General features: G+C 34.0%; 2 protein-coding genes across 3 annotated transcripts in view; one reads left to right on the top strand and one right to left on the bottom strand.

Annotated features, from left to right (window-relative positions):
• The window catches only part of IGFBP1 (insulin like growth factor binding protein 1), an 8,215-nt gene extending 7,045 nt beyond the window's left edge, over window positions 1-1,170 (bottom strand). Inside the window, exon 1 of the mRNA XM_074283572.1 lies at window positions 656-1,170. Within this exon, the coding sequence (XP_074139673.1) occupies window positions 656-1,046 (391 nt within the window). The 5' untranslated portion in view covers window positions 1,047-1,170. The remainder of the gene's footprint in view (window positions 1-655) is intronic.
• Window positions 1,171-37,970: 36,800 nt separating this feature from the next.
• CCDC201 (coiled-coil domain containing 201) lies at window positions 37,971-49,445 on the top strand. Of its 2 annotated transcripts, none has more exons than XM_074288817.1 (3): window positions 37,971-38,093; window positions 47,440-47,904; window positions 49,261-49,445. In XM_074288817.1, the coding sequence occupies exons 1-3, from the start codon at window positions 38,076-38,078 to the stop codon at window positions 49,348-49,350; spliced, it is 573 nt and encodes a 190-aa protein (XP_074144918.1). In that variant the 5' UTR covers window positions 37,971-38,075; the 3' UTR covers window positions 49,351-49,445. The 2 variants fall into 2 exon arrangements, with proteins under 2 accessions (XP_074144918.1, XP_074144914.1); XM_074288813.1 differs by lacking the exon at window positions 37,971-38,093 and adding an exon at window positions 43,389-43,490.
• Window positions 49,446-72,089: the final 22,644 nt, after the last annotated feature.

The raw sequence follows: 72,089 nt of genomic DNA, 5'->3' as shown, positions 1-72,089 counted from the left end.
GGAGGAGGCATTTCCTTCGCTCTCCACTACAAATAAATCACTGCTTAAGTAAGTAAAGAATCCAATTGTCAAGATCTCAGGAAAAAAGGTGCAACATAAACACCCCGGACCTCTTTTATATGGCACATGAATGGAAGTGCGATATAAGCCTAAACTCTCACATTATGTACTATAAACATCTGCTGAGCACATAGTGTAACCACTGCACACATATACAAAGCAAATTCCAGCCGCATTTGATGTGGGTTTTGCAGGATATATTCACATCCTAGGTATTTACAAAATCGAAGGCATCCTCCCATGCTCTTGATAAAGTTCCTGTTCACTTTCTCCATTTTCCAGCCCATAGACTGTTCCCACTGTTCTTGACCTTCCCAATCGTCAAAGTGTCAAGGCCTGTGGAGACACAGGGCCTGTGGAGATGCTGCAAATGTGGGGACGCGGGGATTATAGAAAAGCAGGTTTGTGGGGAATCAGGGAACATAGAGATGCGGAACATGGAGAGGTTCAGGGTGTTGGAAATGCCGGGAAAGTGAGGACGCTAGACATGGGATTACAGGAAATGAGATGCAGAAAAGTTGGGATTTAAGGTGCAAGATATGTGAGGAAGCCATTGGGAATTTCCTCCAAAGAGGAGGGAGGAAGAGGTGGTTACCTGCAGACTCGGAGCTGGGGGCTGGTTCCACATCAGCAGTCCGTATGCAGGCACCTTGCCCCCGGGTGAGCGCATGCAGAGGCCGGGGTTCCCCAGGGCGAGCCCGGCAGCTCAGCCCCTCTCCGCAACGTGCGGTGTACACGCCGCACGCATCGCCCAACTGCAAGGCGCACGTCTGGCAGCAGCCACAGCCGGGCTGGCGAGCGAGCTCAGGGCAGTTGGAAGGCACGGCCGGGCAGAGGGCCAGCCTCTCGGGAGTGCAGGGGGCACAGTGCAAGGGCTTCGGGGACACCACGGCCGCGGACAACACGTGCAGCTGGAAGGCGAGCAGGACCACGGGGAGCAGCGGGCGGCGGCGAGGGCAGCACCTCGGGGCCAAGGCTTCAGTCATTACCGAAGGAGATGCGGGAAAAGGCTCTATGAGAAGATTTCAGGGGATCTCAGAAGTTTATGCCCAGCTCCCTGGCCGCGGGCCTTATAAAGCGCTCGAGCCATCGATCTTGCAGTTCAGGTTAATCATTAGCGGCGTCGGAGGATGGGCAGATGCCCTGCCATTGGCGGTGCCCCGGGGCCCTCCCCGCGTCTGTTTTCTCTCTCTTTTCCTCTATCGTCATTCAAAAGACATTTGTTTTTCTCACTCCCCCGCCGGTACTCTGCACAAACGAAAAGGCAATTTTAAAAACAGGGGTAAAGTTTGGGTTTGATAATGAAAGGCAGGGAGGCAGAGTTGTGCAGTGGTGAGAACCTCACGACGTGTGTTTTGAATTAAGCCCTGCTACTTATCAGTGGTGAGGTGGTGAACTAATACCTTTAGCTTCCTGGGACTCAGTTTCCTTGATCGTAAATGAGGGGCAAGTATGTAGTTGGAAAAAACAAGCAGTTCAGCTTAGTAGAAAGAGAGCCCCCCGAAAAGCAACTAAATAGTATTGTGAATAGAGTATTAGACCTCGAGTCAGCAAAACAGGAATTTAAATTTTACCCAGGCAAGCACTAATGTCCCTGAGCAAGTCACTGGGTTCCCTGCCTCAATTTCCTTATTTTGCAAAATGAGGATAATAATTGCACTACCCCACACTACTGAGTAGTTGTGAAGATGAAGGGAGAGATAATATATGTAAAGAGTTTTTCAGTTCTTAAAGAGCTATGTATTATCTCAAGTTTCATCTTGGAGTTGGGAATCAGATTCCAGTTTTGCCCCTGACACACCTTGATCTTGTGAAGCTGTTGCTGTTGTCCAGTCGTGTCCAACCCCAGATGGGTTTTCTTCAGCTTATTTTACCGATGAAGACGCTAAGGCAAACAGGATTAAGGGGTTAGCCCAGAGTCACACAGCTAGTAAGTGTCTAAGGTCAAATTTGAAACTCAAGACTCATCTTCCTGACTCCAGACCTGGTGTTCTATCCACTGCACCACCTAGTTGCCACTTATGATGTTAGGCCAGTCACAATACTATAGGAATTCTAAGGATATAATTTGCAAGGAAGGTGCTTATCTACACTGGTGGAGGGAGTTTCCTCACCTGGGAGAAGCCTATGATAATACAGTTATGACTCCAGTCACAGTCCTCTAAAATGAGGACTAAATGACCTTCGAAGCTGCCTTCTGGTTCTCAAGTTTTGATCTTATCTTCCAGCCCTCAGTTTATGATCTTAAATCCATGGTCATGAGGCTAATGTTAGAGGACAATGGCCAACTAGGGAAAAATGGGCCTGAGATTAATGAGAAGGGTTGGATTTTGTTTAGAGTAAAAAAAAATTAGTTTGGCTGTTAGGGGTTGCTTGCTGCTAACATATTTCTATTAGAAAGCACATGTTTGAAGGTATTTGTTTTTATTTTTAAATCAAAATGGATTATTTCTTAGTAATTTGGGCCAGATGGTGTAATGAATGAACAGAGCAGCATCAAGAAGACTGGAATTCCAGTCCCACCCCTTTTTATACTGTCCGGGTGACTCTTAACAAGTTTCTTCTTCCCTGTCTTCTAACCAACTCTCTAAAATCCCAAATTGCTGATCTGCAAGGATAGTTTCTTCTTGCAATATTCTGATGAAATTAAGAGGAGAATGAAAGAATTTGCTAAGGGGTCACACAGTGTATAAGAGGTTAATTCTTGGGACAGCTAGATGGCGCACTGGATAGAATACCAACCATAGAATAAGGAAGACATTTTTCTGAATTTCTGAATCTGGCCTACCTAATAGCTGTGTGACCCTGGGCAAGTAAATTGCCTCAATTTCCTCATGTATAAAATGAGCTGGAGAAGAAAATGGCAAACCGCTCTGGCATCTTTGCCAATAAAAAACCAAATGGGATCATGAATAGGTGGACACAACTGAAAAATGACTGAATTGTCTAATTTCTAATATCTAAAAATATTGATAAATATACATGTAAATAAAAATTGGAAGATTAATTTTCTTTTATTCCATCCCACTCTCCTCTTAGTTATTAAGCACAATCATCTCCCTTGAGAACCAAGAAAGAGCTCACTGCTTAGCATGAATATCCCCAAATGGATTTAAAGTCATCAAACTCAGGTTGGAAGCCTGGCTGTGCTTGTTTCTAGATAAAATCACTTTACCTTTGGGGTGAACTCCTCCATCTATAAAATAGAGGAGTTGCATTAAGTAATCCCTAAACTCTCTGCCAGTTCTGAATCCCATGATCCTGAAAAGTGGACATTAGCTCACTTTCATACCAAGACCTATAATTTTCACAAAATGGCTCTATTGAGAGAGAGAGAGAGAGAGAGAGAGAGAGAGAGAGAGAGAGAGAGAGAGAGAGAGAGAGAGAGAGAGAGGAAGGAGTATTTTATACTTGAAAAAACTGAATCTTATAGGAAAGCAATAACTTGCCTGTAGTCAATCACCTAGCTAGTTAAAAGTCAGAAATGGGATTTGAATTTAGATTTTCTGCCTCTTATATTCTTTCTAGAAGCAAAATGAGATGTTGCCATTGAACGTTTGAATAATGAAAAAAATTAGGGCAACCTGCAGTTTTCCATCTAAAGTTGAGCTTCTTCTATCTCTGTAGCTAGAGTGTCACAAGCCTCCCAGTATCTCTGCCATTGACCATATTAGCCTGAGTTATGCTAGGCTATAGAGCCAAAAAGGGGTAGGAGAAGTCTTTGCTCCATTGTGCCATACACAGACATGGCAGGAGAAATAGAGTGCTCTTTTCTATGAAGTGAAACTACTCAGCCTTTATTGAGGCTGACCTGTGGTTTACAACTATTTACGTTTTAGATCTTTTTCAATTATTATTTTAGAGTCAGAGAGGATCTTTAAGGACCAGAGCTCTACATTTTTAAGGCAAGAAAACTGAGATCCAGAAAGGGACAGTGAGGGACCTGCTCAAGGTCATAGTCAATGACACAGTTATTCTCTGGATGAAATCTTCATCAAACTTTCTACTTTACTACCATACCAGTTCCTTTCCAATTTCAGTAAAAATCATCTAAGGAAAGTTTTCCTTTATTTTTTACTCCCCCCCCCCATTTTTTCTTTGTGTCTCTCTTTGTGAGATAGTGTTAGCTCCTTAGGTAAGGGTTATTTAGGTTTTTCATTTTTTTTCCTCTTTTAACCTAAAATTCTTTTGTCTGCTCAGTCAGTCACTAAAAAGAGATAAAGTTAGAGGATAAAATTTATAGAGGAAATACACAAACCTCAGGAGGTTTGCAATAATCATTTTATCTACCTTTCATCCCAAGCTGCCTTTAAATCAAAAAGAAAATCCCCACTCGTTTTTCAGCATTGGTGAACTCAATCTCATTTTCTCATTTTACAGTTTAATAGCCAAGGCCTGAACAACAAGAACAAAAGTGACTTTCCCATATTCACACACTTTGTAAACAGTAGCATTGAAATTCAGATGTCTTGAAAAAGAAATATAGGGAATAGGGACTGAACCTGTGACTTAATTGATGAGGGAAACTATAAATATAGAGTAACAACTAAGAGTTATGTGAAGGATTGGAAGCAGCCTTGTGAAGGAGGCAAACTGTTCAAGTTCCATTGTTGTTGTTAGTGTTTGTCCTTTGTTCTCAGAAAGGATTTTGACTTCAGGGAGGTGATGCCATGACATACAGGTGAGTAAGATTTCAGTGAAAAAGGGCTGTGCAAAATCTCCAGTTCTTCAAGTATCATCTCTTACACATAGGCTAGAGGAACGGTTTTCCTCCCTTCCGTCTTCTGCTTCCCTGTTTTGTTTTGTTTTTTCCTCCAAGATTCAAATCCCACTTACTTATTAAAGAATACCTTTCCTGATCCATGTCACACTAATACCTTCCCTTGGAGCTTATCTTCCACTTCCACTCTCTATATCTTGTATATTACTTTTTTTTTTTTTTTTTTGCATTTTTGTCTCTTTCATATAGTATGAGCTCTTGTTAAGAAGGGGCTGTTTGAGCCTTTAGCTCAGTACCTGGTATACAGTAGGTGCCTAGTAAATACTTGTTGATTGATTGACTGCCCAAATCAAAACCTCTCCATGCTCAAAGGCTGTAAGTTGCCAAAAAATGTTTTGTTTTGTTTTGTTTTTTAATCTGAGATTTTGTAATATTTTCAAACAATCTGTTCAAATAAAATGGCAAATATGAATATTTTACATCTGAAGTATCTATATTTTAATAAATGAAAAATACACATTTTAGCAAAATGACAATAAGATTGCATTTGCTGTATCCCTCCTTCTAATATCTTTTTTTTTCTTAGAACAAAAGCTTCATTGTTACCTTTCCTTCTCCCCCACCTTATATCACAGACATACCCTCCTTATTCATTAAAGAAACCTCCATCTTTTTTTATTAAAACAAAAACAAGCAAGAAAAACATCCATTATATTATATCCACTTGGTTACATTGCTACCTCACCTTTCTGGGAGGTGGAGATAGATTTCTCTTCTCTGAGATTTTCATTGATTTTTCCATTGCTGAGAGGTCAAGTTCCTTTTTAGTGATGTCTTCATTTGTGTTGTTATAGTCATTGTGACTGTTGTTTTCTTAGTTCTGCTTATTTCACTTCGGATTAGTTCATACTCATCTTCCCATATTTCCCTGAATTCCTCATCAATCTCTTTTTCACTTGTATACTTATAAAGTAAAGTTACTATTGATATTTTTCATAGGCAGAATTAATGTGTTGCTTTTTTTTTTTTTTTTACTATTCTTTCCTTACTCTGAAAAATTAAGAATAAAACTACATATCTACATCTATCTATTTATATGTATATTTACCTACCTACCTACATACATATAAAGATATATATATATATATAATACACATATATATCTTTCCATTTTGTATGTATATGTTTATAATGGGACTTTGTGAAAGAGGTAATATGTCACTTCTGTTTTTTTTTTTATTTTTATCATAATATTCCATTATAATAGACTCAGCCATTTCCTAAGTAATCGGACAAATGTGTTTTATCTAGTTTTCTACACTCACAAATAGGGCAAGTATAAATATTTAAGTATAGATAAAAATAACTTTTTCCCCTTTCAAAAAATTCTAGCAGTAAGTTAAAAGTTATTAGAAGTTTTGTAAATTCATGTACATTATTACTATGCTTTCCAAAAGTGTAATTCTTATTAATATAAAGATGACCATATTATATTATTAATCTCATAGGCACAAGGGGGTTCTTAATATTTAACTTAGCATTTTTCTTGTTAGAGACTTGTAACAATTCTTCAGGAACTATTAAAATTGTATTTATTCTTTCAAAAGTCATCTTTAAAAGATAATAAACCACTTGAAAATCAAAATTACTTTTGCCATTTTGAGATTTTTGGATGCCATGTTGTTCTCAGATATGTTTACTGCAAAAATATTTTCTTATTTTATTTCATTTATTGTTATGTGTGCATTTATGTACATACCAAAATAGTTCAAAATTGTAAAAAGGAAATGTCATCACTCATATATACATAAAGGCATACAATGATTATTCTTTGGGCATAGCCATTCAAGCACTTACAAATCTGTTAGCAGTAATATCCTCCCTCTATTCCACATCTCTACAACTTGTTCTCAAGGACAAAACAAGGGACTTTGTCAAATGCTTTGCTGAAATATGGATAGAACATAACTACAAATCTCTCCTGATCTATTTGCCTAATGACCATAAACAATGAAAGGAAATACAGTATTGTTTGTCTGTCATGACCCACTCTAGATGAAGCCATGCTGGCTTTTAGTTATCACCACTTTCATTTCTAGATGTTCCCAAAACATCCCTTTAATAACACAATCTAGAATTTTGGCAAGCAAGTAAAGTCAGGCTTTGTTAGTTTATAGATTCCATTCACTTTCCTTTCTCTTTGAAAATAAGGACAGCATTTACTCTTCTCCAGTCTTATAACAGCACCTCTTCTATCCTTCAGTATTTTTCAGGAATCCCTAAATTTTGCAATAACATCTTACCAATGTTTTCATTCTCTGGGATAATATCCATTTAGGCTAGACGACTTAAACTCATTGAGGCAACTAAGTACTTGTCTTCTATTTCTATTTTCCTAAGTTTTAGAATAATGAAATTGTCAAACTCCAATTTCCTGGATTCCATATTCTGTTCATTCATTTGTTTTTCTTTCCTAAAAATAAAGCCAGAAGCAATATTTCCACTAACCTTCTACTCCAATGTTACACCATGGTATGGGAATATCTTAAATATCTTGAAGGATTTGTCACAGAGGGTAAGGTTAAGCAGAATAACCTTTTAAAAAAGAAGGGAAGATAGAAAGATAAGTAGATAAATAAATAGATAGATAGACAGAACCATTTAGTAGTTCCCCATTGCTTGATTAATATAGAGCTTGTTCCTTTGAGTAACATTCAAAACATTCTATACCTGATATTATCTGATCTCAGCCTTATCTCATACTACTTTCCTCCATACACACTAGGGTCTAGTCAAATTGGTCCCTTTTTTTGTCCCTCATATATTCCTTATGTTCTCTGACTTCAATTCTTTTTTTCATGTCACTCCCTAATTTTAGAATTTCTTCTCTCTTCATTTCTCTATTATCCCATCTCAAATATTAACAACTTTATGAGAATTTCTCTTAAGATCCAAGTTGGTAACCATTTTCTTCCTGAAGGCTCTCATAGTACATTGGTTTATCTCTTTAATGCATTTACCATATAATGCTATGTATGACAGTTATTTAGGTATAATTTTATCCCTTTATTAAACTGTTTACATCATGAGGACTGGGATCATATTTTATCTAAATCATTTATCCTCTGCAGCACAGAAAATAGTATTCTGCAAACAGTAGGTACTTAATAAATGTTTACAAATATTGAGTAAGATGTTAATTGAATATATATATATATATATATGATTCTGATGTTTTATCTAGGAGACTAGGAGAATGGTGATGTCCTCAACAATGATAGCAACCATCAAAGGAGCAATCTACCTTTGGGGTAGGAGATACATTTTGTGTATTTTGACATTGAGATGTTGAAGGTATATGATAGAAATAGAAGGCTTATAGATGCTGGACTAGGTTCAGAAAAAGGATTGAGAGTGGTACAACTCATGTGGCTAGACATGAGAATTTATACTTTGGGAGTAGATGAAATTGGCAAAGGCAAAAGTGTAGAGAAGAGATTAGGATCAAGGAAAGATGTTTGCAGGAAACCCAAAGCTAAGTACAGGGAAATGATAAAAAAAAAAAAAAAGGAGAAATTTATAACATTTTGAGAAGCTGGGAGAGAATGATAAGAATATAGTGACATGGAAACTGAGAGAAAGATATATAAAGGAACAAAAGATAATGAACAAAGTCAAATATTATAGAGAGGTCAAGGAGAATGAAAACTAAAAGAAGGAACTGTAGTTAACAATGATAATACTTTACATATATATATATATAACTAGGTCATTAACAAATAGATTGCTATACTAAATAAATGTATTTATAAAAACAGATTTTAATATCACATTTTACTTACTTTTCTTTTTTATTATAACTTTGAATTCTCTTGTATTTTGGTCCAATGAATGAAACTACCAATTCAATTAAAAGTGTTATGTGGACACTTAATTCTCATCATCACCATTTTTAATTCATTTATTAAGTACCTGATGACCATTGTGAACTGAAAGTCAAAGATGATCTTAGTTAATGCCTTGTACAATATATTTGCCCTACTGTGTTCTCCTGGGACAGAATCCCACGAACTACACTTCTCTTTCTATCCTCTTACCACTCAATATAACTTAGGAGGCCAACCAGAGTTCTACAGAGAAGATAAAGTCACTAAGATTTAATGAAAAGGCAAATCTCTTCTCTCACTGGGCCTTCATTTTCTTGTCTTCAAAATAGGTGTGAGAGGCAACCTGGCACAAAGGATAGATGACTAATCTCAGAGATAGAAAGATCCAGATTCATTCCCTGCTTTGTCACAAAAAAGCTATATAATCATAGAGGTGATAATACTCATATCATACTCTCTTACTATCTTGTGGAATAAAATTGTATACGTAGCCCAAGTTGCTTTGCCTTGTAACAATGAACATCAGCAAAACCTTCCCAGAGAGAAGATCCAATACTCTCTGTCCATCGTTTGTATCTCCTACCTTTTCAACAAAAGGATGATGATGAATTTTTCAACTTGTGGTTAAGAAAATTGGATTTTGTTTGTCCCTCCTCAGTATCAAAGACTATCAAAATGTCTAGGCCACTATGGGCCACATTTTTCCTCTGTAAGATTGCAGTGGCCATTGTCCATGGTTGCCCAAGGGTTCATTTCTTTCCTGAGCTTCAATGCATAAAGCTTATGACCTTAGGTTTGGAACTGATCTATAAATACCAGAATGATTTGACCAACCCTCTCTCTGGTTTGGTTGCTATAGGCATTTAACCTTAGCTCCAGTTTGGAATTTCTAGAGATTTGCTCATTTCTACATCAAATCAATGCATTTTTAAGATCTGATGATCATAGGATCACAAACCTAGAGATGGAAGGAATCTCAGAAATCATGTTATCCAACTCTTTCATTTTATGCCCGAGGAACCTGAGGTTCACAAAGATAATTGATTAATCTCAAGTTTCACAAGTAGTAAATATTAGAGGCATAATTTGAACTCAGGTCCCTTGACTGCAGAATCAGTAAGCTTTTTCCTTTACCACTCTGCCTCCATGTGAGTGTGAGGTCACACTTTGCTGCCCTACAGGACATAATGCAAGATACTTTTGTTTTAACAATACTAGTGAATTGGGAAGAGATGTTCTGATTCTTATTATTTGTTTAACTTAATTATTTTAAACATCCAGGCAATGAAAATATTTTTAAAAAAATATTTGATATGTGCATTTATCTCTTTGTATCTACAAAATGTAAAGGGCGATGGATGGCGTCAAAGATGAGATTTTAGTAGAGTTTGTGTTTGGCAAATTTAAAGCCATGTGTGGACAGTTGTTTTATTTTGTTTTACTCTGCGTGTGTATGTCTGTGTGTGTGTGTGTTTTTAAAACTTCATTAAGAAAACAGGATCCAAGGTTACTATTGATTTTATTCTGACTGTGCCCATGTGGACAAAGAAAAATAAACTTGAGGCAATAATCCAAAAAATTCAGGTCAAAAATTCCTTATTCCAATCATTTGTCCAGATAAAAATCAGTGTCTAGTTAACCTTCCACTTGACTTGGCCCCTAGAGACCCATTTTTACTAAAATCAAAGCACTACTTTTTCTACAGAGTTCCACATAATTTCCCGCTTAGAGAATAACCCTTTCTGCTTTTGTGTTGCTCTTCTGCATTGTTAGAACAAAGGCATGCATCCATTGGACATTCTATTAGTCAATAATGTACAACCCATCCCCAGTGTATATTTGAGTTTAGTGTTTGATGTAATACTACAGCGGCCCCCTAACCTTCCCCAAAGAATAAAGGACACAAATTCACCACTAAGAGAACACAAATAAGTGCCAAGGATACAAAACTGATGACACTGAAGATCATCCATGGAATGACCCTCCACAAGTGGAAACTCCTGTGTTTGCTTGCTAGTTCCTTTATCTTAAAAGACCATCACATGGAAAACAGACATCATATATATTTGACTTAGGAATGTTGAAATATCCTTATAAGCTCTGACCTGAAAAGAAACCCATATATACATATATATACAAATACTATATACACGTATACACATGAGCACAGCACAATGCATATATATATATATATATATATATATATATATATATACATATATATATATATTATGTGTATACATATGCATATCTATTACATCAAAGCTTATCTAATATAATCAATTAAACTCATTTCAGTTTTTGAAAAAAGAGAAATATCTGTGGGAATATGTTGAGATTCTTTTAAAAAATGTATGCCAAGAAAATGGTATTTACACTCATATATTGTATCTAGGTTATATTGTAACACATGTAAAATGTATGGGATTACCTGTCATTGGGGGGAGGGAGTGGAGGGAGGGAGGGGATAATTTGGAAAAATGAATACAAGGGATAATATTATAAAAAAATAAATAAAAAAATGTATGCCAAAAATGAAAAATAAAGCATGAAACCAAAGATGAATATAAATGTTTTTGTTATTCTGTCATTTCAGGCTTAACTGACTCTTCATGATCCCATTTGGGATTTCATGTTTGCTGTTTCCTTTTCTAGCTCATTTTACAATGAGGAAATTGAGGCAAACAATGTTAAGTGACTTGCTCAAGGTCACATGATTAGTAAATTTCTTAGGTCAGATTTGAACTCAAGAAAATGAGTATTCCTTACTTCACACATCTGTGTACTATAGTGCCACCTAGCTGCCCCATAAGTAATGATGCCAGTGTTCAAACATGAGTCTTATTACATATCCAATGTACTTTCTTCCAGATCATACAGTGATCAGTTGGAGCCAAATAAATTTATCAAAAGTAAATTATATCAATATTAGGTCTTTAATTTTTAATTTATGTGTTTAAGTTGGAGGGAATGGCATAGACAAAGCCTATTTCTATTTCCATTTCTCATTGCCTATTTCAGGAATAGCTTAATGTATACAGTATTCTAACTCTATCACTAGTCCCCTGACCTGCTAAATAAATTAAACACATGGTAAGGCACAACATATAAAGTTCTAGATCTGGAATACCACCTCTGTTACTTACTACCTACATAATTTTGGGTAATTCATTTTCCTTCTCTGGCTCTATTTCCTAATCTGTAAAGTGAGGGAGTTAACGAAGTTAAAAGCTCTCAGATTATCTCCAACTCTAAATCAATGATCCTATAATCTTGATATTTTAAAAAAGGATTAAAGCTCTCAAAGATATACTTTTTTTCCTTTTTTTAAAAATAGCCTTTTTTTTTTCCAAAATACATGAAAAGACAGCTTTCTGCATTCATCCTTGCAAAACTTTTTTGTTAATATTTTTCTCCCTCCTTCCTCTCTTTCCCCTAGACAGCAAGTAATCCAATACAGGTTAAATGTGAAATTCTTTTAAACATAATTCCACATTTATCAAAATATACTTTTGTATATCACTGTTTTTTTTTCTATAAAAATCTTTCAAAAGATTCTCATGAATTTTTTTTTCCCATCTGATTTCTTTTTGTGGGTAATCTTTAGAAGCTACCTAAGTGGATCTAAATTGCTTAAAATTGTTTTGGAAGTAGGGCATTGTTTTCCAGGAAACTCACTTTTAACCTTTCTGCTTGTGTGCTCCCTCTTGCTATGTTTTCTCCATTCATCAGACTCGTGCTATTGGTAGGGAGTGTTTTGTCTATGAAGCAGGGTAGTATGTGTCATCCCAGTCTGCAAAGATTGCAACTTTGTAGGCCTGTAACCCACTGTTCTGTATTTTGTCTTCATTCAGCATCATGCTTACTCATTATCAGCAGGAGAATTGTGTAATACATGTCCTGAAAAACAATACTAAAGTCAAGGACAAAGTTTAATTTTCAAAGGAAAAATCCTGTCATCCAGGGGACTCTCAAAGGGAAGTTGTTTTGAAGCTAAAAAAAAAAAATGTCCTGCCTATGTTCAAGAGACAACATAGTGAAATGATGCAAACATTTGCAAAATGCTAGTTTTATTTTCCATTATTTCCTGATGGGGTGATGAAAGACCTTTACCTTACTTGGGCAATTTGGTTTCCACAATGCAAACTTGTGTAAAGGTTAGAGGAAAAGATAGTAGGGTCCAATTGTATCTTCTGATCAAATATATTGAATGATAAGAAAGGTATATCCCAAATATATTTGAACCACACTTTAAAAAAGCCTACTTGTATATATTCTCCCCTGATTGTATATTTGATGATTCTTTGACATGCTGTTAATTGACAATCAGGTCAATCAGAGAAGATCACCTGACATTATTTTTATCTCTTTAAGTCTCTTCATCTGTAATATAAGGACTCAATGATTCCTCCTGGATCTTGTTCAACTCTATGTTTCTGGTCATTTTACAAAATGTGGTTCTCAAGGCAATGAATAGTATCCTTATGATTGCATCTAAACCCAGACATAACTGATACAAAGATAAAGTCTAGTTTCTTTCATCCATTGCATTATATTTGGGTAAGGATTTCATGCAAGATGGTAAATTCTTTGAGAATAGGAGCTATGTTGTATTGATTTTAGAATCTACTCTGTACCCAATACAGTGTGTTGTATTTAAAAAAAACCTGCTTGTTCTGTGTAGTTAACCTGAGAATGTCATTTACTAAGAATGTATTGTTTACCTAACTTCTTTTCTTGATAACTCTGCAATATATAGCAATAGGAAGGATAGCACAAAAAGCAATGAGTGTTACTTAATAACAGCATTTCAGATGTGAATTAAGAAAAAACAGAAATTAGGATGTGGAAGATGAAATAAAAATGAAGGGAATGGATATGAGATGAATGAAATGAAAAAATGAACAGAAATTTGAAGCTGATAAAGTAAGAAAGTATTAAAGAGAGGAAAGAGACAAAACTGGCTAGCTATTGGTACTTTTAAGAGCGAGAGATTGAAGAAAATGACAAGATTTGAAGATATGGGAGTGGAATTGGAATGATTGGAATTAAACAGGACATTAGCTATCTTGTAGCATTTCAGTAGTGATGAGTATTAAAATTAAAATGTGGAGGACTTTAGAATAGATAGTAGTAATGAGGAAGTAAAGTCTATGGAATATATTTTCTAGAATTGGAGCAACATACAGGAGGATGACATCATAGAATTTGAAAAGCTGAAAGGGTCCTCAAAAGACATCTAGTCCTATCTGTTACTAAAGAAAAATCCTCACTACAGAACATCTGAAAGGGGGCATCCAGTCTTTAAAGTCTGTCCACAATGGGGAACTCAGCATTTCCCAAGAAAGTTCATTGTATATTTAGTCAGATCTAAATTTTAAGTGTTTTTTGACACATAATTTGAATCTGACAATTTGAAACCTACTGTTTTTAGTTTGGTGCTCTGAGATCAAACAGAACAAACCTAATAGTATCTCGTGGTAATAGCTCTTCAAGTATTTGAAATATTCTCGCTGAATCTTTCTCTTCTGTAACTGGGAATACTAGTTCTTTCAACCTGTCTTTATATCACATGGATTTGAGGACCTCCAACATATTGTTCCAATGTCCTTCCTAAAATATGGTGCCCCATACTAAATGCAATACTCTAGATGTGATCTGATCAAGGCAGAGGAGAGAGGTACTTTCACCTTAGCCCTGGTAGAAGTCCTAATTTATGGTAAAACTATATTTCTCTTTAATATATTCCATTTGATTTAACTCATGTAACTTTTCAGATCATAAAATTTTCCAGATTTTTTTTCCTAGACAAATTACTATCTAGCTGTGCCTCTTCCATTTTATATTTGTGAAACTGAATTTCTGAAGCTAAGTGTAAGACTTTACATTTATGCCAATTACATTACATTTTATTCTGCTCAGTACAATATTGTAATCTATTAAAATATTTTGGATCCTAAATCTGTTTTACAGCTTTGATATTTTATATTTGATATTCTCATTTAATGAGAAAATAACCTTAGCAAATGTTAGAGAATAGGGAAGAATTTTTGTTTTAGGATAAGAAAGACTTGAATGTGCTTGTAAACAGAGAGAAAACAGCCAGTAATGAGAAAAAGACTGAAGATGGGAAAGAGGATGATTCAGAGAAAAGTTCTTCATGCTGTGAGAGGGCAAGGGTATAAGTAAAAGCTTTATTCTTGGGGGCAACTAGGTGGCACAGTGGATAGAGTACCAGCCCTGAATTCAGGAGGACCGGAGTTCAAATCTGATCTTAGACACAACACCTCCTAGCTGTGTGACCATGGGCAAGTCACTTAACCTCAAAAAAAAACCCCCAAAAAACAACAACAACAAAAAAACTTTATTCTTGGTAAAGAAGACAACCATTCATTCCACAAATCTAAGGGGAAAGTAAAAAAGAGAGGTAAGGAAAAGAAAGTTTTCAAATCATGGAAGATGGGAAATGAAGGAGTTTTTGAGAATAGATTTCCAGATTCCCATCTTCCTTCCTTTTAAGGTATATCTTACATTACTTTTCCTCTTCCAGTCAAATGCCCCCTGACATTCCAAAGATTTCTTATCACTGTGTCTTTATTCATATCATTCTATATGTCTTTCTATAGACATTACCTGTAGTCTCTTCCAGAAATAGATGGATGATTCTTCACTTATAATTGATGGAATGATTTGTTCCTGAGACGAAGGCTTAGCATGGGTAATTCTGAGACTGAAGTTTGTTTAAGAGTCATTTTTGAATTCACACTCCTACATGATTCCCATCATTTTCCTTCCTTCATACTGATGTCACATTAATCTATGACTTTAGACACAGACTTGGTCATTCTATCTTTCTGCTCCAGTATTATCAGTGGCTTTGTACTTCCTACTGAGTAAGGTTACACTGATTTTGCCTGACATTCAATACCTGAGAGGATCTAGGACCAGCCTGGTTTTAAGACATATGTCCAATTAGTTACTCTCCTTATAGTCTGTGTTCAGCCAAATTGAATTCCCTCTATTTTCTGTGAATGCACTCTGTGCTTTCTGGTCCTGATGTCTTTGCACATACTATTCCCTAAGCATGGAATATAATTCCTCCCCCTCACTGGCCATTGAACTTTTATCTATTTATCAAGACCTAACTCAAACACTACCTCCTACATGGATTCAACTAAAAAAAACTCTCCCCCCCCCAAGTACAGTGTTAGGCACTGGGTATATGACAATATATATGAAAAACAAATATGAAATAATCCCTGCTCTTTAAGAATTTCATGAGTTAGTATTTTCTAGCCTCTGCTTGGGTCCAAACACCAGAAACAGTGAATAGAAGTTATAAGAAGCAAATTTGAACGATAGAAGGGAAAATTGGAGCTATCCAAAGGTGAATTGGGCTGCCTTAGAAGGTAATAAATTCTCCTTCATTAAAGGTCCTTAAAAATAATCTGTTGGGTAGGGTACAGAAAATATTCTTCTTCAAATATGAGTTAAGCTAGATGGTCTTTGAGATTTCTTTTAAACTTAGAGATGTAATGCTTCCATGAAATCCAATCTATCTTTCAACTATCCTCACTGCCACCTACTCCAAGATGTCCACTTGTTCTGTAGTATCAGAAATGGACTTTCTTTCTTCCCATTACATCTGGTGCCTGTATTTTATTATCATTCTATTATATTGTATATTTGTGTATATATTGCATTTTCTCATGAAGTTGTAAATTCCATAGTCAAGGAACCATGTATTAAGTATCTTTATATCCCTTCCAGTGCCAAATTGGTTCTTTGTTTTTATTTTGAGTTATTTTATTTATTTTGTCAAATATTTCCCTATTACATTTAAACAAGTTTAGAGATTATTTTAAATTATACATTCCAAATTCACTTCCTCCCTTCTGCCTCTCCCTACTCCTTAAGAAACTGATCACTTTGATTTCAGTTATTCTTGTGAGATCATGCTGAAAGCATTTCTTACCCATATTGCAAAAAACAAACAAACAAACAAACAAACAAAATAAAACAATAAAAAATTTTTTGAGAGTATGCTTCAATCTCCTTTCAGAATTTGTCAGTTCTCTCTCTGGAAGTGGATAGCATTTTCCATTATAGGTTCTTACAATTGTTTTGGATCACTGTGTTGTTCAGAGGAGCTAAGTCATTCAAAGTTAATCACCCTCACAATATTACTGCAAAATGTTCTCTTGGTTTATTTCACTTTACATTAATTCATGTAAATCTGTCCAGGTTTTTCTGAAACCATCCTGCTTCTCATTTTTTATAATACAATAGTATTCTATCACAATCATATGCCACAACTTTTAAAGTCTGTCTCCAACTGATAGGCATCCCCTCAATTTCTAATTCTTTGGTTCCACAAAAAGAACTACTATAAATAATTTTGTACAAATATGTTCTTTCCCCTTTTGCAGATCTAGTAATGGTATTGTTGAATCAAAGGGTATTAGAGTCCTTTGGGGATACTTTCAATTTGTTCTTAGGAATTGTTGTTTTATTTCACAATTCTTCCAACAGTGCACTAAGGTCTCAATTTTTCCACATCCATTTTAGCATTTCTTATTGTATTTGTGTTATGTTAGCCAATTAGACAGGTATAATGTGATATTTTAGAGTTATTTGCATTTGCATTTCTCTAGTTACTAGCTATTTAGAGTACTTTTTCATGTGAATATTGATAACTTTGCTTACTTTTACTGAAAACTGTATATTCATATTCTTTGACCATTTATCAACAAGAGATTATAATATAATCATAACAGTCATAAATTTTGCTCAGTTCTTTGTATATTTGAGAAATGAACACTATCAGAGACACATATTTTTTTCAAATTTTATTTTCCTTTTATTTTTAACTATTGGATTTTTGTGCAAAAACTGTTTAATTTCATGTAATCAAAATTGTTTGCTTTACTTTCTCTAATCTTTTTTATCATTTTATCTCTTGTTTAGTCATAAGCTCTTCCCCTATCCATAGATCTGAAAGGTCTATTTTTCATGCTTCCCTAATTTATTTATAATATCACCTTTTATGTATAACTCATTTATTAATTTTTATCTTATCTTATATAAAGTATGAGATGTTGGTTTATAACTAATTTCTACTGACTGCTTTTCAGTTTTCCTAGAAATTCTTGTCAAGTGGTGAATTATTACTTTAAAAGCTTGGATGTTTGGGTTTATCAAACAATAAAATATTGTTATCAATTACTGCTGTGTACTTTGTATTGAATCTCTTATACTGATTCACCAATCTATTTCTTAGCCAGCACCAGATGGTTTTGATGATTATTACTTTGTAACCTTCTGTACATTTCTATATGAATTTTGGTACTTTTTTTTCTACCTCTATAAAATAATTATTTGGTAGTTTGATTGGTATGTCACTGAATAAGTAAATTGACTGATGTTGAATTGTCATTGTTATTATATTAGTTTGATCTATCCATGGAGAATTAATATTTCTCATATTGTTTAATTTTGTCTTTATTTAGGTGAAAAGTGTTTTGTAATGCATTCATTGTTTGTCTTGGGTTTGTTTTGGTAGGTAAACTCCCAAATGTTTTTTTTTTTTTTTTTTTTTTTTAAATTACCTGTAGCTATTTTAAATTGAATTTTTCTTTCTATTTCTTCTTGATGGGTTTTATTAGTAGTATATAGAAATGCTGGTGAGTTATGTTGATTTATTTAATATCCTGCATCTTTGCTGAAGTTAGTAATTATTTCAACTAGTTTTTAGCTAATTCTCTAAGGTTCTCTACATATACCATCACTTTATCTACATAGAGTGATAGTTTTGTGTCATCACTAACTTTTTTATTCTTTCCATTTCTTTTTTTTTCTTATGCTTTTAACCACATTTCTGGTATAATAATAATAGTAATGATAAATGATAGTCCTTGCTTCACTCCTACTCTTATTGACAAAACTTCAAGTTTATCCCTCCCTACTTCTATATAACTTTGCTCTTGGTTTTAGATAGATAGATCACTTTAAGAAAGATTCTGTTAACGCCTATGCTTTCTTATATTTGTATCAGGAATGGATGTTGTATTTTGTAAAAGCCTTTTATTGCATCTATTAATATAATCATATGGTTTTGTTGTTTTTGATATTGATATGGTCAATTATACTGATAGTTTTCCTGATATTGAATCAGCCCTGAATTCCCTGCATCAATTTTACCTGGTTATGGTGTATGGTTTCTGTGATATATTCCTGTAATTTCCTAATTTTTTTGCATTGATATTCATTAATGAAAGTGGTCCATAATTTTTCTCCATTTTTGCATTCTTCAGTTCAAGTATTTAAACCATTTTTGTGTCATCAAAAAGAAATTTTTAGGACTCCTTATTTACCAATTTTCCCCAAAATATTGGAATTAATTGTTGCTTAAATGTTTGCTAGGATTTACTTGTGAACCCATTTGGATTTAGATATTTTTTGTTGGGAGCTCATTAATGGCTTCTTCAATTTCTTTTTTTTTAAATAGGATTATTATTTAAGATTATTTTTTCTTCTGTTTATCTGGGCAATTTGTATTTTTGGAGAGGTAAATTTTCATCAATTTAATTTAGATTGTCAATTTTATTGGGATATAATTGATAAAATGACTTCTAGTAATTGCTTCAATTTCATCTTCATTGCTAATGCATTCACCCTATTCATTTTTGATACTAATAATTTGGTTTTCATCTACTTATTTTTAATCAAATTAACCAAAGGTTTATCTATTTTATTGTGTTTTTTTATAAAATATTTGTTAGTTCAATTTGTTTTAATTTTTGCTTTTATCAATCAATCCTTTGATTAACAAGATTTCCATTCTGGTATTTTTTTTAATTGTGTGTTCTTACTTTTGTTCTTTTTTTAGTTTTTTAGCTGGATGCCTAATTCACTGATGTGCTCTTTCTCTTTTGTTTTGATAAATGAATTTAGAGATATACATTGCTTTCCATAAATTTTGAATTGTCTCATTCTTGTTATTCTCTTTAATGTATTTACTAATTGTTTTTTACTACTTATTCTTTGACCAATTTATTCTTTAGAATTAGATTATGTAGCTTTCTTGGTCCTTTATTGAATTTAATTTTATTACACGATGGTCTTGAAAGGGTACATTTAATATTTCTGCTTTCCTGCATTTGATTGTGAGGGTTTTATATCTGAATACATACTAAATTATTGCACAGGTATCATTTATATCTGAGAAAATTATAGTCCTTTCTACTTCCATTCAATTTTCTCTAGAAGGCTAGCATATGTAACTTTTCTAAAGTTTTATTCGTTTTTCAACTTTTTAAAAATTTTCTTTTATTGGTTAGATTTGTCAGAAAGTTAGGTCTCCCACTAGTATGGTTTTACTATTTTATCCTGTAATTATTTAACATTTCTTCTAAGAATTTGGATGCTACATCATTAGTTGCAGTTAATCTTGTCTGAAATTGACTATTGCTCCACAGCAACTTAAATGGTATTTTTCTTGCTGTTTGAAGTATTTTTTATTTAATATGGGAGCTCTGGAATTGACTTAAATATTCATTGGAGTTATCATTTTGATATCTCTTTCAGGAAGTATGTTGTATTTTGTATTTTCTATTTTACACTTTGCTTCTAGATTATCAGGAAATTTTTTTTTGATAGTTTCTTGAAAGATGATGTTACTAGGCATGGACCCACACTTAACACCACATACTAAGATAATATCAAAATGGGTCCATGATTTAGGCATAAAGAATGAGATCATAAATAAATTAAAGGAACATAGGATAGTTTACCTCTCAGACTTGTGGAGGAGGAAGGAATTTGTGACCAAAGGAGAACTAGAGATCATTATTGATCACAAAATAGAAAATTTTGATTACATCAAATTAAAAAGCTTTTGCACAAGCAAAACTAATGCAAACAAAATTAGAAGGGAAGTAACAAATTGGGAAAACATTTTTACAGTTAAAGGTTCTGATAAAGGCCTCATCTCCAAAATATACAGAGAATTGACTCTAATTTATAAGAAATCAAGCCATTCTCCAATTGATAAATGATCAAAAGATATGAACAGACAATTATCAGATGATGAAATTGAAACTATTTCCACTCATATGAAAGAGTGTTCCAAATCACTATTGATCAGAGAAATGCAAATTAAGACAACTCTGAGATACCATTACACAACTCTCAGATTGGCTAAGATGACAGGAACAAATAATGATGAATGTTGGAGAGGATGTGGGAAAACTGGGACACTGATGCATTATTGGTGGAGTTGTGAAAGAATACAACCTTTCTGGAAAGCAATCTGGAATTATGCCCAAAAAGTTATCAAACTGTGCATACCCTTTGATCCAGCAGTGCTACTACTCGGCTTATATCCCAAGGAAATACTAAAGAAGGGAAAGGAACCTGTATATGTCAAAATATTTGTGGCAGCCCTTTTTGTAGTAGCTAGAAACTGGAAAATGGATGGATACCCATCAATTGGAGAATGGTTGGGTAAATTATGTTTATGAATGTTATGGAATATTATTCTGTAAGAAATGACCAACAGGATGAATACAGAGAGGCTTGGAGAGACTTACATCAACTGATGCTGAGTGAAATGAGCAGAACTAGGAGATCATTATACACTTCAACAACAAAACTATATGAGGATGTATTCTGATGGAATATTCTGATGGATATCTTCAACATAGAGAAGAGCTAATCCAATTGCAATTGATCAATGATGGACAGAATCAGCTACACCCAGAGAAGGAACACTGGGAAATGAGTGTAAACTGTTAGCATTTTTTTGTTTTCCCCCCAGGTTATTTTTACCTTCGGAATCCAATTCTTCCTTTGCATCAACAACAACAACAACAACAACAACAACAACAAAATTCGGTTCTGCAAATATATATTGTACCTAGGATATACTATAACATATTTAATATGTATAGGAATGCCTGCTATCTAGGGGAGGGGATGGAGGGAAGGAGGGGAAAAATTCAGAACAGAAGAGAATACAAGAGATAATGTAAAAAATTACCTATGCATATGTACTATCAAAAAAAGGTATAATTATTAAATTAATTTAAAAAAAAAAAAAGGTGATGTTGAGGCTTTTTTGTGATCATGAAATTCAAGCAGATAAATAATTCTTTTTTTTGGTGTTATTTTTTATTTTATAAATATAACTTTTTTTTGACAGTACATATGCATGGTTAATTCTTTTACAACATTATTCCTTGCACTCACTTCTGTTCCTATTTTTCCCTTCCCTCCCTCTACCCCTTCCCCTAGATGGCAGGCAGTCTTATACATGTTAAATATCTTATAATATATCCTAGATACAATATATGTGTGCAGAACCAAATTTCTTGTTGCACAGGAAAAATTGGATTCATAAGGCAAAAATAACCTGAGAAGAAAAACAAAAATATAAACAGTTTACACTTATTTCTCAGTGTTCCTTCTCTTGGTGTAACTGATTCTGTTCATCATTGCAGATCAATAAGTCTTAAATTCTCTCTCCTTTTCCAGGTCAGTTGTATTTCCAAGGAAATGTTACAATTTACTTCCATTTTTAAAAATTCTTTTCATTTTGTTTTTTTTTTCTTGGTACTTTCATGGTGCATCTACTTGCTCAAATCTAATTTTTATGTAATTATTTTCTTTACTGAGTTTTGTACCTCTCTTTACATTTATTGAATTCTGATTTTGAAGGAGTTCTTTTCTTCAGTAAATTTCTGTGCATTTTTTCCATTTGTTCAATCTTGCTTTTAGAGGAATTCTCTTCAGTAGATTTTTGTGTCTTTTTTTTACCCTTTGACCTATTCTGTTTTGTTAAGATGTTATTTTGTTCAGTATTTTTAAGACTTCTTAGCCAAGCAATTGACTTTTTAAATGTCCTTCTATAATTGTTCTTATTACTTTTCCTATTTTTTCCTGTAACTCTTACTTTATTTTAAATATCCTTTTTGAGCTCTTCCAGAAATTTTAGGGGAGGCTTAACAATTCACATTTTTCTTTGAAATTGTAGACATAACAATTTTGACTTTGATGTCTTCTTCAGGATGTATTTTGATCTTCTCTGTCACCACAGTAACTTTCTTTGATCAGGTTCTTTTTGTTATTATGTGTGATTTGCTTGCTTTTCCAGTCTTTATCTTGACTTTTAATTCTATCTTAATGTGAGACTTTGCTTCTATGTTGGAGGAGTCACTATCTCCAGGTAGATATTTATTGTTGTTGCTGTTTGTTTTAGTTTGGTTTTTGTGCAGCTGTTTTCAGAGTCAGTTCTAGGAGTCTGTAATTTTTCAGTTTTTTTTCAAAATAATATGAACTAAAAAGCAGTGTGGAATCTATTCTCTTAGCCTATCTTCTAGTCTATGAGTAACCACAAACACTCTTTCTACCATGGAACTGTGACCAACTTCTCCAGTCCCTTAATGTGCTAATGCTCCTCACTATAAGACTATGACCTAGCACTGCAACCAGATTCATGTATGGGCAATGCAAGAAAACTGCACTCAGTGCCAACAAAATGATCCCTGTAATCTGCTTTTTACTATTATTTCACTTTCTTACCATCTGTAGGTTGAGAGTCACTTTTACCCTTGCTGATTCAATTATTTCCAAGGCTTATTTTTGGTTTGCTAGGGATGGGTTTTCACTGACAACCTACTGTATGGCAATCCTCAGGTATAATAAACCATTCTTGCTGACCTTCTCTATTGTCTTGGTTTAGAAAATTATTTTACCCTCTCCTTTTGTAATTTCTGTTTCCCCAGAATTAATTTTCAGATGCTATTTAAAGTTGTTTGGAGGGAAATTTGGGAGAGTTGAGTGAATTCCTGCCTTTTTAATTCCATCTTGTCCTTTATATCTGTTCATGAAAACTTTCTCATCCTGGCATTGGTGAGAAATACAATATTAGTAGGTGGCTGGCATTATATATGTGACCTCCTGCCACATCTCCAAAACTGTATACGTTAGAACTATACATCCATCTATCCCTCAATTTACAAATAGCAAAGTGTATGTGGTATGTTTGTGAGTGTATGTGTATACTGTGTATACTGTGATGAATACCATAAAAAATGTCCTACCTAAGAGATTTAATATTCTCTCTGATACACACATCTATATTTATTGCCACAGTTGTTACAAGGTAATAGCAATAGGGTATCAGTGCCATAAGCTGACAACACATCCTGAAGTTCTAGAATCCAGCGTCTTCAGTTTCATCTGCCAAAAATTGGTCCATGCGGGGATTTGGACTCTGAAACTGGTTATAATCCCAACTGTATAGTACTCACCTTTGTCCTTTGCTGTTGACCTGCATAGGCTTGGAACCAATCTTGCCAAATGGCAAGAAATGTGACGTTAGGAGAACCGAAAGTTCAAGTCTGGGATCAATAAATAAAGCATTTTGAATACTATCAAATTTTTTTTTTTTTAAAAAGCATTGGCAGGATTGTACCAAATGCTATCAAATAAAAAGTGATAAATATGACTTTTGAAGAAATACAACAATTATGCTTTTGAGGTTAATATGCCTGATGAAAATATGACAGTCAAATTATAAATTGGTAAGAATAATAAAATCTATTCCCAAATGGATAATCAGCTATTCTACATGACATGCATTGTCCATCAAAGGAAGGAGTACTACAAATGACAAATAAAGCTCAGAACAGTTAAGGTACTTGTTGAAGGTTACACAAGTAGTATATGATTAAAATAGAGATATGTAGAAATGGAGTAGAAATGGAATAAGAATGACTTGGGCGATGGGAAAGGGATAGTGGGAGATAGGCCTTAGAGTCCTTAATAAAAGATTGAATTTCAATTTTATATACTTTTCATGTCATTACTAAGCCTATAGCCTCAAAAAAGTGAAAGAAATGGGACCTATGTGAAAGAAAATATTTATAGTAACTTTTTCATGACAGCCAAAATTTGGAAACTAAGAGAATTTGCTATAGGGAAACAGTTAAACAAATTGTGGTTTATGAATGCAATAGAATATTATTATGTTACAAGAAGTGACAAAATAGACAGTTCAGAGCAAACTGGAAAGTTCTCTATACACTGATGCAAAAAGAAATGAGCAGAAGTAGGAAAACTATATATACAATGGCAATTTAGATCCTTAGCACAATGATAAATCACAGAATAAAGATGAAAAATATCACTCACCTTCTGCTGAAGAAATAGTAACTTAAAATGCAGAAAGAGGTATATATTTTCAGGCATGACCAATAAAGGGATTTGTTTTGATAAACTATATATTCATTATTAAGGATTTTATTTAATTTTTTGATTTGATGTTCAATGAGATTGGGATAATAAGAGGCACAGAATAATAAAAGAAAAAATGAAAATTTAAAAAAAATTATTGGGAAGTTAAGTGGTGTAGTAGATAGAATATTGGCCTCAGAGTCAGAAAAACTCATCTTCCTTAATTCAAATCTGGCCTCAGATACTTGCTAGCTATGTGACTCTGGGCAGGTCACTGAACTTTTTTGCCTCCATTACTTATGTGTAAAATGAACTAGAGAAGGAAATAGAAAAACTATTTCAGTATCTTTGCCAAGAAAACCCCTAAAAGAGTCATGAAAATCAGACACAGGGGAAATGACTAAAGAGTCACAAAAATATATAATAAAAAAGGCATCAGTAAAAATAAATGTAAAAGACCATATATAGGGTAATTGTAGGTAACTAGTATAGTATCTTAAGCAACATTCATTTGATTCTTGCCTTGATCCTTGCCTTCAATTAGTGCTTTCCTCCTCCCCTTCTGCTTGTGCACTATGCTATTTGGTTCAACAAATATATTTATTAATACATTGTTTCCTCATTACAATGGAATATCCTTAAAGGCAAAGACCATTTTTTCTTTATTTTTTTCCCCTTTTCCCTAACACCTAGTGTAGGGTCTAGAATATAATGATACTGAAAAATGCCAATTACTTGGTTGATCTGGTCATCTCCAAGGTGTAATTATTAAAGTTTTGTGATATGCTTTCCCTCTACGTGTTTTTATGTACATGGTAGGGCTATTATCTGAGATGAGGGCAGTCTGCTCTCTGAAGTCATGTAGGAAGTGATGCTACTTCTAATGATGGCAACCAGTTGTTGAAAAGTAGCCAGAAAAACCAGAAGTTCTGGGTATCTGCATTCTATATCTGAGAAACTATATTTTGTTTTTTTTTTATATTTAAAAAAAATTAATACACATTGCTTTACAAATCATGTTTGGAGGGAAAAATCAGAGCAAAAGGAAAAAACCATGGCGAAAATTAAAAAAAAAAAAGTGAACATAGCTTGTGTTGATTTGCATTCAATCTCCATAGCTGTTTTTCTGGATGTAGATGATATTTTCTGTCCAAAGTCTAATGGGATTTATTTAAATCACTGAACCACTGAGAAGAACCAAGTCTTTCATAGTTGTTCATCACACATTCTTGCTGTAATTGTGTATGATCTATTCCTGGTTCTGCTTGTTTTGCTCAGCATCAATGCATGTACATCTTTACAGGTCTTTCTAAAATCAGCTTGTTCATAATTTTTTAATAGAACAATAATATTCCATTGTCTTCATGTACTACAGCTTGTTCAGCCATTCTCCAGCTGATGGGTATCTACTGATTTTCCAACTCTTTGCTACTACAAAAAAGAACTGCTACAAATATTGTGTGTCCTTTTCTTTCCCTAATGATTTTCTTGGGATACAGACCTAGTAATGGAATTCCTGGGTCAAAGGGTATGCATAGTTTTATAGCTGTTTGGGCATAGAGAAATTAAACTTCTTATGCTTATTGGATCCAAAAAAAATATTACAGAAGAACAGAAAAATTTTCCTTCTTTTCCATTTAATAATGACTTTTTGCTAGAGAGTCTCATGTATTTTTTCCATTTTCCATTTTATAGAGTAAGAGTTTGGGGCTTATGGAATTTAATTGATTTTGTAAAGAGACAAGGACTGAACTTGGAGTCAGGAGAGTACTTCTAAGCCAATGATAGTGGTATTACTACACTACCTAATGAAGCCAAGAGCAAACTCACTAATCCTCTAAGTATCAACTGTCTATCCGGAAATGGTGGTGACAATTATAGTGTCACAGATCTGTTCCTAGGATTTGTATGAGGATTAAATGGAATAATGAAGCAAAGTATTTGGTAAATATTTTTTTTAATTTGATAGGTCAGGAACTTTTATTATTCTCCATTGCTTTAAAAACCACCAACATGGTATGGTGCTACAGGGACATAGCTCAAGGATGATAGCTGAAAAGAATTTCTGAAACAATTTATTCTGCTTTTGCTTTTTTTAGGTAAAGAAACTCATCATTTTGAACATATTTTGGTAAATGGTGTAAGATATTGATCTATGCCTAATTTTGGCCAGACTGTTTTCCAGCTTTCCCAAAGTTTTTACCAAATAATGAATAAAGATATTTGAAGAGAGGAAAAAATGACTTAGTGAAAGAAGGCATGCTATAGAGTTGAGTGTCTCCAATACTTCTCTGAACCATATCAAGAAAGAAAAGATGCCTTCTGTTTGTCATTTGTAGTGTCACTAGAAGCAGTTATAGAGTTATGATTGTGTTATAATGAATTATATCCATATTCAAGGACTCATTTTAATATAATGATCCAGTTACAATACCCATCTCATGCACCATCTATTTATAGACCACAGATCAACCAAATAGGTGATGTTTCCCATTTCCATTTGACCCATTTTAAATATCATGAAATATATATTTCAATACTGATGCTCAAAGAGCTTCATGTACCAAGATCATACAAAATAATTACATTTCAAAGGTTTCTCTCTCCATTATGATATTGGTATTGGCTGCAAAGAATAATATAGCCTTAGCCATCACATTCATATCATTTCTATCTAATATCATGTTTCTGATGTTTCATAAGGTGAATTTTCTGTCTAAAGACATTATATTCATAAGGTTTCTCTCCAATGTGAATGCTCTGCTGTCTGGTAAGAATCATCCTTAAAGGAAAAAAACTTCTTCACATTGATTGCATTAACAAAGTCACACAACTATTACATGGCAGAGCTGGAATCTAACCCAAATCATCTAATATCAAGCCCAATATATCTGCAGTTATAACATTTATACTACAGTTATTTTCTAATAATGGCTAGTAATTTAATAAATGCTATGTACTGGTGTTGAATTTGCCTATCTGTCATTTATTTGTCATTTTGGATAATTTCAACACATTAAAACACATACCTTGCAAAAACAAAGAAATTTATGAAAATTTGATTGAAGAAAGAAATGAAGAGGGGGAAAAGGCACTTCAAATTTTCTTTACAAATTACAATTGAAATGCTTTCTAATTAGATTATGGAATTTTTGCCCGTAAGACCAAAATCATCACTGATAGATTTGAGTAAATACAAGGAATAGATAATATTATAACTATTTTACAAGCATTTAGCATCTATCTATTTGTTTTATCCCACATTTTTATGTAAACTCCTAGATTGCAGGAACTATTTTCATGTTTTTATACCTTATTGTATTTCTAGTGCTTAGCAGGGTTTCTGCACGTAGTAAATACTTAACAGATATATATTGATTGATAAAAATGAAAGATTGGTATTATAAAAGAATAGTGTTATCTTGGTCTGAGATATATTTTGGGAAAAGCTGTCATATCTCATTGTGTTATGCCCCTCTCTCCTTCATGAGTTCCAAAACATTTTGATGCATAGCCAATTCAATACTCAAAAGCAAGAATCATAGTCAAAAATGTGTCCTAATTAAACCAAGTTTATGATGACATACTTCAAGAGATACAATGATCAAGAAACACCTATAAGAAGATAGTGGTCTTCTAGTATAATTTTAAAGGACATCTTTGGGCAATTCCATGGCTAAAGCCTTCTGACCCAGAAAAAAGATCCACAATGAGCTCTGTTGATAGCTCTGGAAAATAGAGATATACATTATCAATCACGAGTTTAATCTGTACACATTTGCAAAATAGCATATCTCATCTGTGGTCACCCACGCTTTTGCCTTGATGTTTTTCCCCCAATATTTCCTTTGGATTCTAGTCCTCTGTCCCAGTTCTGTTGCACAATAGAAATGCTAAAGGGCATTTGTGACCCTGTCACACAGTCAAAGCAATGCTTTTAACAGGAAACTACAGGAAAAAAAAATTGTCATATGTTACAGATTTCCTAAATTCCTTTGATGTTACAGGTTCTTTCAAAAATAGTAGCTTTCTGTTTCTACTATAATAAAAGCAAACAACAATTTACAATTTTAGCATTTCACAAACTCTATCCTTGTGTAAAAGATGAAAAGATATGGACTAACCATTGATGACAATTGTTTTCCACAATAATACAGTTAGATGGATTTTGAACTGATTAAATGACTGATTTCAAAGAGTAATCATTAATAGATTGATGCCAAGTTTGGAAGGAGGGTTCCAGTGAATTGCCCCCTAGAGATTCGTCCTTGGCTCTTTGCTGTTTAATATTTTTTTTTATCAGTGACCTGGGTGAAGGTACAGATAGTATGCTTATCAAACTGACAGATGAGAAAAATATGAGAAGAAGAGTTGACATATTGAATGACAGAATCAGGGTCCTTCCATATTTTGACCTCCCTGAACCATTTGAAACTCAATAGGGATAAATGTAAAAGTCCCATATGTATATATAAAGGTCATCTTTGCAAGTACAATATAAAGTGAGTTTCACTTAGATAAGAGTTTAGTAGGTTACAAGTTCAATGTGTACCAATATGCCAATTAAGAAAGCTGATGTAATTCTTTATTGTGTAAAGAGAGACATAGAACCTAGAATATGGATGGAGTTAAACCCATTATACTCTATCTTGGTCCAGACACATATGGCATATGTGATTTGGTTCTGGAAGCTTTTTTTGGGGGAAGATTCATTGATAAATTGGAGATCATACAGAGGATAGCAACTAGTGTGGTAGAGGATGTTAAGATTATGTCAAAGGAAAAATAGAGAGCCTAGAAAAGAGAAAATGTTGGGGAGGGATATATGATAGACATTTTTTTCTTTTTCTTTTTTTTAAATTATAGCTTTTTATTTACAAAACATATGCATGGGTAATTTTCAATACTAACTCTTGCAAAACTTTCTGTTCTAAATTTTCCCCTCCTTTCCCCACCCCTCCCCTAGATGGCAGGTAGTCCAATACATGTTAAAAATATATGTCAAGTCCAATATATGTATACATATCCATACAATTATCTTGCTACCCAAGAAAAATCGAATCTAAAAAGAAAAAAAAAACCTGAGAAGGAAAACAAAAATACAAGCAAACAACATCAGAAAGAGTGAAAATGCTATGTAGTGGTCCACACTCAGTTCCCAGTCTTTTCCCTGGGTGTAGATTGCTCTCTTCATTACTGAACAATTGAAACTGATCTGAATCAATTAATTGTTGAAAAGAGCCATGTCCATAAGACAACCATTTTTAAGTATATGAAAGGTTGTTAAATGGAAGAGGACTACATTTTATCTATGTGGCTTCAATATAGAGCTACAAACAGTGGACAGAAGTAGAGGCAGATCAATGTAAGCTCATCTTAATAATTCAAGCTCCTCAGCATAGGATACTTCATTAGGGAATGTTTTCTCTCTTTGGAGGCAAAGCTTCACTTGTCAGGAATGTTGTAGATGAATTTTGTTCAGGAATGGGTTGGACTAAATAGCTTCTGAAATTTCTTGTACCTTAGAAGTAGTGCAATTCTATTAAGATTAGAGGCAATGATGGTAGATTTGAAGTTAAGAGAATCCTAGTTCTCTATTTACTATCTATGTAACCTTCCAAACATCTCTTCTCTCCGAGTCTTAGTTATCTCATCTATAAAACACAAGTAGCTTTGACTTTTATTACCAAGGTCCCTTTGTAGCTTTAAATCCAATGATCCCAGGATCCTTTCCTGATCTTTTGTCGCTCTGGATACTGCATATATTGGGAAGAATTAACTACCTGGTTTGTTTAAAACTGAATAGGAATCCTTCTTTCTACATATATTTTTCTGCCACAAACTGAGTATTAAGTAGTTCAGTTCAAGGAATATGGGACAGCTGGATGGTGCAGTGAATAGAGTACTAGGTCTAGAGTCCAGAAGACTCAACTTCCTGAGTTCAAATCTAATCATTTATTGGCTGTGTGATCCTGGGCAAAACTAAATCTTGTTTACCATAGTTCCTCATCTGTAAAATGAGCTGGAGAAGCAAATGGCAAACCAGGATCCAGTATTTTTGGTAAGAAAACTCCAAATAGGGCTACAGAGTCAAGTATGAAGCAAATGAACAATACAAAGGGTACACCAGTTGTAAATTATGTTTATTGTAAACATAGTTTCCCATTTATAACCCTACAAAAAAGATTATTCACTCCTTAAAATTCCCCAAAATCCTAATGCTTTCTTCTTGGTAGGCTCTCGGAATGTTCATGGTAATTTCTAGCCTTAATTCTAACCTGATGCTGAATTTCCTTTTATAATGGAGACAGCAGGTTTGATATATCTTCAGACTGGTCTGTTAAAAATCAGTGATAACTTTTAATATTACTCAACCCAATCATCATTTGGGGCCTGAAGATTTGGCCTCAGAGAATTTTCAGTTTCTCAGCTTCTCTTCCACAGCTCAAGGAAAAAGATGGAAATATTGTTTCCCTCAACTATCCAAGAAGAATACTTGGCAAATAGCAAAGGCACATGGAAGCCCTCTAGGGAACAATATCTCTAATTCTAATAAGTGTTTTTTCATTAAAAAATGATCGCCATCAGTAGCTTATCCCTTAGTGCCTGTTACTCTTTCTTCATGTTCCCTGATAAATGCAAAAACACATGTTATGTTGCATCATTTCTGGTTACTCTAGATAAAGAAACAATCCCTTCTGGTTAGTGTGACTTATCTTGGAAACTCATGCATGTCACCTGAATGCCTGAATTTGGCACAATTTCAAGTTTGTCTGGTTAGGACTGAAAAAATTTATTAGTATTCTAGAATTCTCTGGACTCACTTTAGCAGGATCTGGTTAGGAAGAGACTGTTGATTGCAGTGTTCATAGTGATAAAATGAGATTATTTTATTGTTCCCTAAATGTAAGCCAACATTTTCCAGGAACTGACCAGAAACAGAGAAGAAATTCATGTGATGTAAATAAATAAATACCTGTATGTGGCATGCATGTGTATACACACATATATGTATATATACATATGTAGATAAATATATTTTTATAAAAAAAGAAAAAGATGAGATGTGCTAAATAAAACATAATTTCTGAGAAATGGGGAGCTGATGTAAGCTATACTTTCTAAAATATAAGCTTATATACCTTTCCATGTTTTCCAACTTTCCACATCTAGCATGTTTTAATTGGATAGAACCTTAGAAATCCTTTAGTTTAGGGGTTCTTAATGTGGGTCTGTAAACTTGTTTTTTTATTTACAATATTTGATAACTGTGACTCAATATGATGTGGAATGATTTGTTACAATGATTTGTAACTGTATCTTATTTTATGCATTTCAAAACTTTTTTTTTTTTCTTGAGAAGGGGTCCAGAGTATTCAATAGACTGCCAAAGGAATCCATGACACATACAACTACTGATCTAATTTCTGATTCTTATTCTAATCTAGTTCCTTGTTACACAGGTAAAGAAAGATCCAGAAAGTTTGTATGACTTACCTTAAGTCACTCAATGAATTTCAAATAGAGCTGTGTTTAGAAGTCAGACCTCCTTTCTACTGCTTCAGAATTCTACCTTATCTCATCATCCTCCATCCCATCCCAAGATATAAAAAGATAGGAGAGCTGCCAGAGAAGAATATTACAAGAAGTTCAAGAGAGGAAAAATCTAGAAATAGAAGCAATAGTCAAAGGCTTCCAAAATGTCAAAGAAGATGAAGACATTAATTTGCAAAAAATGATGACCTTGGAGAAAGTGATTTCAGTTCTGTGGGATGGAAAGTAGAGAAACCAGCAAAAGAGAAGTCAACTGAAGTGAGAGAATAGATACAGTGGAAATCTAGGTTTTCAAGAATTTTGGAATGAGAGGTTTGACATTTTATGACTTTTTTTTAAGGCCAAGAGAAGGGTTTAGTCTTTATTTTTTTAGTACAAATAGAGCAAAGGGTTAATAAGTGAGAAAGCCATGATTTCTACTGTATAGGATTGTAATTGACATGTAACTTAAAGCTTTACTAACTTATTATAATTGAGATGTAAAGTCACTTGTCCACAAAGGTACAGAATAAAGATATAAACCCAACTATGTTTTAACTGTTAGTCCACATAATATACTGTCCCAGTATATTATGTTAGTGTAATAGTAATGTCTAGAAGTTCAGTGGAACTCAATTTCAGTCTCAGAAGTTCCACTAGCGACCTGTAACTTTGTGCAGATGACTTTCTACGCTTCAATTTTCTCAATTATAAAATGGACAAGTGTATCATCTCTAGCAACCCATCTAGTTCCAAAATTTCATAATTGTATGAGCCATCATCTATAAGCAAGAAAACAAACAAATAAATAAAGTTCCCTTCTCTGAAACTCTATAACATAGTTTCTGCAGAAGCAGTCACTAATGCATGGGAAAAGTAAATTCTTTCATAGAATTGTAAGCAGTTCCTTCCCCACACGAGAATGTGACACCTGGTCATTCACGACATCATTAGGCAGAAGTACATGTGCCATGAGTTGTGTTGTTTAATTCCCTCTTGTCAACACTTTTATTTGAAAGATGATTGCTTAGAAATATGGTCTCTAGTCAGGAAACAGAGAAGGCTGTGTACATCAAATATGCTCTGTTAGTCTCATAGAATCTCAGAGTTGGAAAGGACCTCACAGGTCATGTAGTCTAGCAGAAATCCATCCCACAACACTATAGATAGTCCCAAAATATTCAACCAACTTCTGCTTGAAATTCTCCAGTGAATGGGAGTAACCTGTTGAGTCAGTCCATTCTACTTCTGAGCATTTGTGATCCTTAAATTCTTCATTCAATAGAGGGCTATTTCTTGAGAGTCTTGGCTTCTCTCCTGTGGCTCAAGTTGCTACTGTTGGAGTAGTTTCTGGCAGAACAAATCATGAAGTATTTTTGAAGCTCTTACAATGGGCCAGGTACTGTGCTAAGAACTAGGAATAAAAATATCAGCAGAAAGAAAGATAGTTCATCTCAAGGAATTGTGAAGAAAGAAAAGGAAGCTGGGAAGAGAAGGTAAGGAAAGACACCCACATTAAGTCATGGTGGAGAAATAAATTTGGATAGTCAGGAATAGGGCCCTAGAAGAATAAAGGAATGGACCCAGGGTTCCTAGCAAAGGTATTTCAGAGAAGTAGACTTTAGGTTGTTTTTTGTCCACATAGCCACCTGAAACACAGAGAGCTATATACACAGTAGCTTCAGTATGTGACCATAGGTAGTCCATATACTATCGTTTGGGAAATGACTGTCACAACATTTACCCCATCCCTGAGGCCTCCCTTTTAGAGAGCATCCTATCCTTCCTAGAAACTGTAGGCACTCTTTTCTCTCCTCCATTTCCCTTTTTCATCTCAGCCCCACCTCAGTACAATGGAGTTCTCCTTGGGTTGACCTTGCACTCCTAAATTGTTGTAATCCATACCCATTGCTCCTCATTTTTCTATCTCTGATCAAACAAAACAAGCTTAATCTATTTTCAAATACCAAACAGTCCTCCAAATATTTGAAGATAGCTATCCTGTCTCCCCTTAAATGCTTTCATTTCTACTCTAAACATCCTCACTTCCTTCAACTGTATGCTTCCTTTACCATCTCGGTCACTTTCCATTCAACTTGCTTATAAACTTATAAATAATCTTCCTAAAATGTGCTGCCCAGAATTATACACAGTAATGAATGTATGAAAAGTACTTACTATGTGCAAAGTACGTTCTAAGTATTAAGGACTCAAATAGAAAAGGAAGACATTCTCTACTTTTAAACTTCACATAACTCATATGGTAGCCATGACATATGAGTGGTTTTAGTTAAAAGTTAGATGGCAAGGCCCAGTGGTCCTTAAGATGTAGTAGCAAGGCAGATGATCTTACACCTATCATTTGCATTAATAAAAATATTGATTTTGTTGTTGTTGAACCATTTGATGATTCAAAGGACTTTGTGTTGAGAACTTTTTTCTTTTCTTCTGGGTCTTTTACCTGTTATTGCTGAGGAAAAGGGGCTACAGCACCTGAAGAGGCAATGTTGAGATCACATCTTCAAAAAGAGTTGCTTTTCTGTATAATGACTGTTGCAGAAAGTCTGGAAGCAGTCCATGGGAGTAAGGGAGGGAACATTGCCATTTCTGGGGCTCCCGAGTTTACCTATCCTACAGTTGGCAGTTAGTTGGCAGTTGGTGTAGGTGTTAGTGAGTGTGGTCAGCCTTTTATCTAGGATTTGCAATCCTGGATGATAGCATTAATGGCAAGGCTGAAGGTAGAACTGGTAATCTGGGAGGAAAGTATTTTGCTGCAATTCCTTTGCTGCCCATCCATGTCAATTGATTGGCTGCTGTCAGTGAAAGTGGTAAGAATGACAGGTCCCTTTTCCACGGAGGTGGGGTGGCCCTTCCAAAGTTGATCATGAAATGGGAAGAGGAAGCAGAGTTGGTAGCCTTGGAAGTAAACTAAACCTGGGGCAGATAATCCAAATGTAATCTTCCAGGACAATAAACAATGGGACTATAAACTTCTAGACATTGCTTTGGTTAATGTAAACTGAGATAGCTTGCTCTTTTGAATTCCACACAAAATTATTGACTCATTTTCAGCTTGGTGTCCACTAAATTCCCTAGAGTTGTTGATTTTTTAATAGGAACTTTTGTAGTTTAGAAGAATGGAATCTAGCATAGGAAGAGACTTCAGAGATATTTCGGATTGACCCCCTTCATTTATTATGTTGGCACTGATCTCTTGTTGACTTAGCTAACTAAATACAAACTATTTGTAATTGAGGGAATTTTAAAAAATGAAATGTTACTTTATGAAATTCTGGTTCAGACTACTTCACTAGTATAGAAAATATAGAGAATAACACATCCATAGCTTCTCATTCTTTGCTAATCTTTGCTAAACTGATTAAGAGATGAAAGGAGTTTGGATTTCATCTAATCAACCCCTTTATAAGCCAGAAGAAACAGAGAACTAACAAGATTAAGTGATTTTTGCAAGGACATACAAGTAACATGTGACAGAGGTAGGATTTGAACCTAAAACCAGCATTCGTTCTACTATATTATTTTTATTGTTGACAGCTAGAAGATTCAAGGGATAGAGTGCTGGACTTGAAGTTAGGAAGATTTTACTCTGAGTTCAAATGTGACCTCAGACATTAGCCCTGTGACTCTGGGCAAGTCACTTAACCCTGTTTGCCTCAGTTTCCTCATCTGTAAAATAAGGTGAAAAAGTAAGTGGCAAACCACTCTAGTATCTTTGCCAAGAAAATACCAAATGACTTATAATGAGTTAGACATGACTGAAAAAAAAAATTGAACAACAACATCCATAAGGATACCCATTATTCTACATCAACTTCCAATCATAGGCCTTCCTCCCCAATAATAATTCTATATACCTTGCCACTTATTGTTTACAAGTAATAATTGAAATAATGAAATAATGACTAGAAAGATAGAATGATTGACTGTCTTAATGTGTATATTATAAGAAAATAGTGTTTATCAATTTAAATCACATCATTTCTCTCTCCATTCCTCCCCTAAACTCCAAGCAATTTATTGTATTTAAGTATGTTTTATCCTTTTGAGATAAATGCCCCTTTCCTTGTCCAACAGAAAAAAAATGAACATATGCACTGATATTTCCTAAACTAATATATCTACTCTTCTTGTCTTTAAACTGAGCTTCCTATTATTTCAGTTGCTATTATGGGAACAAATAAGCATTTATCAAATGCTATCTATGTGCCAGGCATTACGATAAGTACCTTACAAATATCATGCCATTTGATCTTCACAACAACTGAGGGATAGGTGCTATTATCATTATCATTTTACAGTTAAGGAAACTGAGGTAAATTGAAGGTAAATGACCCCAGGATCATATGATTAGTAAGTGTCTAAGTCTGGTTTTGAACTCGTCTTCCTGACTCCAAGATTAGCCAGAAGTGTATCCATTGAACCACCTAGCTGCCTCCTATGGCTAGTCTCCAGTAGTCCAATGAATCAATTTTTTAAAAATCATAAATTGACTCATTAATGGACTTCTCTTGGCCAAGGGAGGACACTTCATCACAATAAAGCCCTTTGTTCATGGGAGAGAGATGTTGGATTCTTATGTTTTTCTACTCCCAAATTCAGAAATGAAAATCCCACTTCTCAATGATAGTAATTGATAATACACTGGACTGAAGTCAAGAAGACTTCTTTTAGCTGTGTGATACTGGGCATTTACCCATTCTCTACCTCAGTTTCCTCATCTGTAATGATGGAGATCATAGAAGCACCTACCTCACAAAAATCATTGTGAGGATCCAGATCAAATGAAAGTTTACAGGAGAGAGCAAAGGTCTTTGCAAATTTTAAAATGCTTCTGTACAGGGTGCCTATTGTTTGTATAAATGGGTAAATGTGGATCTGCCACTATTCCTACTGATGGAAATTCTCAGATTCATCCTCTTATGTTCTCAGTTCAGCTTTGTCTTTGTTTAGGAGAGAAATGCTTTCAAAACTTCAACGAAGTACATAGAGAGGAAAGGACTTCAGGCACCCTGGTTAACAACTGCCTTCTCAAATGCTAAATCAAGGAGATACAAGTGAGACTGATTGCCAGAGATTAGTGAATGATACCAATTCTTATTTAATATTTGCAATGTGATTTCCCCATTTCTCTAATTGTTTGTCCTCTTGATTTGTTTTTAAAGAGAAAAGCAGAATAATCTTGCCATGAGTATCTGAACTGACAAGATTTAGAGTCAAATATGAGGTCGACAAATCCTATCCTATCTATAAATTAAGAACTGAGATTCAGAGAATGGATGTGATTTCTTTTTTTTATCCAAGAGAATACTGAACCTTGAACACAGGTGGAATCCAACAACTTATATTGAACATAGTAGAAAGCAGGTATGGAAAATGTCTATTTGAAATTTGAGAAGAAAAAACATTTCTCAAAAGGCCCACCTGTGGCCTAGATTGGCCTCTTTGCTTTATTGCAAACAGGTGAGGGGCTTGTATATTTACTGCTTTTCTTCACAGGGAAAGGGTGAAGTGATAGCAGGGGTTTCCTGTTTTTTGTTGTTTTTTTTTTTTTTTTCCAGTGAGAAGCTGGAGAATTTACCCTATTCATGAAGGCCAAGTCAAGTTTCTGAGAGAAAAGAATGGATTTGAAAGGGGAGGTAAGAATTGCTTTTAATTTAATTTTATTTTAGGGAAAAGGAGGAGAGTAGATAGCAGTGGTAGTAGGTATGAAGGAAGAAGAAAAATTAAAAAGTTTTTAGGCTGAAGGTTCATGGTTAAGGGAATTGTCTTATTTCACATGCTAAAACCCTTCAGGCCTATGAGTAAATTTCATTGCTAATAATCCACTGTGCTCTCTTCCAGTATTTCACACTTACCTTAGAATAAGCAATTTAGGATATTTAAGGATAATTTAAGATATGAAGTGCTGTAGATTAGTAATCTGAATAACCTCCCTTGCAAAATAATACATGGTACTGGGATTTCATACCTGACTCTTTTAGCTCCTGGACATAGCTCTGGAAAAAAAAATTGCATAGATTAGTTAGCTGTTCTTCTGTCTAAACAATCCATCAAAGGATAGTTATTGTATCTATATGGAATTCTAGGAAACATCTGACACTGCTGAGTGTGGCTGATAAGGAGACTGTTAAAGAACTTTAAAACCACCAGGAATCATTGGAGTCCCTAACACAAGATGAGACTATTGTAGGATTTTAAAACATGCAGGAATTATTGGATTCCTGGCACATGAACTAATGGACAATGGATTCCTTTTGGACTATTTCTAGGACTTATGGACATGTATAAATGATCAATTTATGATTATTTTATCATGTTATTTGTTATGTCACTTCTAGCATGTGTTGTTACTATGTGTTTATATAATTTATGTAATTATGTGTAATATCTCCGATATTGATGGATTTATGTATACCTGTTTCAAGGTTATGACCACCCTATATTCTAAATCAAAAGAAAGGGGGAGATGTTAGGATTATTACTAGGTGCTAAGACACTTTTCAGATCCTGTTTCATAACGACTAGTTAAGGGAAGGGTTAATCACATTGGCCAATAGATGGAAACTAAAACTCATTTCCTATTTCTCATGTTGACTCACACTGAAAAGACATTTTTAATAAATATTACTATTTGCTACCAATAACCCAAGGAGTCTTAAATGATTCTGCATTGCTTCTAGCATGAAATTAACTTCTCAGCCTACTGTATATAGTCACCCAGTGATCTAGCTACTGTCTGCTCTTCAAGTTTATTTTATATGACTCCAAGAAGCTATAGCATATACAGCAGACACACCCCAGTCTAGCCAAAGCACCTCATACCTGGCAGTGACTTAGCACCTAGTAATAATCCTAACATGTTGGGACCCTGGATATCTTAGAATCATCAGGAGTCCGGAAAAGCAAAAGTCTTTGTTCTCAGTCTTTTGCTGTCACGGTCAGGGGATTAGATCTAGCAATCTCTACACTTCCTTTCTCTCTCTCTCCATTGCCAGGAGAATGACTCAATCTCCTCCTATTACTCCATCCACTGATATCACTTCCCCTTCTTTGTCCACACCCACTGATCCAGCCAGCACAGAATAGTTGGGGAGGGTTATCCTCCAAACATGTGGCAATAGAGGATTGTCCGATTGGTGATTAGCCTCATGTGCTAGGTTACCTTGCATCTACTCAGTTCTAGCCCTCTACACTAACAGAATTCTTCCTTCTTCCTCCTTCATCTTCCTCCCTCAGTGCACAAATCTTTGGATGCTCACCTGTGTGGCCAATTCTTTTTTATGTAGTCTGAACCCATATCTTGTATTGTGGCAGGTCACTGGTAATGGGTATCAACCGTACTCAGTGTATGAATAAATGAAGAATTAGGTTCTCTTTGTTAGTTAACTGGGTAGCTTATTGTGAAAATGAAATTTTGTTCTCCCAGAAATCTCTTAAAGGAGAATTGGGTCTGGCTATGGGGGGGGGGGGGGGAGAGGAGATTTGGGTTTAATGTGGGGAAAATATTTTGATAAAGATTGAGGTCTATGGAATATGGTGAGGCAGGGGGTATGGTACATGAGACATTGGTCTTGACATCAGCTTCTGAATCATATTAACTGTGTGGTCAGGTTCAAGTCCCTTAAATTATGGATGCCTCCAGGTAAGTTTAAGGTGAACTACTGAATTACATCACTGAAGGGAGTTTCTACACTGATGAAATCACAGGTCCTCCCTATATACATTCACTGAACAATGTTGCAAGTAATGTCTGTAGAGTTCACGTTCTTCTCCTTATTGAATTGTACAGGGACCTTCTCTTATTTAAACTGTGTGCTGCCTCAGGGCCCAGCACAGCAGGCACTTCAAACATGTTTGTAAAAATAATTAACCAATTAACAAGTATTTTCAAAGCCATGGTATGGCCTTGTATTCACAGTCCGACTGAGATTTTAGTGTGAACAGATTCTCTGTACCTACAGAAGTTAAGAACAGTTCTGCAATTTAATCTTAAGAGCGTCCTGGAACATATTAAGCTTAAGACTTTGGGGTAGTTAGAAGGTGCAGTAGATAAAGTACTGGTCCTGAAATCAGGAGGACCCCAGTTCCAATCTGGCCTCACATTTAACATTTACTAGCTGTGATTACTTAACCCTTAATTGCATTGCCAAAAAATAAACATTTATAGTTCTTTAAAAAGTTATTCCTTGCACAAGAGCACTGAGCTGTTTTGTATCATTATACATAAATATAAATGTATATGTCTATTCACACACACACACACACACACACACACACACACACACACACATATATATATATACATATTTACACACACATATATGGAATAGAATTGGATTTAATATGGGTGATTTTTAGTGAGAAAATGTTGATCAGCATTTACTGTGTAGCTTATAATTTTAGAGTGACTTGGGAAACTGGAGAGATCAAGTGAATTATAAAGAATTATACAACCAGTATTTTAGTCAAAAGTAAGATTTGAACTCTGGTGTCACTGGCCCTTGTATATGTGTGCACAAATAGTTTAAACTGAAAGAAAATTGCCCCTACATTTGTTTCATAACTGAATTGGATGCTGAGGTCATAAGAGAGGTAGTTTTTCAGTGGAGCTTTTTAAATATAAAATACAAAGCATTTATAGGTCTTCTTTTCATGAATAAGATTTGAGATCTAAGTTCTACTCTCCACCTCATTTCATTACTTGAATATCTTCTCCTGTGATTCTCTTTTCCCTCTATCTCAGAAGAATACTAGTTCATTTATTCTCTTTTCTCCCCCTCTTTTCCAGTCTGGCTATCAATTTCATCATTCAACCAAAGCTTCCCTCTCCAAAATTACCAATGATCTCTTCTCAATCTTCATCTTTCTTGTCAAATGTTACAGAAAGGTATTTTTAATCCCCTTCCTCTGAATATTCTCTCCTTTCTAAGATTCATGACACATCTTCTCCCTTTCTCTCTCCCTAATTTCTTTTCAATCTTCTTTCCTGTTTTTTGGTATTTTTTTTTTTTTTTTTTAGATCCTTGTTATTACCAATAACTATGTGTCCCCCCAGGTCCCTGTCCTGGATCCTATTTTTCTACTCTATACTATCTTATTGAATGATCTCACTGACTCCCATAACTTTAGTTATCATTTCCATGAATATGGTTCCAAGATCCATATATCTAGCCCTAGAGTTTTTTCTGAGTCCCAACTCACCAAACACATTTTGGAGATCTCAACTTGTATGTCCCATGGCTATTTTATTTTCACAATATCCAAAATTGAACTTATTTTCTTTCATCCAAACTCTCCTCTCTTCCCACTATCTTTCCAGTTTCACCAAGGGTCACAACTTTCATGTTATTCTTGATTCCTCACTCTTTTAACTGATCTCACTGTCTCAAGTCTTTCTACAATCCATTATTTATTTAACTACTAAAATGAGTTGTCTTCCTACATGATTAGTCTTAGAATCTCATGTCTCCCAATAAAATTAAATGCCTTCTCATTAGCTCCAGGATCATTTTTTGGCACTTACAACTCTTCATTACTGGGTACCTGCCTACCTTCCTAGTCTTCCTAAACTCTAATCTCTATATAAATTATGATTCAGCTATATCAGGCAATTAGGTGGTGTGTTGAATGAATAAATAGGCCTGGAGCCAGGAAAATGCATTTTCCTGAGTTCCAATCTGGTCTCAGACACTTACTAGTTGTGTGACCCTGGCCATGTCACCTATTCAGTTGCCTATCAAGTTTCCTCATGTAAAATGAAATGGAGAAGGAACTCCAGTATCTTGGCCAAGAAAACCCCAAAGGAAGTCATGTAGAGTTAGACACACCTGAAGCAAATGAACAACATATTTGTGTATTTGCTGTTTCTTGAACAATCCTCCCAATGCCTTCTTTCAAATAGCCCCCCCACCCTTTGTGTGTAGACATGTATATTTATATATCATATGTGCCTAATTATTTACATGCATCCTAATAGAATGTAATTTTCTTGAAAGCAGAGATTTTTTTTTTGCTTTCTTTATATTCCCAGTGTTTAGCAGTCTTACCATGTAGAAAGAGTCCAATATAAATAATTGACTGAAATGTCTTAAACTTTTAAGAAATCAAATAACAATGATTGCCCCTAGAGATGCATTAATTAGTCTTTTTTGACCACATAAAAGACTTGTTTAGTAACTTTCCAGCAACTAAATGTCTGTTTAAAAAAAAAATAGCAAAGGGACTTTATATTCATAGGTCTTTTGATGTTCTGAATTTTACTTAAATAAGTAATTAACCTAGTGATTTCTTATGTGAATCTGGTCAAACAAAGCATCCTTTTTATATCTCAGTTTATTTCCAGGAAAATCTAGGATTTTTGTATTTGGTTGAACTGAAATTTTATAAGTATTCAAGCTTCCCCCCCCCCACCATATCACATAAGATTACAGGTACAGTTTCTTCAAAATTTGGTGGTCTATAAATTTCAGTGGTCTGTTATCTCTGTGTTAAAATTTTGTTTGTTTCTAGAATCTGCTCAATGTTATTTATATTGAGAACTTAAATTTACCTGAAAGTCACAAAACTATTTATTCATATTAACGAGTATGACAGAAGCCCGTTAAATTTCCCAAAGCAGTCTACCTTTCTCCTGAATGGATAAGGATGAAGAATCTAATGTTAAGTCTTAATAATTTCATCCATACAATGTGAATAAGACAAAAGATTTATTTGTAACATCTAAGTAGTTACCTGAAGCAATAAATTAAATGAATGATAAAAGTTGTTTTTTGTTGCTGTTAAAATAATCTCAAAGATCACTTTCAGTTCAAATCTATGACCCTAATAAACTAAACAGATCTGTTTCAAACTGTAACTCAGTTCAGGCTGCTTTCTATCTAGATTCCAAAGAATCGGAATTCTTATTGGCTTGATTATTAAATAAGAGCTTTGAGATGTCCAGTAATAGCAACATTCTACACTGGTAGAGTATTTGGTCCTTTTCAAAAGATTGGCATTATAAAAATATGATCACCATAGCCCTATCAGAAAAGGTATTTTCACATCATATGTATATAATTTACTCTAATTACCTAATTATTTCTATTACAAGTACCTATAGTTTCTTGGCTTTTTGGCTAAGATCAAGTGTGACAAGTACCTATCAACTCTAGAAACTTAACATGTTCAAATTTTCAGTGTGTATACCTATTTCTTTTGCTTCCTTTTCTTTCTTTCACAAATGTCAAAATATTTAGATCATTTGTTCTTCCCCTTTTATGAAGGAAGAAACTGAGGTCACAAAGGTATTGATATTCCCAAAGTTGTGTAGGTTATATGTTACAGAGCTAGGATTTAACCCTTTTCACAAAATATTCGTCTTAATTGGATTTTTATTGTTTATGTTCTAATGTATACAAGGATGTTTACTTTAAAAATATTTAATCTAACCAGGTTTACATAGTTTAACATAATCTTAAAGTACTAGTCAGTGCAAATTGCTAATAACAACCTTAGGCAAAAATGTGAGTGTCTAGAACAAAGTTGACAATAGTTTCAACATGCTCATTTCAAGTCAGACATCTGGACTATTTTGTTCTGGGATAAATTTTAATATAAATATTGACAAAGTAGAGCACATCCAGAGGAGGGTGACCAGGGTGGTAAGAGGAAGTCAAAATCAGTGTATAATAAATTGCTCCTAAAGTTTCTTCATATAAAATGAACTGGAGAAGGAAATGGCAAACCACTCCAGTATCTTGGCCAAGATAACATCAAACGAAGTCATGAAGAGTTAGACACACCTGAAGCAAATGAACAACATATTGGTCTATTTGCTATTTCTTGAACAGACCACTAAGTGTTCATTTTGTCCCTAACCTGGAGTAACTGTCCCCAAGCCTTGAATGTTTTGTCCTCCTACAGAGACTGGGATTTGAACAAAATCTCAAAGGATGTCAGGAAAACTAAAACTAATTCCTGCTTTTGGCTCTCTGACAGAAGTAGATGAGAGAGATAAAGAGGGGTTAACCCAGAAAAGAGAATGTCTTCTCAGCAGGCAGGGGGTCCTCACAGGAGAGGTCCCTTGGCCTGGCATGGTCCTGCTTTTAGGTTCCCAGAAAAGAAATGAGCTCTAAAGTTTTTCTTTTAAAAGAGATTTGGGACTAAAGTTTAAATGGAATGAGATTACTGCTCCCTAGGCCTAGATTTCCAGTTGAATGAAAGCATTTACTGGGAGTGGTCTTAAGGAGCCAATTTTCAGCTCAGTAGAGGTCAATAGAAACCTATCTAGATCTCCAGCTAAATGAGACCACTTAAGTTTGAACTAAGTAGGAGTGGTCCTGGACTCAACTCAATAGAGGATATAGCTAGTCCCACCAAGATAACAGAATGCAACAACTTTATCTTGATTCCCTGGGGCTGGCCTCTCCCAGGAGAATTTCTCTAGAGTTTAAGGAGAGTTTCTCCCCTTCAAGGAGAGTTTCTCAAGCATTTACCCCAAAGTCAGGACAGTTTCAGTGTCTTCAGCCCCCCCCCCCTTTCAAAAGTGTCTAGAGAAGCAGTCATGTGCTAACGTAGTTAGGGGAAGAGACAAAGCAGCCACTGCCCCTGCATGAAGCAGAGGAAGACAGCCCCCAAAGAAAGGGAGTGAGAGAAGTTGTCCCTTTTAATATCTTTTTTTTTTTTTTTTTTTTAAATATCTAATGAATTCTGTCTTGAGAGACAATTACAGGACACCTTATCACACACACCTTTGTCAGGTATGGCCAGGTAGACTTCTGAAGTTACAAGAGATGGGAGAGGAGATTGGGGGGATCTGGGGGGAGGAAGGACAGAGCTAAGATGACAGAAGCCAGAAAGTTGCTTGAGCTATACCCAATCCTCCCCCCACCCCCCAAAAAAACTTTTATTTTATAGAGCTAGAAAAAGGTAACAAAATCCATCTGGAAAAACAAAAGGTCAAAAATATTAAGGGAATTAATGAAAAATGCAAAGGAAGATGACCTACTTATAACAGATATAAAACCATATTATAAAGGAGCTATCATCAAAACTATTTGATACTGGCTAAGAAATAAAATGGTGCATCAGTAGAATAGATTATATACACAGAATAGCATATAAGTGATTATATTAATCTTTGAGTTTAATAAACATAATATTTGGGTTTGATTAAAATAAGACTCAAGCTTCTGAGATAAGAACTCACTATTTGATAAAAACTGATGGGAAAACTGGAAAATATTATGGAAGAAATTAAGCATAGAGTAACATCAAGATAAGATCAAAATGGATACATTATTTCGACATAAAAAGTGATAATATAAACAAATTAGGAGAATTAAGTATAGTTTACTTGTCAGATCTATGGAGAAGGAAAGAATTTATTACCAAACGAGAGATGTAGAACATAATGAAATAAAAAATGAATAATTTTGAGTACATTGAATTAAAAAGGTTTTGCACAAACAAAACAAATGAAAGGAAAGCAAAAATCTGGTGAAAAAATTTTACATACCTGTGAGTCTCATAAAAGCCTCATTTCTCAAATAAATTGAGAACTAAATCAAATTTATAAGAATACAAATTATTACCAATAGATAAATGGTCAAAGGATGTGAACAGGCAGTTTGCAGTTGAAGAAATTAAAGCTACCTATAGTCATGTGGGAAAAAATGTTCTAAATCATTACTGATTAGATAAAGACAACTCTGAGGTACCATGTCATATCTATCAGATTGGCTAATAGAACAGAAAAATTAAATGATAAATATTGGAGAAAGATGTGGGTAAATTGGAACACTAATGCATTGTTGTTGAAGTTATGAACTGATCCATTACAATTTGAAATTATGCCCAAAGGAATATAAAACTATAGATCGCTTTGATCCAGAAGTATTACTATGAGGTCTGTATCCCAAAGAAATCATTGAAAAGGGTAAAGGATCTTTTTTGTTTATAGTAGTTCTTTTTGTGTTGGCAAAGGATTGGAAATTGAAGGGATGCCCATCAATTGGAGAATGAGCAAGTTGTAGTATAAATATAATGGAATACTATTATGCCATAAAAAATGAGTAGGCAGATTTAAGAAAAATGTGAAAAGAATTAGACAAGCTGATGGTAGGTAAAGTGAGCAGAACCAGAAAAACATTGTACACAGTAACAGCAACATTATGCAATGTTCAAGTATTATTAAGTTAATTCTTCCCAGCAAAGCATTGATGCAAGACAATTTTAAAATAATCATGATGGAAAATACTAACCACATCCAGAGAAAGAACTCTGGAGTCTGAATGCATATCAAAGAATATTATTTTCACTTCCTTTTTCTTCTTTCCCAACATAACTAATATGGAAATATGTTTTTTTGTAATTATACATGTATGACCTATATGTGTGTGTGTGTGTGTGTGTGTGTGTGTGTGTGTGTGTTTGTCATCTTGAGGAGGGGGAGATGAGAGAGAAGGAAGGAGAAAAAGTTTGAAACTCAAAATCTTATAAAACATGAGTTACAAACTATCTTTACATGTAATTGGAGGAATATATTATTAACTGAAGTTCTCAGAGATGAGCTTTGAAGCAAATGGGGAATATCTGCACATGCTCTAGAAAACCTATCTGGAAGGGCAAATCCAAGTTTGTTTCATACATCTGTGACCTGTGAAATGATGAGGTTGAATTCAGTGCTCTCTAAGATTACTTTTGGTTCCAAGTCTATGATCCCATGTTCAAGTGGTATATCATTTACCCCTACCTCAATAAATGTTGGGGGATTCAGCAGTGAGAGACAAAGAAACAAGACTCCTTTCTGAGCAAGTTATGTTTCTCATTCTTCAATTAGGAACTTCTACTGTCTAAATAATTTAGCCTGGGATGAATCTGTCAAGTTGAAGTATTAGATCCTTTCCATTCAAATAGTTCTTACTTTCTAATTAATTCAAATGTTATTAAGAGCTTGATGCCAATATTTTATAAAACAATCCATGATGTTTTATATTTTAGATATTTGATTCAGGGGCATCCAAGGAAGAGAATTCATCCTTAAAGTTCACTTCTTCAACCAGCAAATTAATAAAGCATAGCACACCTGTGGATGCCACACTCTCTAAAAGTATGATTTCTATAGATAGTATATCCTACCTAAAAGAAGCTGGAAGTGAAAAGGGAACTCCTATGGAGTCTCCGCTGCCCAAAACACCATTTCTAGAATTTTCAACTCATCTAGACACAAGAAGTCTTAAACCTTTTGGTCAAAGGAAGAGACTTTCTACAGTATCTGCTTCTGAGGAATCCAATGCAGAGGTACAAAACAACTTGAATCTCTCTTCAGCCAAGAAGGGACATCGAGTTTCAGATCCATTAACTAAGAAAAAGAGTAAGATATCTTTCAAAAAATGGTGTTGTTACGGATTACCTGGAATAAAGGACCCTGTTGAAAGAAAAGGTCGTTTTAAGAAGAGACGTGTGGTATGTAACCATTCCAAATATTCTTAGTTACAGTCAAATCACTTAACGGCTTTTTAAAACTCTAGTATTACATTTCCACTGAATGTTAAATCCCATTGATTTTATTAGGCCTATTTTCTTTCAAGAGTTAATTTTGCCTATATAGGCAATCCCTGCTTTATGACTTTATGAATTTTATATCCCTTATGTAGAGAGAGACTCTGATGTTAATAGTGCCCCTTTTCTTTGATTCTTCTCTCCCCCCTTTACTCTGATGCCATTCTTCCTTCATTGTCTAACATAAATACCAATTTCTCTTTTCCTTTTCATTCTATCTCTCCTCCAGAATAATCTGCCTTCATGCCTCTTTCTATCCCCATATCTATATCATCAAGGATACATAGCCATGAGAATTTGAGACTTAGCAATAAATTGTAGTCCCGCAGAAGCCACTTCCTACTTTTGACTCTCTTGTTTCCTGTCATCATTCATTGGAAATTGTCTACATGGGAATATAAAAAAGGGTTAAATTTTGTTAGTTCCTAAGATTTTAATCTTATAGTAGTTGAAATTGATTGAAGACCAAGATATATAAATATTATATGGATCTTCTTCAAATGTCAAAGCAGTTTCCAAACTGTACATTATTAGAAGTATGATCAGAAAGTAGTCACTCCATTTTTCAATGAAGCATTTCAACCTAGGTAGAATTCTGTCTGAAATACCAGGATTAGATAGGTGGCTTCTTATGTCTATAGATTGGAACTAAAAATTCAGAGTCATTTCAAGAATCTACAAGTGGTCCTCAAACTTTTAAAATAAGGGGCCAGTTCACTGTCCCTCAGACTGTTGGAGGGCCGCACTATAGTGAAAACAAAAGCTCACACTCTGTCTCCGCCCCTCAGCCCATTTGCCATAACCCAGCTGGCTGCATAATTGTCCTCAGCAGACTGTACGAGAGCCATAGTTTGAGAACCCTCGGTAGACATTTTAGGAAATATTGGATAATTATTAGAGTTGAATTAATAGTTATTTAAATTGGTTACACTCAAGACCTGGGCAAGAAAGCAGGATCACAAGTAAAGTTTGATTTTTTTTTTTTCATTGAATGAGCCAATTTCCTGATGACCTTGCCATAAGGAGAGTCACCAATTTATACTGGTTGCTGTGGAATCAATTACTTTCTAATGGTGTTACTATTATAGAGTACAAGAATCTGTATTTGAACTGTCTGAAGGCAACATCCTATCCTAAGAGATGTTCTGCTTCTCTAAAAATGACAAAATACTGTTGATATGTTGAGATTGTTATCTTGCCTAAATTGGTCCCATATTCTATAATACTATTTTATATAAATGATTTTTTTTCCTTAAATAGGCAAATGACTTGAGTCCATGGGAACTTCTTCAACTCCAAAACATTGAAGAAGCTACACATCATGAATTAGTTGTTGAAGTTACAAGATAATCTTCCAAGAAAACCTTTAAATGTATTTTGTTAAACTTTTATAAGTTCTTCCCACAAAAATAATAAATGTTGCATTTTATTGTACTTAAACAAATGAGCTTCTTTGTGGCATAAAAGCATACTTTTATTTTTGAAATTTAATTGAATAAATTGGTTGAATAAACTCTAGAAATGCAAAAATCCTCAGATCTAAGTTTACAAACATGTTAGTAATTAAGCTTAATTAGCATACAATAAAAGGTGATTGCACATGAAGCTGTGAATCTATGTACAACTTGCTATTCTTTTTAAATATATAATAAAATTGTGTAAATTTATTCCTTTTTTCCCCTTCTCTCTCCCCTCTAAAGATAAGTACCATTAAACAAATAGGTGTGTGTGTGTGTGTGTGTGTGTGTACAATTTTTCAATATACTTCCATTTCAGTTCTTTTTCTGGATGCAGATATCCACATTTTTCATATCCTTTATTTTAAAAAAAATGTAAAGATTAAAATTTAGAAGATAGAAGGGAAGATAAAGGAGAGACTCTTAGAGATGGGTAAAATAAGGAATATAGGAGAGTAAGAAGAAAAGTAACCAGGATAGGATAGAAAGGATGAGAAGGAAAATAAATAAAGATAAGATGAAGGGAAATTTAGAAATAGTAATTATAACTTTGAATGGGATGTTTATAGCAACTTTCTGTGGCCAAAAACCCTGAAAATTTCAGGGGATACCCATCAACTGGGGAATGGCTGAATAAGTTATAGTATGTGACTAATGGAATACTGTGCTAGAAGATATGATCTAAATGTTTGGGTTTTTTTTAAGACACGAAAAGATTTGCATGAAATAATGAAGAGCAAAATGAACAGAACCAAGAGAACATTGTTTACAGTAACAATGTTTTAAGACATGCAGACTATTAAAGAAGAAAAAGAAGCAACAGTCTTTGATTCACGTTGTTGTAAATCTTCTCAATTCAAGTGCTTTATGAGAAGAGCATTTTTCCTTCCAAAAGAGGAATACTTTATCCCCATTATCTGAGTTATAAATGGGTTCAAGAATTTTGAAAGATTTTGTAAGTGATGCTGGAGCTGCTGAGCAAAACCAGAGCTTTGAATTACCTAGATGTTAAAGGGAGTCATTTTTTTTCTTTTCTAATGACATAATTTCCAAATTGATAGCTTAGAATAATGGTGTCAAGATAAGGTTGCATATGATAGGTAGATGGTGGTGAGGAACAGGTTACATCTCACTGAAATTTGCTTTCTTTTGATAATCTGTTTAAGCATTACTCATTTATTTTGCCTACGTAATTGTAACTGCTATAACTTCTATGTCTTAGATAATTTTTTTTCATGTACCTTTTCTTCTTTGATCCAATTCAGTAAACATTTATTAAGCACCTACTTCAATGCCAAGCATTTTTAAAAGGGGACAAATGATATTCCTTGCCTTGAAGGAGCTTACAATCTAATAGAGGAAACAACAAATATATACAAAGCAAGCTGCATGCAGAATAAAAATGTAATGGTTAAGAGGGTTGGAAAAGGTATCCTGTAAAAAGGAGAATTTTAGTTGAGATTTAACTGAAATGATGGAGGTCATTAAGAGGTAGAGCATTCCAGGTATGAGGAAGAACCTGAGAGATGTGAGATGGGGTCTTGTTTGTCGACAGCTAGGAGACCAGTATTGCTGAATTAAAGAATAAAGATTGAAGAGTATGGTGAAAAAAGACTGGCAAAGTAGAAGGATACTAGGTCATAAAGGTCTTTGAATGCTCATGGGAACATTTTGTATTTGTTCCTGGAGGCAATAGAAAATTACTGGGAGAGTATTATGTAACATGATCAGGGCTGTGTTTTAAGAAAATCACTTAAATGGATGAAAGGAGGCTGGATTAGAGAGGAGAGAAGAGGCAGCAATAATTCAGATGTGTGAAATGAGGAGGTTCTGCACTAGGATAGTGATGTTAGAGGAGAGAAAGGGGCTTATGAGGAATGTTGTAAAGGTGGAATTGATGGGCCTTGGCTGCAACTTATAGAGACATGTTCCTCCTTCCTCCTCTTCTTCCTCTTCTTTCTTCCTTCCTTCTTTCTTCCTACCTCTTTCTTCTTCCTTATTTCTTCTTTCTCCTCCTCCTCCTTCTCCTTTTTACCTCTTCCTCCTCTTCCTTTTTTCCTCTTCCTTCTCCCTCTCTGTGTCTCTGTCTCTTTCTGTCTCTCTGTGTCTCTCTCTGTCTCTGTCTCTCTCTCTTTCTTCCTCCCTCTCTTCTTCCCTCCCATTCTCCTTCTTTTTCTTCTTCTCTCCCTCCTGCATTTCTTTGCAATTTAAAGACTTTTCTTAGAGCCTGGTATACAATAAGCATTTTATAAAAGCTTGTTGATTTGCCTTAACTTTGGCAATGAGTTGCAATTTATTTGTACTGGTCAATCAGAACAAAATGTTAAAAATGATAATTATTAAATATTTAGTTCTAATTCAATAAACAACTATTTTGTATCAACTGTATGACAGCTATAATGATAGAGAATGATGATATTTAACTTCCAGTTGCACAAATACTACCAATAGCACTATTGTTTATTGCTATTTTGTAAAGGCATAATAGCATAGTAGTAATGGGGGTGAATCCTGAAATTGTGTTCCCTTTAATCTATAAAAGAAGGGTGATTGAGGTCTCAAGCTCTCCCTTGGGAAAAGCATATCTTTCCCAGATAAGCCCTTCCCAAGTTAAGTGGCTTCATTCAATCAGAGATCTTGGTCAAATCACCCTCTGTCGAAACTGAGGTCTTTTAGGGGTGGCCTGGATTCCCTTCCGGGGGTTGGGAAAAGTCTTCAAACTCCCAGTTAAAGTGATTTTATTCAGTTAGAGATCTCTGTCTGATGGCCCTTTACTGATTAGATCAGATAACTTCCAGCCCCAGGCCAATATTTTCCTATATAACCAGAGGTGTGTTAATACACTTCTGCCAAATTCCTCATTAGGAATTTTGTCTGCTAAGAGAGCTTCTTCTTGGTGAACAATAAACTTTTATTTTCTGCCACTTAGACGTTTCAAGTTTGTGAATTCTTTTGCATTGGACCTAAGTGGAAAAAAGAGGATTCCCCACCCCAATTCTCACACCTTTTCTCTACCACCAGCACTGCATCAGCAGGAAAGAGGCTTTTCTTACAATGAAAAAGAGATTTGTCTTGACTCTGATGCATAGTAGCTATGATGATTGTGAATAAATTATTTTATTTCTCAATGATTTAGGCACCTATCTCAAATTATAAATGATGGATAAGTTTTTATTACAAGTTTGTATTAAATGGAAAATTTCTACATCGAAGTTTCCTACATGGATTGAATCACAGATTGTGGCCAAATATGTACATATATATGTGATTTCATATGCCATTGATTTCAAAAGTCTTGAAACATTCAATATAGGAACTCCCAGTATAAAAACCACTTCCACATATTGCCAGACGAGTTCACACACACATGCTTCTTAATTACATATAGTATCAATGTGTGTGTGTGTGTGTGTGTGTATTGGTGTATATATTGCACCTGCCCTAGAGTTTACAGGACCTGATTTCTTTTTTTTTTTCTCTTTTTTTAAAATTAATTTTATAATTATAATTTTTTGACAGTATACATGCATGAGTAATTTTTTTTATAACATTATCCCTTGTATTCATTTTTCCAAATTTTCCCCTCCCTCCCTCTACTCCTTCCCCTACATGACAGGCTCCCATATTTTTACATGTGTTACAGTATAACCTAGATACAATATATGTGTGTAAATCCAATTTTCTTGTTGCACGTTAAGTATTGGATTCCGAAGGTATAAGTAAACCTGGGTAGATATGCGGTAGTGCTAATATTTTACATTCAATTCCCAGTGTTTCTTTTCTGGGTGTAGTTGTTTCTGTCCATCATTGATCAGCTAGAAGTGAGTTGGATCTTCTTTATGTTGAAGATATCCACTTCCATCAGAATACATCTTCATACAGTATTGTTGTTTAAGTATATAGTGATCTTCTGGTTCTGCTCATTTCACTCGGCATCAGTTCATGCAAGTCTCTCCAAGCCTTTTTGAATTAATCTTGCTGATCATTTCTTACAGAAAAATAATATTCCATAACATTCATATACCATAATTTACCCAACCATTCTCCAATTGATGGACATCCATTCATCTTCCAGTTTCTAGCCACTACAAAAAGAGCTGCCACAAACATTTTGGCACACACAGGTCCCTTTCCCCTCTTTAGTATTTCTTTGAGATTTAAGCCCAGTAGTAGCACTGCTGGATCAAAGGGTATGCACAGTTTGATAACTTTTTGGGCATAGTTCCAAATTGCTCTCCAGAATGGTCGGATTCTTTCACAACTCCACCAACAATGTATTAGTGTCTCAGTTTTCCCACAGCTCCTCCAACATTCATCATTATTTGTTCCTGTCATCTTAGCCAATCTGACAGGTGTATAGTGATATCTCAGAGTTGTCTTAATTTGCATTTCTCTGATCAGTAGTGATTTGGAACACTCTTTCATATGAGTGGATATAGTTTCAATTTCATTATCTCAGAATTGTCTGTTCATATCCTTTGACCATTTATCAATTGGAGAATGGTTTGATTTTCTATAAATTAGGATCAATTCTCTATATATTTTGGAAATGAGACCTTTATCAGAACCTTTAACTATAAAAATATTTTCCCAATTTGTTACTTCCCTTCTAATCTTATTTGCATTAGTATTGTTTGTACAGAAACTTTTTAGTTTGATGTAATCAAAATCTTCTATTTTGTGATCAATAATGATCTCTAGTTCTCCTCTGGTCATAAATTCCTTCCTCCTCCACAGGTCTGAGAGGTAAACTATCCTCTGTTCCTCTAATCTATCTATGATCTCATTCTTTATGCCTAAATCATGGACTCATTTTGATCTTATCTTGGTATATGGTGTTAAGTGTGGATCCAGATCTAATTTCTGCCGTACTAATTTCCAGTTTTCCCAACAGTTTTTTTCAAATAATGAATTTTTATCCCTAATGTTGGTATCTTTGGGTTTGTCAAAGATTAGATTGCTATAGATGTACCCTTTTTTGTCCTTTGTATCTAATCTGTTCCACTGATCTACCGGTCTATTTCTTAGCCAATACCAAATGGTTTTGGTGACTGCTGCTATATAATATAGCTTTAGATCAGGTATACCTAGACCACCTTCATCTGAGACTTTTTTTTCATTAATTCCCTTGAAATTCTCAACTTTTTAGTCTTCCATATAAACTTTGTTATTTTTTTCTAGGTCACTAAAAATAGTTTCTTGGGAGTCTGATTGCTATAGCACTAAATAAATAGATTAGTTTGGGGAGTATTGTCATCTTTATTATATTTGCTCATCCTATCCACGAGCACTGGATGTCTTTCCAATTATTTAAATCTGACTTTATTTTTGTGACAAGTGCCTTGTAATTTTTCTCATATAATTCCTGACTTTGGTAGCTGGATTCCCAAATATTTTATGCTCTCGACATTTGTTTGGAATGGAATTTCTCTTTGTATCTCTTGCTGTTGCAATTTATTGGTGATATATAAAAATGCTGAGGATTTATGTGGATTTATTTTGCATCTAGCAACTTTGCTAAAGTTGTGAATTATTTCTAATAACTTTTTATTAGAATCTCTTGGGTTTTCTAAGTATACCATCATATCATCTGCAAAGAGTGACAATTTGATTTCCTCGTTACCTACTCTTATTCCTTTAATCTCTTTCTCGACTCTTATTGCCAAGGCTAGCATTTCTAATACAATTTTGAATAGTAATGGTGATAGTGAACAACCTTGTTTCACTCCTGATCTTACTGGGAAAGGTTCCAGTTTATTTCCATTACATATTATGCTTACTGACAGTCTTAAATATATGCTAACAGGACCTGATTTCAAATCCAGCCTTAGACACTTAATATGTCCTTGCTGTGTGACCCTGGGTAAATCACTTAATCCAAATTGCCTCACCAAAAAAAATTACAAAGGAAGTAATTTATTCACTTTAGAGACATGATTACAATATTTTCCTGTAGAATTACCTATCTTGGTCACATTCTGATAGTATCACAAGAGCTAAAAAGAAGCTTTCAAATCATCCATTCAGACCTATTAATTTTATAGATGAAAGAATGAAGACCCAGATTAGGAATTTGCCCAACGACACAAAAAAAGCAGAGTTAAGACTCTATAAGTTTTTGCCTGAATCTGATGTTCTTGTAATAAATTTAAAGGAAATATGCATCAAAATGTTTCTCTGTGTGGAACTAAGAAGTTATTTAATTTCTCAACTATCCATCCTACTTTATGAGGATTTCAGCAGTTAGATAAGGCACTTTCAAGATTTCTGGAATTGTACTAGATTAATTAGCCCAGAACAACAATAGATAGAAAAATATATTTGATCATTAATTTTATTTTTGTTTGTGTATAACATGTAATGAATCATTTTAAATTTTCATGATTAAGAACTTTAATATGTAGTCACATTTCTTCATTAGAGTTTTTTGTAAAATAAAAAACATCTCACTTATAGTCTGGTTTTCAGAGAATTAAATGCTTTATTTAATAGGTTCACAAAAGATTATGATCAGATGATTTAACTAAGACCTTTTCCAGTAAACAAACTTAAACATAGACTTAATGGGACCATATCATCAGTAGGCAATTCAATTAAATACCGGTCTCATATTGGTCTGAGAACATCAACTCTGTGTCTCTGAACCATATCATCCAATGTATTTACCTAAGAGGTAATGGAGAATAAATATGGATTAAGCTAAATATTTTGTGAATGAAAGATTTTATATTAAATACTTGATCTAGCTTTGTTTAAAAGGTATGAGAAAACTAAAGTTTGTTGAGGTTTTCATGTGGTCCAAGTTGAAGTTCCCTTAGTCTAGATCTCCAATTATCACCCATTGTCTTCACACATGTAACATATCACTCTTCACTCAGTCTATTCAAACATCAGAGTTATCCTGACTTTGTTGTAGTCTATCCATCAAACATTTTATTAACATATATTAGCATCATTTTGCAGATGCTCAATCTAAACACTAGCTGTACAGAAAACAATCTTACTGCAATTGTATATTGGAGGTTAAATTCATCCTCTGGTTATCTTGATTAGAGCTCCCTGCTTGTGTATTTTTGTGTAATAATTTTTTTTTTCTCTTGTTGTCTGGTCAATTCTATAGTAGTGGTTCCAGGGACCTTCATTTTGGATCTCCATTTGCCTTTTCCATCTTGTCTCTTTTGAATCATTAAAAAAATTCCTTCAATAATATAGGATTCAAATAAAAGCTAGGAAAGTTACTATAAATACTTCTGAATGACTTTGTCCTTGTCCTAAATATTGATTTAGAGCATTTTATGTGACTGTTGATAGCTTTGATTTCCTCTTCTGAAATCTGGCTGTTCATATCTTTGACCATTTGTCAACTGAAGAATGGCTCTTATTTAAATAAATTTGACTCAATTCTCTTATGTTTTTGAAACATTAGGCCTTTACCAGAAACTTGTTACCAAAAAAATTCTCCACTTTCCTATTTTCCTTCTAATTTAAGCCACATTGGTTTTGTACAAAAGTTTTTAAATTTTATTTAATAAAAATTGTCTATTTTACTTTCTGTAAGCCCCTCTATCCCTTGTTTAGACATAAACTCTTTATGCATAGTTCTAAAAATATATTCCCCTATGTTCCTTTAATTTACCCATGGTGTCACACTTAATATCTAAATCATTTATTCAGTTTGATCCTATCTTGGTATAGGGTATGAAATAGTGCTCTATACCTAGTTTCTGCCACACCCAGCAATTTTTGTCAAATGTTGAATTCTTAAACAAAAGCTTGGATCTTTGGGTTTATCAGACACTACTTTATTCTGGTAATTTACTAATGTATGTTTTTATCTAATTTATTCCACTGTTCCATCACTCTATTTCTTTGCCAATGTCATATTATTTTGATGATTACTGCTTTGTAATATAGCTTGAAATATGGAACTGTGAAGCTGCTTTTCTTAATATCTTTTTTTTTTATCGTTGATTCCCTTGTTATTCTTGATCTTCATTCTTCCAGATGAATTTTGTTACTACTTTATTGAGCTCTATAAAATACTTTGGTAGTTTAAATGATGTGGGACTGAATAAATTAATTTAGAATTGTAATTATTTTATGTTGGCATAACCCATGAAAAATTAATATTTTCCCAATGTTTTATATCTTTGTGTGAAAAATATTGCATAATTGTGTTCATATAATCCCTGTTCATCTTGACAGTTAGATTCCCAAGTGTTTTATATTGTCTGCAGTTATTTAAATGGAATTTTACTTTTTATCCCTTTATCCTGGGTTTTGTTGCTAATATATAGAAATATTGATGAGTTATGTACATTTAATTTATATTCTGCAACTTTGCTGAATTTGTTAGTTGTTGAAACAAATTTTGAAAGTGATTTTCTAGGTTTTTAAAATATATCATCATATCATCTGCAGAATTGATAGTTCTGTTTCATCATTGACAATTTTTATTCTTTCAATTTATGTTCCTTGTTCAATTATTCTAGTTAGTATTTATAGTACAATATAGTATAATAGTGATGGTAATAAATACCCTTCACATTTGATCTTATTGGGAAAACTTCATGTTTATATCATTACAAAAAATATTTGCTCTTGGCTTTAGATTGCATTTAGCATTTTAAAAAAGATTTCATTGATTTTTATGCTTCTTAATATTTAAAGTAGGAATGTCAAAAACTTTTTCTTTATCTATTGATATAAGCATATCAATTCTTAAAGTAATCTCAAAGATCACTTAAAAAGGCTTATCTTCACATCTGTAGGGGTTTATAAACAGGTATCATAGAATGTCATTTACCTGGACTTGAATTATTCAAGAATATCTGTGTATGTGCTTATTTTTTTTTTTTTTTTAGGAATATCAATCACAAGGTAATCGTTTTTTTTTTTTTGTTTGTTTGTTTGTTTTTTGTCCTTGTTAGTAAATTACTCTGAAGTAGGGATAACATCGAAGAAATCACACCTACATTGAGACATAGAAGGAATTTATTATCATTATTTAGGGTTTTGAATAGAAGTAAAAGACATCATGACATCTGGAGTCAAGAAGACCTGGATTTTAGCCTTTGACATATACTGACTGTGTCCCTGCTATTTACCTTTCCTGTCTCTAAATCAGAAGTGTCAATCATGTGAACCTCATGTGGCCCACAGCACTTCTAAAAGCACAGATTGAACCATATTAAAATGTAATTGAGAAATAATTACCACAAATAAAATCAAATAAAACATAGATAATATTATATTTTAAAAGTAAGTTGATATATAAACAACAGAATATCAGAGGCCCCTCTTTCTATTTCAGTTTGATGCTACTGGATTTCACAAACTAAGTTCATATAATATGCTGATTTACATCAGAAGAGGGAGTTTCCTTATTTAGAAGTTTCCTATATCAGTGAAATCATTGGTCCAGTTCTTATGGTATATTTTAGTAGAGGAGAGATTTGTGACCATAATGTGACCATAACTTGATCTAGAGTTGGATAACAAAGAAAATGAGAATGGTTCATTATATATATCTATATATATCTATATATCTATATATATATCTATATATCTATCTATCTATCTATCTATCTATCTATATATATATATATATATATATATATATATATATATATATATATATATATATATATATATATAATTTGGTTTTTATCTTTCTAATAACCCTATGAAGTAGTTGCTATGATTACCTCCTTTTCACAGATAATGACATTAAGGTACAGGAAAGTTAAATTAAAGCATTTTGTCCAGGGTCATAGAGCTACTAACTATCTGAAGCTAGATCTTTCTGGTTCAAAGACGCTTTCATATTACCTTCAGTTTACAAGAAATACTATCAACTGATGTGGAGTAATATCTTACTTTCTGTAATCCCCTCTATCCCTTGTTTAGACATAAACTCTTTATGCATAGTTCTAAAAGATATATTTACAAGTTTAAGAGGGTTAAGAAGGTCGTACTGAGTAAAGAAAGGGAATTCTGTTCTCAGGGACTTGTCCTGTCTTGGCCATTCACTTCTTTTTCTTCAGATTAGGCTATAGAAACAACATTGATGGCTTTAGAGGCTTTTCCCTAAATAGATATGGATAGCATCACCAGTAGCTTTGGGTAACCACTGGCCATTTGGCTTCTTTGAGTATCCATTGGTCATTTGGTTTCAGTGACTGGAGATCATTGGGTATTGACAGTTATTTGATAGAAATCAAATTAGGCAAAGTTGGCAAAGGTCATGCAAACATCGTTGCCTTCTAAGCCCTTCCTGGCTTGGTCCCTATGGTTACTATGTTTGTTGAACTTCAGTATTGGTAACTCATGCTCCCCATGATAATTCTGCCAACCTAATTAGAGGGTCACTACACAACAAGAGGAATGAATAGGAGCTAGCAAGTGACAGAGAAAGAAACTTGCTGATGGTTAACTGACTTTATCAGGGAGCAACTGAATGATTTCCTGCATAGCTGCTGTGTACAAGTAACAGTGGAGGCCAACTGAATGCCTGCATGGTGCTTGTATAGAACTCTGTGTATGTGGCATTCCTCTTTAACAGGCATAAGATTGGAACATGGCTCATGGTACTTGGAGTTTAAGCACATAGCTGCTGATGTAATTATTCAAGCATGCTACATTCCTGGGGCTTTAAAAGTCACAATGATCTACACATCTTTGAAAGAGCCAATCTAATTCACTTCTATCCAAGTAATGAAGATTGCTTTTATCTTTTCTCCCCACCAAAGTAATTGACCAATTCTGGGGAAGATGAAACATCATTTGAATGGACATGTTTCCTGCCTTCTTTTTCTAGCCCTTCCCCAAATTGATTACTTATTTATTCCTGGAACATTCAAGAATTGGCAGAATCTGGATAAAAATCTTTTAATCTTACAAAACACCTGGGGACCCTTTTTCTCATAGCACATTTCATTCATTGTTTTGTTCCAGGTAGACTGAAGGCTTAAGCTAAACCTTATTACAATTCATGAAGTTACTATTTGCTGATTGGTTATTTTTATTGTAGCACAAAGAACCAAGAAGATTCTTGTGTTATTCATTCATATAAACATATTTGAAGAATAGCTTGACTTTTAAGAAATGTAGTTTACCCAACTCTAATAGAAGTCCCATTGAAAGATTTTTCCCATAAAAGCTATGTAGCCACAAAATATATAATAACATATTTGATGAAAAAAAATCTCAATTTGAGATCACCCAGAGGACAATGCAAAGACATAAGGTGGATAATCACACTGTAGAATATTCCCAGCTATGCATACAGCGTTGCACAAAAAATGCTCCCAGGGACAGGTTTGATTGGCAAAAAAAAAAAAAAAAAAAAAAAAAAAAAGTTGACTATGTAGAAAGAGTATTGGATAAAAAAATGAAAACTCCAAGTATTACACTGGAACCCAGAGCATTTGTTGAGAAAGTGTAGTTAGGAGAGAAATACAAAAATATCCTCCCTTCAATGAACACTTCCTCCCAACCCACCACAAAGACACCCATTCTGGGGAAAGTGGGTTCAAAATTAGTGATTGTTTCAAAGCATTCCTCCTACCAGGTTCACTTCTGGTTCTAGCAAAACTGATAGACAAGTTATTATGCTGCTTGTAGGACATGGTGTCCTACAATTTACTGTGGTGATGTAGGACACTCTGAAAGGCTGTCTCTTCATCAATCTCAGATGCTCTGATTGCTGGTAAACCCATCTATATTCTCTAGTTGCTAAACATCTGGTGACTTTTCCAACTATTTGAGGCTTACAAGGTTGTAATCTAAGCCATTCCATCACCATAATCATAAGGACCTAAGAATAGGAAGTAATAGATACAACAGGAATAGAAGAAACTTAGGTTCTATTCATTGATGGCCACACAGTAGTCTGGATGGAAAGACAAAGCAGTCACAACAGTGCTTATTATGCTGTTAGCATAATCACATATTTCCCCACACAAGAATATATATTATTTCCTCTTCTTCACTCAAAAAAACAACATGGAGAGAACCCTTTAGATTGTTGAAAGAAGGAGAAGAAATCCTGCAGTGCACTGGAAAATCTAGTCCAACCATTTCCTCTGCCAATCGTTTATTTCTTTAATGATGTTTTCAATGGTACTTCTTGATTGTGCCATCATTTGTAACATGCACAGTCTTTGTATATATAACATATATTGGTCTGTTTCCTTTTAATTTGCCCAGATTTTGATTTTTTGGAGATCATGGTGTCATAGAATTCATAAACACAAAATATCCCTTGGAGAGTACTGGTGGTAAAGAGTTGTATTTTTTTTTTAGGGAAGGAGGTTGAGCTTACTGAAAGTATTAAATTATTTTTGAAATATGATTCAGCCATTCTCTCCATCGATTCAAAGCTAGATTCACCGTATTATCCTTCTGCCTGAACTTTCCAAGTTAGATGGAGACTGATGGACATAATTCCCATTCAGCTGTAAGTCATGACCTGCACTATGTATTTATGCATACATACTCAAATATAAGTTCTCTCTTTATCCTTTCATTACTTCTTTTTTTCTCACATTCTTTTAAAATTAATTTTATAATTATAACATTTTTTACAACATTATCCCTTGTACTCCCTTCTGTTCTGAATTTCCCCCTACTTCCCTCCACCCCCTTCCCTAGATGGCAGGCATTCCCATACATATTAAATATGTTATAGTATATCCTAGGTACAATATATATGTGCAGAACCAAATTTTGTTGTTGTTGTTGTTGTTGTTGTTGTTGCAAAGGAAGAATTGGATTAGGAAGGTAAAAAATAACCTGGGAAGAAAAACAAAAAAATGCTAACAGTTTACACTCATTTCCCAGTGTTCCTTTTCTGGGTATAGCTAATTCTGTCTGTCATTGATCGATTGGAATAGGATTAGCTATTCTCTATGTTGAAGATATCCACTTCCATTAGAATACATCCTCATATAGTATCATTGTTGAAGTAGAAACACTGTGGCATCAAAGGGTATGCACAGTTTTATAACTTTTTGAGCAGAGTTCCAAATTGCTTTTCAGAATGATTGGATCCATTCACAGTTCTACCAACAATGTATCAGTGTCTCAGTTTTCCCACATCCCCTCCAATATTCATCATTATCTTTCCTTGTCATTTTAGTCAATCTGAGAGGTGTGTAGTTATATCTCAGAGTTGTCTTAATTTTTATTTTTCTGATCAATAATGATTTGGACCACCTTTTCATGTGAGTACAAATAGTTTCAATTTCTCCATCTGAAAATTGTCTGTTCATATACTTTGACCATTTAACAAATGGAGAATAGCTTGAATTAACATTTATAAAGTACTTCGGAGAGTGCCTGGCACATAGCAGGTGCTATATAAATGTTTATTCTTTTCTTTCAAGAATTTTCAGATTTGTTTGTTTGTTCAGGTTTGCTTGATTAGACCATTCTCTTTCCACCCTTCTTTCCTGAATCAGGCTATCACCTGTTATCTTTCTGTTTAGAAGGGGTGTTTATTGGTTCTTAAAATAATATATGTGTTTTGTATTTTAAACCTACCATGCAGATTCTATAGAGTTAAATTAAACCCCCAAAAGAACTTGTTCTACTTGTGAACAAACCTACTATCTTATAGTTTCCATTGACATTTATTAAGATAATAATGTCAGAAGATGCTCTTGAGTTGTTAAATGAAGTTGAAGTAACAAATATCTATTAAACATTTATATTGTGCCAAGAACTGTAGTAGGTAAGAATTTTTAAAAATTTATTTATGGAGGAAAACGGACATTTCTATAATATAGTGAAATAAAAACGAGTGAATATGAAACTCCAAATCTATTATGTATAACATGCTATTCCTTTTAACTATATGATAAAATTATCATGCAAATTTTTCCCCTTTTTTCTCCCCCCTCTAATTCTAGAGATGGTTATAATTTGACACGTATGTATATATGTGTAAAATCATTCTATACATACTTTTATTTATCAGTTCCTTCTCTAGATGCAGACATCATCTTCCTTCATATGTCCTTTGTATTTAATCTGGGGATTTATAATAATCAAAATGACTGTTACTCAAAGTATTCTTAAAACAATATAGCTGTTACTATCTATAATGCTCTTTTGGTTCTGTTCATTTCACTCTTTACTATTTTCAGCAAGTCTGTCTGTTTTTTCTAAGATCATCAAGCTCATTATTTCATATAGCACATTAGTATTCTATCACACAATCATATACCACAACTTATCCACCCATTGCTCAGTTGATAGGCATCCCCACAATTTCCAGTGCTTTGCCTCTACAAAAACAAAACCTACTACAAATATTGTAAAGCATAGACTCTTTCCATGTTTTTCTGGGACTGGCCTACTCATTATTTTTGTAGCTTGATAGTGTTTCATTGTAGTCAGGTGCTGCTTGTTTGGTTGTTTCCCAGTTAATGGATATCCCATTGGGTCTTTTCCTTTTCCCAGATCATGCTGAGGGGAGGAACCTAGTGATGGTGTTGCTAGGTGAGAATTTTGATTAAAAATGTAATTCAATTCATAGAATCATAAATGTTTAGATGGAAGGAATCTGAGACCAGGCATGTAGGAAGAGGACCAGAAGAAAAAAAATCACAAAAACTTAGAAGAGAATATTCAAAGAGAAGTGTCAATGGCAAAAGAAAGGTCAAGAATGATGAAAGTTCAGAAAAAGTTTGTTAGATTTTACTATTTAAAAATGATAAATTTGAAGATGGAATTTTCAATTCAATGATGAAGTCACATGCCAGACAGCAGAGAATTAGGAAGATGAGAGGGAAGCAAGTGAAGCCATTCACGTTTCAAGGATTTTAGCTAGAAAAGAGAGAAGAGATGTGGAACAATAGCTGGCAGTGATGAATGAAGAATATTCTGGATGTCAGTAGACCATAGCCACCAGAATCTTATTCATTGATAAATAGATAGTATGAATCTCAGAGAGATTACCGAACAATGATGGTAGAAAAGGTGTTTAGAATTGGCAGTGGGGAACATGGATTATTTCAAGTCACCCATCACTACAGTGACACAGAATATAGATGAAAGTGAAATCCATGCTGGAAAGAGTGGCTAAGGAAGTAACATCATCATGAGGAAGCTAGATCTTAGAACAAGAAGAGGGAAGGAGTGGGAAAAGAAAATTCTAAAATAAAAGTTGCTTTGTAACCTATGGAAAAGGCACACCAGAGAGCATAATGAAATGGGAGAGTGTGACATTAGTGGGATTCACAGTGATGTGAATAAGGGAATTGGAGGCAATGATGCAAGAAGGAGATATGAATAGTAATAGAGTTCAGAACCACTGGGGTGAAGTGGATAATGGGGTGGGAGTATATTAATCACTAAAGAATAAGTTTAAGTAGATGATCATTGCCTATAGAGATTTGACATGGAGTTAAGGTGATTTTTAGATATCAGAAAATGATGGAGTGGTCATTAAGTTGGGGTAGTGCCTGGCACATGCAAACTGATGATCATGGAATTTGGGTGACTAGAGAGGGTGCCTAAGATTGATTTCAATGACTGGCTTGGGAAGCTAGGAAATGCTAAGAGGAGAAAGAAGGGTTCACATCACATGATAAGGCAGTTAGAGGGGCTAAAAAGGAGGTGGACAAAGTGTAGGGAGTACAAAATCAGTGCTTGTCCTAAGAAGAATGAAAAAGTATAGCTTGAGAAACAAAACAAATAATTTTTCTTCTTTTGCTTTCCAAGACTGTGATACTTGTAGTAGATTTCCTTTATTATTTTTTCTTACTTAAAGTGGTTTATACTGGTGACAAGTCATGAGATTACAATTAAGTATAACTGATGGGATCTGAAATCTAGTCAAATTTCTAATAATCACAAGGAAAACAAAACAATCAATCAAGGATCTGCACAGACGTAAAAAGCAATTCTAGTTAATTATTTGTTTTCCTTACAAAATCATGAAACATTCAAATCATCTCTTAAAATTAAAAACATTAAGAAAAAGGATCTTAAAATTGTATCCAAAAATTCTGGAAAAGCTAAAAAAAGCCATTAATTACCATATTACAGCCAGTGAAGTTTAAGAAGTATGAGGGAGAATGCAGGAGAAAAGAAACAAATTAAATTAGGGAAAGAGGAGATGAAAGGAAAAACAGAAAGAGTAATAGAAAAAGAGTCAATTGAGAATCTAGGAAAGTAAAAGGTTAGCAATTAGTAGAAGGGGGTAGATAAAATCAAAGACTGAATTCAGATATTCTTTATAACTGCTTTTTCCGAATATGTAATAACTAACTTTAGAGCAGCTAGATGAGACAGTTGATAGAGTGCTGCATCTGAAGTCAGGAAAACCATCTTTATGAATCCAAATCCAGTCTCAGACCTTACCAGGTGCATGATCTTTAACAAGTCACTTATTTCTTTTGCCTTATAGTCTCCTCATCTGTAAAATGAGCTGTAGAAGAAAATAATGTTTTTTGCCAAAAAAAACCTCAAATGGGGATATGAAGAGTGGGACATGATTGAAATGACTTAACATTTCTATCCATTTCTATTATTCCATCATTTCTTCATATTATTATTTGGGAGGCATTTTATAGTCATCACAAGTCAAATGATGATTTACAGATAGATAGATGTGTATGTACAGCAGAGCTATTCAGTAGAACTTGTAGACTCTCCTGTTTAGGAAAACTTGCAATTGCCTGTTGTTGTATCATTCTACTATGCCTCCATTACATTTGAGACTCCATATGGAGTCATTGTTTGCTTTTCCTTCCCCCTCAGACCTCATTCTCACTGAAGCACAGATATGTCTTTCTTCTCTTTACATAGATACTAACCTCTCTTCAAATCTCTACAAGTTCCAAACATTAAATACATCAGATAAAAGTTTCATTTTAATATAAATGTAGGAGAAGAAAAAAAATGATAATGAAAGAGGACAGGGAACAATGGGGGTAACAGTACATTTGGATAAGAAGGAACCAGAATCTCAAGCTGAAGGCTATGAAGGCAAAATCAGCATCTTTCATTGAGTACATCTATCTCCAAAGGACAGGAAATTGTCCACTCAAAGACGGGAGCTTTGAGATAATCCCTCTTTAAATGCAAGTCAGGGGAAATACATTAGTCTCTCTGTCCACTCTACAATCTCACCATGAAAGACCATCAGTTCATCAGTTCTTGGATTTTTTTTCTTGGGGGGGAAGAATGTTCTTAGTTTTTAATTAACAAGAACTGCAACTAGAATTCATTAAATCCCAAAGGAAGGACCTGAAGTCTGTCTCTCTGTCATTATCTCTGTTTTTCTCTGTCTTTGCTTCTCTCTCAGTTTTTTTCTGTGTGTCTCTCTTAGTATCTTTGTGTCTCTGTCTTCCTCTATATTTGTCTATCTCTGTTTTTGTCTTTTTCTATTTGTCTTTTCTCTCTTAACTTGTGAATATATTTGTTCATAGGAAGCTACTGCTTTTAAAAATAAGTGATTACTACCTTGAAAATTCTGAATTATTCGGATAGAAACAATGAGCCAGAAAACTGGAAAGTTTCCCAAAATATACTTGAGTTATCCATGTCTGGAGGAAGCTTTTAATATAAACATTTTATCTGGATGAGAGAAACAGGGTTGAATAGTGGAAATTGGAACTTTGGAATCAGGAGAACTGAGTTTAATCCTGTCTTTAGAAATTAATACCTGTGGGAAAAGGTCATTGATTGGACTCTTTCCAACAATGAAATGATTGAGGCCGGTTCCAATCATCTTTTGATGAAGAGAGCATTTACATCCAGAGAGAGTACTATGGGAACTAAGTATGGAACACAATATAACATTCTCACTCTTTTTATTGTTGTTACATTTTGTTTTTTTACTAATTTTCTTTCCTTTTTTGATATGATTTTTCTTATGCAGCAAGATAATTTTAACATGTATTGTTGTGCCACAGTTCTCTTTTATTGCCTTGACTCAGTTTCCCTAAATTGTTCTGCCTCAGTTTCCTTAATTGTTCTGCCTCAATCCCCTTAGTTGCAAACCTCAGCTCTGGTTCAAGAAGACTGATACAACTAAGGGCTATTTGCTCTAAGGTTATAAATTGTAAATGTGTAAACTCAGACTTTGTGTCTCAGACACTCAAATCCAGACACTTAAATCCATATACTTTCTTAACTCCCAGTTTGTTAGAATTTATGGTCCCATCCCCCCATGTCAGAACTGGATTTATGGTTCCTCCCTGGAGATTCCCACTCACCAGAGTTTGGACTCCACTCCTCTGCCTTTATTTAGTTACTGTGTATAAATATGTAATATGATTATATTACAATTACAATTATATAAATTATAATAATATAAATTGGCTGCTGGATGCTGGATTCTTGGAGACCATAGTCTCAATCAGCTCTGGGACCAAACCATGAATCTATTTGGTCCCAGTAAATCTCTCCCTTTCAAATAAAATATTAAAAACTCTTTAATCTCTATCTTGCCTCAGTTTCTCCAGTATTACAATATGACATATATTGGATTGCTTGCCATCAGGGTAGGGGGTGGGAGGAAGGAGGGGAAAATTTGGAACACAAGACTATGCAAAAGTTAATGTTGAAAAATTATCCATCCATATGTTTTGAAAATAAAAAAGCTTTAATAAGAAATATAAATACATAAAAAAGAAAAAAGGTCATTAAATTCTTTAGAAACTTATTGTCTTTGTACATTAAGCAGGATATAAAAGACAATTGTACTCCATACTGCACAATGTTGTCTTGAGAAAAATACTTTAAAAACATTAATATAAAATATAAATCATAATTGTACAATGGAAAATATTATAAGAAATGAGAATATTATGAGCTCAGAGTCAAATTGTGAAGGGCCTTGGATACTATGATGAGAAATTTATAATTTTTTGGAAATTTTTCTGTTTTTCAATTCAATGTCATTTTTTCAGTTCTAACAGTTAGGAGTCATTGAATATTCTGGTGAAGAAGAATGTTTTTTTTTTTTTTTTTTTTTTTTTAGCAAGGCCATCTATTAACAATATTACTCTAGCAAAAGGGTAAAGGATGGGCTGGATTAGAGTGAAGGATGATTAATTAAGATTATTGCATTAATAAAGAGGACCAGTCAAGTTATTAAGTGCACTTATTAAGTGCTTACTATGTGCCAAGTCCCATGCTAAAATGATAGTATGTAGAAGGGCAAAAAGTCAACCAAAGGGGAAAAAATGTCCCTTTCCTCAAGGAGCTCCTATTCTATAGAACAAAGGAGATAATATGGAAATAATTGGTTTACATAAGATCTATATGAATAGTTGGAAGACAATATGAGCAAGGAAGGCATTAAAGACCGGATGTGTAAACGAGATTCGAACTGCATCTTGAAATGGAAGCTAGGGGAATTAAGAGAGCTAGTATAAATGGACTAGAAATGAGCTATTTACAAATTAGACTGAGTAAAGTGAAGTAGGCTGAAATAAAGTTTGAACTCTATTGTTGAGAGCCTTGAATATTAGGATGAGGGATGTATATTTTATATTATGGGCAAACAAGGTTTTGACATTAGTTGCTTAGGAAAATAAACTTTCATACAATATAAAGTCATTTATCATTACAAAATATTGTGTTATTTCACTTAATCCTGAAAAACAATTATTAATATTAATATTAAAATTATTACCTCTTTTTTCAGTCTAATTTAAATTGCCTAAAATCACATAGCAAGTTAGTGGTGACTTAAATTTGTGAGTTAAACCCACTCCTGATTCTCTGTTTCTCTTTCCATTAATATCTGTCATTACTTATAGAATCTGAAAATGACAAAAGATGGCGGGGGCAGCATAATTTTTTCAAAAATAAATTAAATAAACATTTACTAATGAGTCCAGAAAACAGAAGACCAGTAAGAAATGGAATGTGGTGCTTTGAGAGATAATGAGCTCTCATCATTGGAAACATTCAAGCAAATCCAGATGATTAGTCTGGCTGCTGAGGAGAATAGAGAAGGGACACTTTACTTAGGTAGAGATTAGTCTAGACAAAAGGTTAATTATTAACCTGGTGTCTGTAAATTTTTTTTTCTAGAAAATAATTTAAAAAACATTATTTCCGCATAATTGATTTCTTTTGTAATCCTTTGTATTTTATTTTGTATATTTAAAAATTATTCTTCTGAGGAGCCCATAGTCTTCACCACACTGCCAAAAGGATTAATGACATAAGAAAAGTTGGACTACAGCAACAAACAACAAAACAACTTCAACAACAAAACACCTTGCCCTAGATGGCATCTGAGGCCTCTTATCAGCTCAGCAATTCTGAAAAATCCTTTAAAATGTTTACTTCCCCAAAGAAAATAACTAATTTTTTTTATTCAAGCAGATTTTCCTTTATTTTTGTTAGAGTCCAGAAATTATAATAGTGCAAACACTCAGTATAAAAGTTGCAATAAGAAATGTACATTCACATTTAACATTTCAGTCCATTCACTTTTTAACATAAAAATAGGACAAATATGCTCTTCTCAATTTAACAATCCTGAAAAAGACTGGAAGATACTCTACAGTGTTCTATTTACATAAAAATAGACCCGTATTATTTATGCAAATCTATCATTAGAAGTTACCCAGTGATAACAAATTATTGTATTTCTGAATAGATCTCTATTATTTTCTTATACATAAGCAACAGCAGTGGGTTATAATAGTTGGAAAATGACATTTTGCCCACTATTCTCTTCTTTAAAGCTGTGAATATCAATTCATATTGTAGCTGAATATTTAAAGAATCCAAAACTTCCATATCTATTCTATAGAGGTGTGTGGGGGGGAATAAGAATGGATTGACTTCCAATGAGAATGAAATTAATCTCTAACATGGTAATGTGTGGATATGTCACATAAATTGCTTAAATTGATGTGTTTTTGATTGATATTAAATAATGAAAGTAATTGACAATTAAACAAAATATAAAGTACTAACTAATTAAACCTCCTTCCAAATCTATTAAAATTCACATTCATTTGGACTCATGAAATGTTGTAATGATGATATCTTGACCATAAATTGTTCAGGAGAACAGCATCATTGCCCTGATTAAAAAAACTAACCTTCATATGATGAAAGGAAATTAATATCTTAGTTATTTTGCACATGCTATATATTCTTAAAGTCAAACAAACCAAAATCCAAATGAATCTAAAATTTCACTATAATTCAATGCCAAAGTGTGAAATTATTCCCAAAACTTTAGCATATGTCAGCATCAAAGCATGCACAAGAATTTAGGTTTTAACATTGCTAAAGACAGTTGTATGACCCTCTAGGAAAGCCCAGTGCTTTGTGCTCATATGGATATATAGAATATGCAGATATACCACAATAATGAACAACCCCCACCTAAGAATGTCTAGACCAGATCGTGCCACATGTGCATTCTATCAGAAAATAAGATGTGTTCTCTGAGTCAACATGGTACTTTCTTACCAATTACTGAGGGGCCAGGTATCTGAGAGACTAAAGGGGAAGGCAGCATGGAGCCAGGAGAAGAAGCAAAAGAGTTTAGTCATGTTGTTTTTGTTTCCTTTTAACCTTTCTTGTAGAATGATTTTTCTCATAGGTAAGAGGTTATAGAGGATGATTAGGTTCCCAGATCAGTCTCTGAGAGCCAGTTTATCCCATAATGTAGCAGATAAATTATCAGATATGTCCAATAAATAGACTTGTAGCTTTGGGATGTAACTGATATTTACATAATCACTTCTGTGTAAATAGATGTTCCAAGTTCTAAATGCCTGACATAGATTATCACCAATTTGGAATTTGGGGACTATTGATTGGTGTTAAATTATTTCACAGAGGAATTCAATATTAAAAAAAATCACTAAATGACGAACACCCTTCAAAATGTAGGCTATAGACCTGTATCATTTTATATCTACATTTCTCTTGTTGGTTTTCTACCTCCTCAGTATTGGAAAAAAAACAACACATCTTGGCAAAGCTGTTCTGTTCATGTATTATAGACTAAAGTAAGGAAAGGGAATAGAGGAAAAAATAACACAAAGAGTATATAATTAATATTTTTAAGATCAAAAATTTAAAGTTAAAACTTGATGCTTTAACTCATGGATTGGACGTTAAGGTGCTATAAATCTATACTTGAAAGGCCTCTGTAAATTGAAATGAATGTAGAATTTCCCTCTTAGCACTGCTATAAATAGGTCCCTCTACTAGATGATTTTCATCCTCTATGTCACTGGGGAAAAAAAAAAGTATGGCTATGTTGCTTATGGAATCTGAGTAAAGAAGGCCAATCATTTATTTTAGAATATTGTTTGCTTAGATGAGAAGGGAAGTGTCATTTCTAAGAAAAATTTTATTTTGTTTTTTTTTCTTAAATGTATAACTGAAAATTTCTGCTTTAACAGCATCTAATTAAATTATATATGATGAGAGTTTAAAGAACGTTATATATGTGTATATATTCATATGCAAACCAAATATATGTATATGCACATTACATTCAAATGATTTGTCATTCTTCTGTGAAAAATGATGAGTTTTAGAATGATATATCTTCTAAATGAACAAGGAGGTAGAGGAAATGCTATGTTGTATTTTTAAATTAATGTGAACATGGCCCAGATCCAAGGGTAT

Source organism: Sminthopsis crassicaudata, chromosome 1, assembly GCF_048593235.1.
Source record: "Sminthopsis crassicaudata isolate SCR6 chromosome 1, ASM4859323v1, whole genome shotgun sequence".
NCBI classification, from domain to species: Eukaryota; Metazoa; Chordata; class Mammalia; order Dasyuromorphia; family Dasyuridae; genus Sminthopsis; species Sminthopsis crassicaudata.
Note: the sequence above shows the minus strand (reverse complement) of the source record. Positions and strands in the feature narration are given on the sequence as shown.

What these genes read in the sequence shown, in the direction of transcription:
- CCDC201 (XM_074288813.1), top strand. Translation starts at nt 43,464, where the DNA reads ATGATCACCATAGCCCTATCAGAAAAG. An exon ending in CCATAGCCCTATCAGAAAAG is followed by an intron (nt 43,491 to 47,439) that starts GTATTTTCACAT and finishes TTTATATTTTAG; the next exon opens with ATATTTGATTCAGGGGCATC. An exon ending in GTTTTAAGAAGAGACGTGTG is followed by an intron (nt 47,905 to 49,260) that starts GTATGTAACCAT and finishes TTCCTTAAATAG; the next exon opens with GCAAATGACTTGAGTCCATG.